At 35.1% G+C, this 72,089-nt stretch overlaps 1 protein-coding gene across 2 annotated transcripts; it reads right to left on the reverse strand.

Moving 5' to 3' along the window:
• Nucleotides 1-5,036: 5,036 nt before the first annotated feature.
• Nucleotides 5,037-43,033, reverse strand: PPP1R3A (protein phosphatase 1 regulatory subunit 3A). Of its 2 annotated transcripts, XM_020915473.2 has the most exons (5): nucleotides 42,590-42,793; nucleotides 42,229-42,311; nucleotides 10,456-10,514; nucleotides 10,235-10,359; nucleotides 5,037-8,315 (listed from the first exon to the last, which is right to left on the reverse strand). In XM_020915473.2, exons 1-5 carry the CDS (start codon nucleotides 42,698-42,700, stop codon nucleotides 6,003-6,005), a joined length of 2,691 nt encoding a protein of 896 aa, XP_020771132.2. In that variant the 5' UTR covers nucleotides 42,701-42,793; the 3' UTR covers nucleotides 5,037-6,002. The 2 variants fall into 2 exon arrangements, with proteins under 2 accessions (XP_020771132.2, XP_020771131.2); XM_020915472.2 differs by having other exon boundaries at nucleotides 42,229-43,033.
• Nucleotides 43,034-72,089: the final 29,056 nt, after the last annotated feature.

Below are 72,089 nucleotides of genomic sequence, written 5' to 3' on the forward strand. Positions count from 1 at the left end.
TCTTATTTTTCTTTCTAATTTTCAAAGAGTAAAGATGTATTTAAAATATACCTGCTCATATCTGTGAAGATAGGAAATAAATTATCTTTTCTTTAGCTTTTATTCTTTTTCTTAGGTAGGGCTTAGAATTGTTTCATTAAACACAAAGTTCAGGTGCATAATGAAAAATGACAACTGAATGTTCCCAAAGATTTATGGATTAACCGTAAAGAATTGCTTAATATGTAGTAGCAAATATCATTTGTTGACTGTATGTATAAAAATGGTTTAGATATAAGATATATTCATAAATACCCTACACTAAAAATTTTTATTAACTGTACATAAAAGCTATCTACATAGAATTATTAAAAGTGGGTTATGGGTTAAGTGTTTACAAAGAGAATTTCTAACCTTGTGTAGTGATTTTGTAAAACCCGCTGTCTCTGTTGTTTGATATTATGTTTTATAGAGTGTATCTTTAGGGAATTTTAAATCTGCTTCCACTCAGAACCAAGTCAACTGATACATATATTGATGAATTCTACAATAGACTAGACATGTATTTGGCTTTTTAAAAAAAATCTTGAGTTTAAAAAATCGTCTAATGGTCTTAAGCTGCTAAATGCCTTGCTACTACATTTCTAGGCCTTATACTGCTTTCCTTTAGACTCTACCTGCTAAACAGGCATAGCTTTGTGTTATTTTAATTTCATATTTAAGAACTTCCCTGATGGTCTACTGTTGACTCCACACTTCAATACAAGGGGTACAGGTTCAATCCCTGGTTGGGAAACTAAGATTTTATATACTGTGTACTATGGCCAAAAATAAATAAAATTAATTTCATATCTAAATTTAATAGAATGAACCTGTTCAAAGGAAAGATAAACCTTTTCAATATTATATTATATTCACTACTATATCACTCCATATGATATTAGTAGACTGCTTACTAGTTTACTATCATTGCTGTCATTTATTAGATCTTAGAATACGTGCATTTATGTGTGTGTATGTGTGCATGCATATGTGTGTGTGTTTGAGGTATATATAGATAAACTCATTTGCTAATCAGGCAAATGTTTCCATTTAAAAAATCCACTTACTATCTTTTCTAGTTGTTCTGTTTGTGTATCCTAAAAGTTGACATGCAGAACAGGTGTGAAATTGAGAGATCAGCCATTTTTGAAGGGCATGGCAGCAGTTGGGAAGATTGAGTTTCTTACACTTTATACCTTGTGATGTCTGTTGGTTTTTAATCTACTAAGCTTCTTTATTTGAAGACATATCTTGTTCTATTAGTTTTCACATTAGCCAGTGAATTAGGTATTCATTACTATTCTTTTAACAAATAATCTATATAATATTTCCCATGAAATAGAACAAAGGGACTGTTTCCTGTGCCAGGAAGAATTAATATGAAAAACAATTTAATTGCTAAGAGGTATGCAAGAAAAGATTTTTTTTTCCCTTTCCCACATCCCAAATCCACCACACCACTCTGTCTTGTAGATACATTTTCTTTGCCTTTTTCTACATTGTATTTGATGGCTTATTAATACAAAAATGTTTTAGCTTTGCTAATCAGATCTCAGAGTATCCTGTCCACATTTCAAGGATAGGATAGGAAAAAGACATTGCTACAATTCTATTCTATTCACAAGTATTAACTATGGATTCCTATAAGCTAGACCTTGTGAAGTGATAGGATGGAAGAAGTCACGTTCCTGTCCTAAATAAACAGGCAGTCCAGTTAGGATAATTAGTCAAATTCCTAGTGCATGCACAACAGTTAGTGTCATAAGAGACCTGAAAATGAAGAGACACCACCAATTGAAATAGTAGACTTCAAAAGGATTAAAGTAGTAAGATAGAAAAATGTACAGAGTTGGGAAGGAGGAGAGGAGGAAAGATAACTGAAATCTTCTAGACAAAGAAGTGTACATGAGCAGACACAGAGGAACAGATGAACATGGCATGTTCTTGGGACAGTGTGAGCTGCTTGACTGACAGAAGACTTGAAGCAAAGACCGATGGAAATTAGGGCTGCATGGTTCAGATGAGGTAATAAGGATGATGCACTGATTCCAACCAAGACCAGTAACTTAATTAGACATTGAAGTATGCTGCAAAATCGGGTCTTGGCATCATCTCAGCCAAACAAAAATAATTTCTCTGTAATCCATTTTTTGCTTACCCATGCTACTCTTTATTATCTTGAATAAAAGAATTGAATATATTAGGAAAAGACTTAGCTGATTTTTTCTTAAATTTTCATATAAAACATTGTTTCATATCTGACAAATGAAGGTAGTATGTAGGTATCTAACAAATATAGAATTGACACAAAATAAAAATACTGAACTTTTTAAAGAGTTGTTTGCTTAATAAAGTTTTAGCATAGTATAGTAATGACATTACTTATAAAACATGTTCAAAGCTAGTGAAAATTTGATTAGCTCTTTAAAGAGGTTTGGGTAAAATTATGGAAATATATTTTATTAGTGACTGAATCCATTTTTAAAAGATGAAAAGTAACTTACATTTCTGTGAGTTTTATTATGAATTATTTCTGAAATAGAAAAAAATTAGGCAAATTAATTAAATAAATAAAAGTAACTTTTTAAGCTGTTCTCTTCATGTAGGAGTACGACTGCGTAGATGTTGGAAGAGCATGTCCTGCCCTATTCTTTTCTTACCTTGTTGCAGAATCACAGTAGATCCTATTTCTCAGTTCCATGGAATCAGCTAAGACAGAACTTAATTAGCAAACCACAGTCTTTATTGCCTAGATCAATTTCTGTATTCACTCTGAAAATTTTAAAGGTTTCAGAGTTCAGTAGATGAATTGACTCTGGGGGTGGCTGTTCTCCTGCCTGCATCTTCACTAGTTCTCCTGCTAGTTTTTTGTTTTGCTTTGTTTGCTTTTTTGCCAAAATTTATGTGCAAAAATTGAGCCTAATAAAGAAGACAGCAGGCCTGGCAATATAAAATAATATTCCATGACTAAAAAATTACCAAGAAAGTATCATGAATGCTATTTGGAAAAAAATTTACTTATTTCCCTGTATCTACACTGGATATTTTTAAGTTTTCCATTTAACCAGAAGATTGGTTTATGATGACATATAAAAGATGATCCTATCTCTCTTACAAAATGATGATTTTATATATATATATATAGGTTGAGAATGTCATCTCATTGACTCATTTATTCTTACATTGAAAAGTTTGTTGAGATGTTGGTGGCTTATGTAGATGTGATTTTTTAAAGATATTTGATTGTACTACCTACACCTGCTGGACTCATCAATTACTTTTTAGAAGTTTGTTTCTAATAGTCAGAAGTCCAGCAAGATAAAAGGTGATGGTTATTACATCATGTTTCTTACCCACTATAGAAACAGATATGCAATAATACACTTCTTTTTGTTTATTCTCATGACACATCCTCTTTTGGCTCTTAACCAATACTTGAGGGGACATGATGAAGGCAGCTAAGCTTATAAAGGTGATCCTTGTTATGATGTGAACAAATGTGATCAAATGTGACCAAATGTGACCAAATGTGAGTCAAATCTTTATTAACCAGGGGCTGCCAGTTCTTCCTGAGATCCACTTTTCTTGTCCAACATAGTGATGTGACCAAAATGGGTTGCAAAAATCTACCTCCCCTCCACCTAGCAATAGTTTCATAGTTCTTATGATTTTATTTCCAATTCTTCACAAGTGGTCATTGGAAAATCAGTTAAACCACTGATTATTTCTTTTTTGCCTGCAGAGAAGTACACATGATGTATTTTAAGTCCTTTGAAACTTCTTTGTAGTATTGCAAGTATGCATGAGAAGGTTTAGTAAGTTAATGTTAAAGTCAAATAAAAGAGATTAAAGACGTTACATTCTTTTATGTATAAGAAAATAATTACAGTTCAGACACCTGTGTTCATAAAGTAATATAGTGTTCTTTGCATTAATAAGATATTGCATATTGACTGAAACTCTTAAAGGTAGAATGCAAAAGCCAAGTCATTCAGAACTGAAGAAATGCTAACCTTAACTTTGTTGTAATACAGACCTGTCAACAAAATTATCAAGATAGCAGTTTTAGAGATAATATTCCAAGTACAGCTACAGTATCCCACTTGTATTTAATGAAAAATGCCTTCTCAAACAATCAAATATTTGCCCTCAGTTCTACTTCAGGATGTTTGTATTTGTTCAACTAAAAAGTTAAAGTCAAGCATTCAATTTCAATGGGACTTGAGTCAAGCATGCAATTAGGGGATTTGGAAATAGTTGTGTACCTAATTAAGAAATTAAGAAAGTTGTCTTAAACCTAAGAAAATTAAGGAAGCTATCTCCTACCACATGAAAGTCAGATTAAATGCTTCCTTCTCGTGTGGTCCTCCCACACATGCCTGTTTCTTAGGAGTGTGGGATGCTGTGTACTAGTGTTAGTCATTGAATTCACCTTTGTAGGTCCATGAACAGATTACCTTTTCTCTCTGAAGATCAATGTTACATTCTCTATGAAAGAAGTTCCTGTTAAAAAGAAATCACCCAAATGTGCTCCCTCAGTGTGACTCTCTCCCATATTTCTGACCAAGGCAAAAGCATCAGATTACTTATTGATGCCTCCTCCCTGAGGATTAGCTGTTTGGGGTATCAAAGGAAGTGCTCTATTGTAGAACAAAGCACAAGATTTTGCACATTTTAGTCATTTAGTAAATAGTTGCTGAAAATTGATTGTATAGTAATAATTTCATTATACCTATGTGACTAAAATGATTAGTTCCATTATTTCACATACTTAGCCATAGCTAATAGCAGCAACCAAAGTCACTGGTATATTGGATATTCATTTCTCTATCAGAAGATCTTGCCTGCCTATTTGACTTTTTAAAATTTGAGTTATCATTTAACAAGTTGGTAACTATATGACTATCACCAACGATTAGTTTATTCTCTTAAAGCACCTTGAGGAATAATTTATTGTTTTATAGTGAGAAAAGTTAAAAATTTGCTTGAAGACAAAAAAAAAAAATACCGAGTAGTTCTTTTGTAAATCTTTTTTTTAATTATTATCACTTAATACTTTATGCTTTATAGGTACAAATTCATTCTGAAGCAATGCTTGTAGAACTTTTAATTTAAATTTCCAACTCTGAATAATAGTTGACGTCAAAGTTGTTCAACTGTGTTATACAATCTTCCTTTAAAAGAGAAAAAATATTGCTTAAAGAAAGGCCATCCCCCTAATTTTGTAAAACTGAAAGATCATCTTTTAATTGTTTCTGTCTTTGGCAAATGTGGCTTACAAATGCCCTGACTTTGTAGGTATGCAGGAGATAAAACGTATATATGTGTATATATGTTGTTCAGGTACACAATGTGTTTCTTCAACTTAAATCTATGCTTGGATGTTGTCCTTAAAAATATGAACTTAAAGTTGAAAGATTTGATTTATCAAAATGTGCTGATAAATGATACAGTGGTAAATGCAAATTTCATGGTCAATATTCAAAGACCAAAAAAAGTCCTCTGTCATTGTCCGTGTTTTATCTATTTTTAAAAACCACAGAGGGAAAAATACGCTCAGGGAAAAAAATGAAGCTTTACTGCAAAAGAAATGAATGCAAGAAATGGCACTTTAAGTAGTGAAGAGACATGAAGCATTGAAACTTCATAGCCTGCTAAGGAGCAACAGCTGTACCTAATTTCAACTTGACGTGCTTCAGATCTCATATTCATATAGGTATTTAATGATCCAAATATAATGGTCCTATATAGAATAATTACTTATATGAAGGAGCAAACTTCATACGCATTCCTTTTTAAATGATCCTTCAAGAGAAAAACTGCACTGGCTCTTTGAACAATGAATAGTCTCTTTCACCAATCCAAATGTTTGGGGCTAAATAGCTTATCTTTTAAGAGAGCAATAATAGTGCTGAGGTTCCTTTTTTGACACACTCTTTTTGTCTTCCCCCTTCCCAGCATAGCCGGTACAATGAAAAAAGCTAGAAGGCCAAGCCAATCATTAAGTCATACTGATAGATGGTTACAAGAAATATCAGAAACAAAAGGAAGTAAGGTACTTTAGAGTTGATGTATTTTGAAAGCAGAGATTCACTTTGAGATTGACTTTCCTGGGCAGGGAGACTATCAGAAGCAGGGCTGTCAGATTCCTTGTCACCTGAAGAGTACAGTGATTGTCCAGAGTTTATTAATCCTTCATTTTCATGCCTTACCCCTTCTATGTTCTCAGAAGCTTCACTGATTAAAATCGTTGGCCCTAGAGGTTTCTCCACACTGCATTCTCCTTGTTTGACAATCTGGCCTATACATCTTTCCTTTGTACTACCTGATGTCACTATTCCTGAACTTTTAGAAACTTCTTCCAGTGGAGATGCAGGATGAGAGTGCTTTTCAGTACCCTGGATTTCACTTGTTGGATTACAATTATATTCTGACTTAGAAGTAGATTGGAGCGTCATGGTAGAACTTGCATGCTCTATAGTAGTGGCCTGTTCGTGAGATGACACCGAACTTTTAGCATGGTGATTGGAAACCTGAGAGCCATTCTGAGAAGTTCTATTAGTCTCTGAGTTTAAAGAAGAATGAATAATGGCATCTATATTTGTTCTCTTTGATAATTCTTGGACCTGCTCATGATCTCTATTCTCTGGAAGTATTTTTTTGTCTGTTGGTAACATTCCCAAATGTAAATCTAGTTTTGAGGCTGCTTTTTGATTGCCTGTAATGACCTGTGAGGATTCTTCTACAGATGTTGTATTCCCAATGACACATTTCTTCTTGTCATGTGTCTTCCCAGCATTATATACAGCTATGGTTTCTTCCTTCTCCTTTTCATCTACATGTACATTACAAATACCTGAACATGACTTCTTTTCAAAATCATTGTCATAGATTACACCTACTGTATCTCGTTGACAAAGGGTATCATGTGAATCATCATTTCTCCCTTCATGTGGATCAAACGCTGTTTCCTTTACCTCTATGGGCCTGTCACTTCGTGCTGTCTCTTGAGGTAGCTTAGCAATTATTGCTTTTTCTCTAGCAGACATGCATTCTAGAGTACTTTCTGATGTTGTCTTAATTATGTAAGCTGTACCTGCTTCTGCTTTCTCAGTAATACCATGATCAGCTAGAGAAGACAGTTCACAGCTTGCTGTTTCTTGGCAGGTAAACAATTCTTGTGTAGGATTAACTTTCAAGCTCCTTGTATCATCTCTTTTTCCCCACATGTCTTCATAATCTGCTTGTTCTTTGGACTGCTCTGTTATAGTTGTCTTACTCCCTCTTGCTCTTTCCTGACTTTCCAGAACATTCCAACTTTGTTTATGCTGTGTGTTCTTATTCTGATCTTCAGGATTAATCCAAACTGATTTTTCTTCTTCAGCTTGGAAAAGGTACTTATTCCTCAAAACATTTCCATTTCTTGGTGAACCAGCTTGACCAGGCATCCCTCCTAGACTAGTGCCTTTGCTAGCCGAGAGATCACAGTCTGAGGCCGCTGACACAGTTTCCTCCAGGCTTAGATTTGTCCTTGGTGAATGAAACGTATCTGCTCTGATTGACTGGTCATGAATTGTGGTGTTTTTACTCGGCAGAGCAGTTAGGTCTCTGTTACTGGCTCCCATCCCTTCCACACTTATTTCAGAGCGGCTCATCTTTCTTTCTTGGTCATGTAAGACTGATTGAAAACTTTTACTTTGTTTTTCATTAACACCTAAATATATTCTTTGCTCCTCCTCCTCATTCTTACTATTGCCATAATCTTTCTTGGAAGATCCTTTTTCTATCGATTTTTCTGAATGGAAATCCAAGCGAAAGTCATCTTTTAAACATTCCCAATCTTTTACTTCAATTTCTTTAGCTTCTCCTTCAAGTTTTTTGTTAAGGTTGTCTGCCATTAGTTGGTCTGCAGAAGGACAAGACATTTGCACTCTGCCTCTCACTTTGGCTGGATTAGCATTATCATCCAGTACTTCTTTGCTGCTAACATGTAATTGTACTACTTCATCACTACTAGTATTTCCCAATGATGGCTTGATTTCTCCTGTATCTGAAGTAAATTCCTCTGAATGTTGATAAGTATGCTCATTTCCTGAGAAATATTTTTCCTTGTGGTAAAAATCTCCCTTTAAGGATCTTTCTGCTGATGAACTTGAAGACAAAGGCCTTTTAAGCAAGTCAGTGTGTACATCATCATGGATTTGCTTCTTCTCTAACCTCTCAGCTTTATTTGGAAAATTGACTGTATTCTTTTCATCTCCAGAAGCAGTACTTCTTAGCAAGTGTTGGTTTATCTTAAGGGATAAAAACAACAAAAATAATGATTTTTATTGTTTTTAAATATACAAAGCAAGTTAGATAGTTTCCATTAATTTGGCTAGTGATTATCTGATAGATTTCCTTGATTCATTTCATTTGTAGATTTTGCACAAATTCTGAAAGATGAATGTTTGGGGGAGATTCTTGTAGGCTGTGACTTAGGAATGAGTTTAATAAGAAAAGGGGCCAAAATTAATAACTCTTCTCCCCAGCTTCCAAATATCACATTGTATTATTCAGCTATTCCTGCTTGTCATTGCACTTTCCCCTCACTTAGGATATACACATTGATAGCTCCATGCTAATCAATTAGAGAGCAGCTTCCTGGATGCCCCTTGCTGCATTACACTTGCTGTAGGTGCCCCTATTATAGTATCTCTTATTAATATGTTTTCTGCAAAGCCTCTGCAAACTATTAATAGCAAAACGTCACTCAAAGAAAAGTGAGGGAGTTAATGTCTCTGCAAATTCTGTTTTAATGACCCTCTGCCAACTGGTACTCAAATGTATTTGAGCTCTTCAGTGATGCCAACTGTCAGGATTTAACAGTGAGATGCCTGTGTTTTTTTTTTCTCCTCATAACTGACATTTGCATGATCTCAATAATTATATGCAAATCTTACGTTTTCCCCTTCTTCTCACATAAGGCTCATGTTACTTGTCAACTGCACAGCTGTCTTGTAAGCCAACGCCTGTGGGTTCCACAGATTTGGTTGTATTTCCATCTATTATAGAGCTTCATTGTTTTATGCATTAACGTCAGCATGGAGCAAATTAGCATCTAAATTACAGCTCCCTGTTCATTTATTGGACGTACAATCTCAGTAACTTCTAAACAAACTTTATATTTGCGCCTGCTCATTGTAATGAGGTATATTGGTGAAGTATGTGATTTTTCAGAGTCCTTTCATTATATTCTGTGGTTTAAAAAAAATGGCTGTGTTAACTTTCAGCTGGTGAGAATTCTCACAGTGGGTGACAACTTTGTAGTTTCTTAAAGTTGGAGCAAAGTAAATTGCATACTTTAGTGATGCAGCTTCCATATCACTACAGAAAGGGTGGAATGTGTGGGGAAAGAGATGAGCTCTATTTTTTTTCTGTTTCAGCACTGACACTTGAAGAGGCAAATGTCATTTTAATCTTCGATGATTATGAATCCATGTATCCTAATGATATGAGCTCCAACCAAATACAGTAAAGGATAAATTGCATTATGTGACTCATTTACTCCTATTTCTTCCTTTGTGATAAAAATGCTATCTAAAGCATCCCCCTAAAAATCCCAAATAGATTGAATGTTCATGAAGTGTGAAATTTATGATAACAAATTTAATACTAAATTGTACAGTTCTGAATTTGTTTCCTGTTTAAAAATTATGGCACAAGCTATTTTATCCTCATTTGGTAATTTAATACTTTCCAATGATATAGAACTTAGAGATTCTCACAAAGATGGAAGTAAGTTAAAAAAAAAAAAAAGCTGCTAAATGCAAGAATCAGACTTGTAGAGCTGGACAGAACCCTAACAATCATCCAGTCCAGCCCTCTCATTTTACAGACGCGTTTATGATAACTGTACACTTGTCACAAAGATTAGAAATGCACATCAGGATAGCGCTACCTCTTCTGTAATTCCTACAAACTGTGACTCAGAGCCGCTGGTACAGAGATAAGAAATGAATGTCATTAATTTGCCACTGCAGAGACCTGAAGTAACATACTGAAATCAAATCACTAGCCTTGTTGATGAAGCCAGAGACGCAAGGATAGAACGGGCTATGCTTTCGCATTTGCAAATTATATTAGTTGAAGCTGTTGAAAAGCAGACATTGCAGCATCTTTGAAGCATAAATGGATTCATCTTCTCTAATACCTTGGCAACCAGAATACTTACCATCGGCTCTAATTCTTTTTCATTACGTTCATCCTGTGCCCTGTTTACATCTTTTACATTTTGATTACTGGTTTCCAAGTCTTCCTTGTCCTCATGAGAACAAACAATTGTTGGGATATAGGTATCTGAAAAGTTAAGATAATTGTACCTATGTAAGATTGTTCTAGTTGTAGGCTTAAACAAAAGAAATATATTCTGTTTAAAAATTAAAGAAGTATTACCTGTAAGCTTTGAATTCTCAAAGTTATTCTCATCTGATGTTACCGATGATTCTTCTTTACTGTTAAATTTACAACAAAATGTTATGCTTTTCAGGGACTATAAATGTATAGCATTTTTATTATAGGAAATTCAAACCAGTTACAAGCTAAACAAATATTATATAACTTTTCACATTTTCTTGCATTACTTTGTATGTTTTTTCATTAAAATGAACTCTTAGAATGATGCAATAATGTATATTAGTTGTAAAAAATGTAAAAATTATTTACACAATACCATAATTCTAAATAAAATTATTTTACTCATATTAAAACATACAACCAAAGGAAATATATATATATAAATGTAGATTATCCCATAATTGTCACTTTGAAAGGCCAAATATTTCTCTCTTATTTTAAATGATGAAGTTTTATGAACTGACAGTCCATTGTGGTCATTAAAATTACTTTCTAATGTTCCAATTATTAATTTTTTTGTTTTCCATTTCACTCAAAACTCTTCCAGTTGAACTGACATAATGTTAACTCTCTCTCTCCAGAAAAGGAGAAAAGAAACTAGATAGAAATTAAAAGGCAGCTAAATTTATACCCAGTTTAAAGACTTCATGTGTGTATAGCCAAAGGCCAGTTTCACAGCCAAGATTTTGGTCATTCATATGGAAACATATATTTTTTTTTCTTTAAAATAATTCAGATTATACTTGCTTTTCTCTCATATTTTGCATACTTATTGAGAAAGACAAATACCTTTTTCTTTCAAGTGTAATCTGTTTATAGGTGTATTTGTGGAATTATAAGAATTTAGATTTGTCCACAGTAGCAAGAAAATAGTTAGTGAAAAGCTCACTTTGTGTATAGTTATGTCACAAGTCAGTCTGTCAGAAATGATTGAACCAATATTCACATTTTCTTGTACTGCCTCAGCTGAATTTTCTCCTACTGGCTTTTCTCAATGATTTTTCTGCAGTAAAAGAAATCCAGAGAGTTCACAATGACTGATGAATTTGAGTAATAGAACCTAGTTTTCATTGCATGAACAGCATTGATCCAAATCCCCAGAGGGCTAATCTTGTTTTGACAAATCACAAGAAAATTACAAATTCTTCCATCTTGACCATGTAAGAAGTAATTCAGCTTTGTATACATTTATGATGCTCAATTTTAGCTTTGCCAAAACTATGTGCTACCTTGCACTGGGCCCAGAAATGAAAATAGTGTTTTTACATAGAAAATTTCATTAGAAAATATTATATTATCATAAGTGATACTATTTTAATCTATAATATGTATTGTTTAATCAGGCCTATAATTATACAAAGATTCATTTTTGTGAAATCCAACTGCAAGTTGACACATTTTTTTTCTCCATGTCCAGAAAATCTATGTACTCTTAAAAATATATAAACCATTAAACAACATTTAGGTATTCTTTCTTTATCTTTCATCTGATAACAATATTGAAAATCTCCTTTGTAGAGGAAAATATCATTAAAGCTTTATGTTTTTGCCTAAACAAAATGTTATTAATCATTTTTCTTATTAGATTCTTTAGAATGCTTAAATTTTTAAAATAATTTCATCAAAAGGAAAGGAACTTGCTTTTAACTCAGTGAGAGGATAAATAGTTAGGTATCAAAATGGGTATTACTAGTTTGATATCTTACAAAAACATGTAAAGACAGAAATATAGGAGGGAAATCTTAGATTTAGGGGTAAATACAAGAAAAAGAATCCAAAATAGATGAAATTTAAGTATTAGATCAAATATTTGTTTAAAAAACTAGTACAAAATGTGTAAAACTCCTACAAGGAAAAGAATAGAATTGCATCAATAAGTATTAAAGACCTAAAAAATATTGAGAGATATACCATGTTTATAGATAGGAAAATTACGAAGATAGTATCTCTATATATGATCTACAAATTCACTTCTAATCAACATTTCAAAACATGTTTTCACAAAATTTGAATATATGATTCTAAAGAGAAGAATAAAGGACTAAAAATCGCTGGTCTACTTCTGAGAGATAGTAGAGGAAGCACCTCTATGTAGTTTCAATACTTCTTATGAGGATATAGTTATTAAGACAATTATATTGGCACTGAGACAGGAAAGTGTTGAGAGCTTAGAAACAGATCGCACATATCTAGAACTTTGGTATTTGATAAAAGTAGCATGTCAGACATCAGTGAAATAAGGGACATCTTAGTAAATGGAGATAGGGAAAATGACTACCCTCATGGGAAAAAAGTGAAATTAGCACAACAAATATTCAATAATCAATTACAGGTGCATTAGGATTTTACATGTCAAAAACCTTGAAATTCTTAGTAGAATATATGAATATTTTTCAGACCTCAGAGTAGAAAATGTTTTCTTAAAGAAGGAAAAATAAAACCACTATAAAAATACAAAGATTATCAGTTTAGCTCTATTAAAATTTAAAACTTCTGTTCATTGAAAGACCTCTTTATAATAGAAAAATATAACTAAACTGGGAGAAGATACTTACATTATACAACATCAACACAAAATAAATATCAAGAAATATAAAGAACTTCTACAATTCAATAAGAAAGCACAAACATTTCAATAGAATCAAGAGAGAGGGTAGACATTTCACAGGAGAGAAAATGCACATAGTCAATAAGCATATAAAGGATGGTCAGCATTATTAAAAAACAGAGAAATGCAAATCAAGACCACAAGGCGATGCTATTTTATACTTACTTAAATTTTTACTTATTCAATTGATAAAATTGACCATCAATTTTATCAGTTGATAGTTGATCGCCATCAACTACATAAAATTGAACCAATCCAAATGTTTATCAATGGAAGAGTAGACGTAAAACTTGGTATTACCACAAGAGAAATATATATAGCACTCAAAATTGATTTAAAGTACACAGAGACATACACTAATATGGATAAATTTTAGCAACATATAATTAAATGAACAGTGCTAAAACATTGCATCAGAGTTGTTTCTTTTTTATTGTGCTAAAAGCTATTGAAATAATCTAAATACATTTATCAAGGAATACATAGGATATAATTCTTATAAACAAGAAAGCTTGATTTTCAAGATTATGATTACATAAAAGTGGGGTGAGTCAGGGGGAAAGAATGAGGAAATGATAATTTGTTTTGTTTTACAGGTGTTTATTGTATCATTTAAAATATCTAAATTGTTAAATTCTAGTTTCAGGTAATATATTCAGACAAATGGTTTGCTCTCTGGTCTAAATTACAGGGTGTGTATAGATAAAATCCCACTCCAAAACCCAAAGTATCTGTTTTATGACCAATTACATTTAAAGGGTTTAACTAAAGCAACTTTAGAAAATTTAAAAATAAAGGCAAAGAACTTTATGGTTGATGATGATAGGCCCCAGAACTATATACAGTCATGGTAGAAATGAAATATGTTAGAGAAAATTTCTAGTTTCCCCTTTATATTCTGAGTCCTTTTTAAGTAATTTATTTATTTTACTTGGAGGATAATTACTTTACAGTATTGTGGTGGTTTTTGCTATACGTCACCTTGAATCAGCCACGGATGCACATGTGTCCCCCCATCCTGGACACTCCTTCCACCTCCCTCCCCACCCCATCCCTCTGGGTTGTCCCAGAGCACCGGCTTTGAGTGACCTACTTCATGCATTGAACTTACACTGGTTATCTATTTTACATATGATGACATACATGTTTTAATGCTATTCTCTCAAATCATCTCACCCTCACCTTCTCCCACAGAGTCCAAAAGTCTGTTCTTTACATCTATGTCTCTTTTGCTGCCTTGCATATAGGATTGTCACTACCATCTTTCTAAATTCCATATATATGCATTAATATACTGTATTGCTGTTTCTCTTTCTGACTTACTTCACTCTGTTTAATAGACTCCAGTTTCATCCCCCTCGTTAGAAAGGACTCAAAAGCGTTCCTTTTTATAGCTGACTAATATTCCATTATGTATATGTACCACAACTTCCTTATCCATTTGTCTGCCAATGGACGTCTAGATTGCTTCCATGTCCTGGCTATTGTAAACAGTGGTGCAGTGAACACTGGGGTACGCGTGTCTCTTTCAATTCTAGTTTCCTCAACCATATGGCAGTTCTGTTTCATTTTTTAAGGAATCTCTGTACTGTTCTCCAAGCGGCTGTACCAGTTTGCATTCCAACAAACAGTGTAAGAGGGTTCCCTTTTCTCCACACCCTCTCCAGCATTTATTGTTTGTAGACTTTTTGATGGCGGCCATTCTGACCAGTGTGAGATGATACCTCATTGTGGTTTTGATTTGTATTTCTCTAATAATGAGAGATGTTGAGTATATTTTCATGTGTTTATTAGCCATCTGTATGTCTTCTTTGGAGAAATGTCTTTTAGTTCTTTGACCCACTTTTGATTGGGTTGTTCATTTTTCTATTATTGAACTGCATGAGCTGCTTGTATATTTTGGAGATTAATTCTTCATCAGTAGTTTCATTTGCTATTATTTTTTTTTATGTTCTGAAGGCTGCCTTTTCACCTTGCTTATAGTTTCCTTCATTGTGCAAGAGATTTTAAGTTTAATTAGGTCCCATTTGTTTATTGTTTTTATTTTCATTACTCTGGGAAATGAGTCATAGAGGATCTTGCTGTGATTTATGTCAGAGAGTGTTCTGCCTATGTTTTCCTATAAGAGTTTTATAGTTTCCGGTCTTACATTTAGATCTTTAATCCATTTTGAGTTTATTTTTGTGTATGGTGCTAGAAAATGTTATAGTTTCAATCTTTTACACATGGTTGACCAGTTTTCCCAGCACCACTTGAAAAAGAGATTTTCTTTTCCCTGAGTCCTTTTTGAGCAGGGGAGTTTCTTACTGCTCTTCCTCGTGGTTAACAGTGTCTGACACTGTGCTGAGTAAATGCACAGTGTCCTTTCTAGTCTTCCTTTCTGTCTACATCTTATCAGCATTATCATAACATTGTTCTTCTTTTCTTTCCTCATTAAAAGTTAGTGTCATAAAAATTCTAATAAAGCATGTGTATTTTTGTGTCTTTTAATGTTTGAAGTACCTCCCCCTCCAAAGTTAAAAGGCAAAGTTTTTAACTATGGGCTTAAATAATTAAACAAACAAAAAATTAAATCTAGTATAAATTTAGAAATTAAAAAGTCAAAAAGATATGTCATTTGTGGAGGGATACTTCATTACTAGCGTACCTTAAGTATATACTATAGTCAGTCATTAGGATTATTTAATCATAAGACAGGTCATTGTTGAGCATCCACTCTATGCCGTAAGTTCTAATTAGTCAGCTGGCTGATTTCTGATGTCTTCCAGCCTGGGTAATCAGCTTCTCAGGTGCTCATGTAGACGCTTTGCAGCCTTCCTTTCTACTCTCAGGTATGCGTGCCTGACAGTGCATCAATAGGTTATGCCTAGTTTCCTGGCTTTTATTTTAGTCAGTTCATAGTGAAAAAGAGCAGAAAGACCTGGATTCAAATCTGTCTTTCCTGTTACTTACCAATTACTAAGTCACTTACTAGCCATGCAACCTCCAACAAGCCTTAACCTCAACACAACACTTAACCTCTCTGTGTCTCACTTTGCTCCAGTTGTTGCCTAGTCCTTATACACAGGGCAATTATTTAACATAATTCTCAATATGTGGAAATGTCTAATAAATGTATTGTTATTATTATTATCACTATTGTTATTATCATTGTTAGTGACATGTAGTAAATACCATGCTGATCATTAGTTCTCCACTGCTACAGTAACAAATTCCCGTGCTTCTCCTTTTACTTGCAATTATCTATATATTTTTTAAGGTTTACTCCATTCTCTCATGTCTTTAATCCACAAGTTACCTTTTTTCCCACAAGTTACTTTCAAGTGTAAAACTGGCAGCCCATGATAACATACTTGCTTAGTTTTTTAAAAAATATACCTTTACTATCAGAGGGCCACCCTCCAAAGAAAGATCACTAGATCATCAGTGAAAGTACCTTTCTATTTAAAAATGTCTTCACCAAATACAGTTTGCATGGGAATGCTAATTCACTTTCTGTTATTACCCAATTGATTTATTCAGTGTCAGAATCTATGCACCCTGTTAATATTCCTGAAGTTTCTAGGTATGTGGCACTTAGGCTTTTAGAGTTATGGTTAATTTTAACACTGCCAAAATGTAGTACTTTTAGTATAAGTAGTAATATCATTTTTCCTGAGTTTCTGTAATGCTATTGTGCTAAAAGCTCATATATCTCTTAAAATATGAGTGAAACCTGTTCCACACAATCTGTCTAATGTGATGGAATTACCCAGCCAGTCAGGGTAAATGTCAGGATTAGGTTGTAGGTAGTAGAAGTGTAACTCTGTTCCAAGAGGAATCAAAAAGTTGGCATAAAAAAAGGATCATTTCCAAAATGAGTCATGAATGTTGCATTTGTGTCTCTTTAACAACTCTTCTTAAAAGTACTCAGCACTGACCAAAGATAACCAACTTGGAATTCTTAGGCATCACCTCTTGTTCTGATAAGCAGCTAAAAAGTCAATATTGAACTCCTCAAAAAGTATGTTAAGTCTGCCCTCTTTGTTCAAAGCTGCTGCTCTCATTTGATTTCCTTTACCTTCCTTCCCTAAAGGAAGAAAGAAAATAAATGAATGGAGAGCTTTCAAGTTAGAAATAATATGTGCCTCATTTAAGAGTTTTTAAAAGACACTTAAGAAGAACATTTTAGTATTAGAATTGGCGTTGCTAAGTGGATACTTAAATTGAAAAGGTTTTCCTGAAATAAATAATTATGCATTGTATGTTGTTTATTTTCATAATCTTATTGTGATATTTCTCTAAAAATGGACTTTCTTGTGTTCTGACATTTACAGCCATTTATGATTTGGAGGAGGGAGGAGAGCAGAAACTTGTACTTAATGAGAGGTGAAGTTAATAATACATTAACCAACTACAAGGGCTCAGTATCTAATCCTTTGGTGTTACAACACCAGTAGTCTTCTTTAGATCAGGAATAAAACTGAAAACAGAAAAGAAATATTTGATCAAAAGAAAGACAATTAGAGCAATAAATGTCTAATTGTGAACAAAAGTGTCTAAGGAAAAAAAGGTTAAAGGCACAATGCCAGAAGGAGTTCAGGATGAAAACATGCATTAAAATTCAGTTCCTTGACAATAATGCTGGAAAGGAAAACAAAGTGAAGACAGTTCTGCATCAGTAAAGGATTGAATGAAGCAAAAATAATCTCAAAGAGAAAACATAAACATTTTTAAGTGACTTTGTATTTCCTTAAGATGCTGAACTTGGGGACTAATAATTAATATGCTGAAGAACATGGTTTTTGTGGGCGTCACATTCCTTATCTTCAAAGTGAAAGCTCCGGATTAGATTAGGGATATCAAATACAATACTCTCATGCTGGCCTCCCTCTCTAGCATCCATGGCAAACACTGATAACAGATCAAGGGGTTTCCTTGCTGAGTCCAGATTGAGCCTAGTGACCGTTCTCTATGCAGCCTGGCAGCCACTACCTATCAACTCCTTTATTGTTCAAAATAGAGAAAATTTGCCTTTCTCAGTTTTGATATTAAATAGGATGCCTTCTGCTTTAAGATTGCCTATTTATATAACTAATAGTATCCCACAAATATGATTTTGAAATATAATTTGGAAGTTTTAAAAATTTGTTGTCAAAAGACATATAAATGCTAGAAGGATCAATAGAAATAACTATTGACATTGCAATACAAAGATAAATTCTCAATTAAATCTTATAGTGAGCATTTCAAATTTAATACCCACAGAAATCCTACCACTACAACTTGTCAACTAGTCTTGTATTATTTATAATGAAGATTATACAGTAATTTGTTTCCCCATTATTTTACTATGTCCAGATAAAACTTCTCAAATAATGAAAAAACATTACCAATATCTACAAGTGATCAGGATGAGCAAATATATTGGATAACACATATGATATAAGTTAATTTATTACTTTTAAAATGTAAGCATAAACCATTGCAAACCATAAGACCCTTTAGTAAACTCTAGTGAATTGCTTAAGTATTCAGGTAACTAAATATATGCTACCACATTAGTAACCAGATGGTTTTATTGAGTCACTTTCCTGTTTTCTATAAAGCTGAATTGCTGTGTTCCCAAAAATCTTCTGTATTTCTTTTACTAAATTTAGCACATTGCCTATTGCCTCAGTCCTTGATCTTGAAAACATACTGACAATAATGGTGCCATGCCTTCTTGATGCAAGAAATTTCAATAGCAGAGAAAGAAGCAACTGAAAAACATGACCTGTTGAAGAACTCTTTGGTAAGTTTCTTTTCCAAAGTTGCTTCATTTCCTAATTCTGTCTTCTGCCAAGGATTGCTATTTTCAAATCTGCTTCGTCATGTCAAAGTGGTGGGTACTATTTTTTCTTGCTCACCCCATCCCACAGGGATTAGAGAGAAAAAAATTATTTGGATTTAATTCTGTGATCAAATCTGGGCATCATGTGCAATTTTGTAGAGATGAGATCTCCTTAGAGTGTCTTCAAAAGGAATACCAAAATATGAGAATCTAGTCTGTATTTAAGTCAAATCTTGAAAGTTCACATGTGAACAACAAAAATATTGTAGGTTCCTTTGGGAGCAATGCAATTACAACCAGAATCCATGAATTTTAAATAGAAAAAAAAAAATTATAGGTAAACCTGGCCCAAGGGACTATTCTGCCACAGTCTGCCAATTATATTCTAGCAAGAGAGAAATATAAATGTTTGTAAGTGATGGAGGAAAAACTAAAGAATGTATATCAGAGAGATATCAGAAAAAAATTTTTAACTTTATTCGGTCTAAAGTCCTTATTTTACCTCAGCTCTTAATGGAAGTAATTGTCATCCATGGCTGACAAAAAATTAGTGATTGTCCAGCTGAGACTCTTACTACTTTAGAATTCTGACATTCTGATTCTCCATGTTCCCCTACAAAGTGATTTCTAAGAACTTTATACTTCATCCACCTTTCAAATATTATCAGAGAATTATTACTATCTGCTTTTTCCTAAGGATACTAATTCTCAGGATTTCTTTATTACTGATTTGTTTGTGGTTGTGTAAAAAGTCATTATCACAGAGTCATGACTGTGAGCCAGCTAATTGCAATTAAGGAAATCCTGATTAAACCTATTTTCTCTGTGAAATCTACATATAAGTATCACTAAGATACTTGGTTTGTTCAGTACTGAGCTTTGACATCCAAGCTCTACAGAACTTGTGTTACATATTGTTTTGAAAACTTTTAAGAAAAAGACAATTTAAAATGTAAATTGATATTCCCAGTGTGTATGTGGAAAGGTTGTATTTGGAAGGGCTGTGAGCAGGAAGGAAAACAAAGGACCATGAGACTTCCAGACTGTGAAATCAAATCTTTCGGAAGTGACACCTCACCTCCAAGAAGGATCTGTTGCCCAACTTAGGGTGGCAGCCACTCCCCTGAGCATCTGTGCCCTGTATTATTTCCAGAGATAGTATTGTTTGCATGTGGTTGTTCTTTTCTTTCTAATGGGGGGCAAAGTGCCAAGCAACTCTCCCCCAGCCTTTGTCCCAGTCCTGTCTCATGAGAGTTTCAAGCATATATCAATACCTGTCCCTTTATCTATAGAGTAGATCAAGTGAAATGATGTGAAATTCAATATAAGTACTAGTAGAGCAGTTCTACAGTATTTCATATAGGAGATTATACCTTTTATGTTTGTAAAAAATTCACCAGATATCTTAAATATAATAATTCAGTTCAGTTCAGTCACTCAGTCACGTATGACTCTTTGCAACTCCATAGACTGCAGCACGCCAGGCTTCCCTGTCCATCACCAACTCCCAGAGCATGCTGAAACTCATGTCCATTGAGTCGTTGATGCCATCCAACCATCTCATCCTCTGTCGTCCCCTTCTCCTCCTGACTTCAATCTTTCCCAGCATCAGGGTCTTTTCAAATGAGTCAGCTCTTCACATCAGGCGGCCAAAATATTGGAGTTTCAGCTTCAGCATCAGTCCTTCCAGTGAACACCCAGGACTGATTTCCTTTAGGATGGACTGGTTGGATCTCCTTGCAGTCCAAGGGACTCTCGAGAATCTTCTCTAACACCACAGTTCAAAAGCATCAATTCTTCAGCATTCAGTTTTATTTATTGTCCAACTCTTGCATCCATACATGACCACTGGAAAAACCATAGCTTTCACTAGACAGACTTTTGTCAGCAAAGTAATATCTGTGCTTTTTAATATATAGTCTAGGTTGGTCATAGCTTTTCTTCCAAGGAGCAAGTGTCTTTTAATTTCATGGCTGCAATCACCATCTGCGGTGATTTTGGAGTCCAAGAAAGTAAATTCTGTCACTGTTTCCATTGTTTCTCCATCTGTCTGCCATGAAGTGATGGGACCGAATGCCATGATCTTAGTGTTCTAAATGTTGAGCTTTAAGCCAACTTTTTCACTCTCCTCTTTCGCTTTCATCAAGAGGCTCTTTAGTTCTTCTTCACTTTCTGCCATAAGGGTGGTATCTGCATATCTGAGGTTATTGATATTTCTCCTGGCAGTCTTGATTCCAGCTTGTGCTTCATCCGGCCCAGCATTTCACATATAATAATATAATAATTAGGACCAACAAAAGCCAGGGCAAGCCAAATCAAGTTAGAAATATTAAACTACTGCCTTCTCATGATTGCTTTTAACTAAATGTTAAATTTAAAAGTTATAAAATAATTTTTTTTAAATCCTAGGACCATTTATTTATTGTCTTGCTTTATCTCTTAATTTAAAATTCATTTATATTTTTAAATTCTATATCTTAGCAGTTTCTGCTACTTAGTTTTATGGTTTTAGTAAGTGTTTAGTAATCTTTATAATATGAAATCCATTGAAATTCATTTCCATTTTCAAGAAATTCAGTTTCACAAACATTTTTAAACTAGCTATTCTACTTATGCTAATCATAGCATAAATTGATATATCAGTGAAAAGAGAAATATGATAAATTAGAGTGGATGGTTTGTGTTAAAATCTAAATAATAATGCTATTATCAAATTGGATTTGTACGTAACTGCTTTTGAAAAGTTTTATAGGCAGACTCAGAAAGTCTTAACATATTATTTCTAAATTTAATGCTTTTGTGAACTTACATCACATTAAAATCATCTTAATGCACCTTTTTGTCAATTCTTCACAATAGTATTACAAAAGGAAGGGAGGAGAAGGTACATTTAAAAAGCAAATGAAAAAGAACTCAATGGAAGCCTGTGAGACTACCTGTTGATGAGCCTGTAAGGGAGTCATTAATATGCGGATCATTGACATGATGGGCCATAATGACTTCTCCAGGGACGCTCAGTCTATTGTGTCAGAGACTAGTTAGGGATTCATTAACATGAAGACTCATGACTTCTTAATACGCAAATTATTAATGCAATGCACTGAGGCATACTCACAAATGTCCACATCTTCTGTTATAGGTTTGCTTTGCCAGTCCTTCACCCACACCTTTTGTGAACTAGTATTTTCTTTCTTTTGTCCTCTGTTGCAGATTTTTTCACAAAAGATTCTACTCTCCTGTGGAATCTACCACTTCACTTTCAAAGAGCTCCTCCCCTTTAGCCCACATTTCTTTGATTTAGGGCAGGTTTATATAAACAAACCAGTTGAACATTTTGACTAAATCAATCAAAATTCAACACAAAATCTGACTTGATATTTTTCTGCAATATCAAATTGGTCTTTGGCCAAAGGCAGAACAATGTGAACAAAACACTTGCTTTTAATAAGTAAAACTCTGAAACAAATAGTATAGCCAACAGTTGAATAATTTGCTCTAAGGTGGGTGGGGAAAAAGTAGTGGAGTAGAAAAAAGAAAAAGAGAGCAGAGAGAGGCCATGAAAGAGGACACAAGAAAGAAGAGTGCAATTAAGTAAGCCGAGTAAGTGTCTGTGCTAGTGTAACACATGAGTGAGGAAATGGATTTGAACTGCTCAGTGTCTGGCATACAGCAAGCAATCAGTAAGTATTAGCTATTATTATTACATCAACACTTTACACTTTGCAAAAAGACAAAATTAGTATCTGCATTCCCTGTTGAAACAATAAGAAAAATGTTATAGAGTGAAAGCTGTTCAGTTCTTGAATTAATATACTATGAAGAAGGGAATTAAACTTATATTCCTTATTCCCACAACAGAATTAGCTATAGAAGTCATGGAAAGGTATTCAAGTATCTTTTAAAGCTTATACACATACCATGTATGGGAAATACAGTTTTTCTTCTGGGACTTTATATGCTAACCTATATTCATTTTCTTCTCATTTTATTCTGCTGCTGCTGCTGCTGCTAAGTCGCTTCAGTTGTGTCCAACTCTGGGTGACCCCATAGACGGAAGCCCACCAGGGATGGAATACCCCGTCCCTGGTATTCTCCAGGCAAGAACACTGGAGTGGGTTGCCATTTCCTTCTCCATTTTATTCTAGACTTATCTAGAAAACAAAACAAGCTTTTACTATTATCTCTCCACTAAATTTTAGGAGAAATAGACCCTTATTTCTAAACTTATAAACCCTAAATTCTGCAGTGCAGCTCAGAAATCAAGATCTGTTTATCATAAAATATTTGTATCACTACACAAAATTAGTAATATATTTTTTAAGGTAACAGCTTTATTAAAATAAAATTTACATACCGCAAAATCCACCCATTTTGAATTTTTAATTCAGATTTGTTCAATTTACAGAATTGTGCAGTTACCACCCTAATCTAATTTTAGAACATTCCCAGAACACCCCAAAAGGATATGACTGTTAGAATCACTTTTCCCTAGTCCTAGGCAACCGCTAATCTTATTTCTGTCTTAATATATTTGCCTGTTCTGCACTTTTCATACTAAAGAGAATCATGCAGTATGTGTTTTTTGCGTCTTTCCTGTTTTATGGAGGAAAATGTTTTTGAGGTTCATCAGTGTTACAGGATGTATCAATACTTCATTTTTATTGGTGAATAGTATTCCATTGTAGAGATACACTGACTTTATTTATGCATTCACCAGTTTATGGGTATTTGACTTGTTTCCACCTTTTGGCTCTTGTAGACAGTGCTGCTGTGAATATTTACATAGTGTTTGGATGGACATGTGTCTTCATTTCCCCTGGTTAGATACCTAGAAGTGAAATGGCTGGGTTTATGATAATCCTATAATTTCAGTTTCTCCACATTCTCACCAACACTTACTATTATCTCTCTTATTGATTGTTGTCATTATAGTGGGTGTAAAGTGGCATCTCATTGTGGTTTTGATTTGCATTTTCATAGTAACTGGGTTTCCCCTGTGGCTCAGCTGGTAAAGAATCCACCTACAATGTGGGAGACCTGGGTTTGATCCCTGGGTTGGGAAGATTCCCTGAAGGGAAAGGTTACCCACTCCAGTATTCTGGCCTGGAGAATTCCATGGACTACAGTCCATAGGGTTGCAAAGAGTAGGACACGACTGAGTGACTTTCACTTCACTTACTTCATAGTAGCTAATGATATTGAGTTCTTTTTCATGCTCTTTGTTATTGTTGTTCAATTGCTAAGTGGTGTTCAACTCTTTTGCTATGCCATAGACTGCAGCTTATTAATATATCTTCTCCAGAGAAATACCTATTTAAATCCTTTGCTAATTTTCAGATTAGGCTGTTTTTTTAGTATTCATCTGTAAGAGTTCTTTTGAGTAAGACACTTATTAGATACATGATTTGTAAGTGTTTTCTCCTGTTTTCACTGTCCTGACTATGTCCTTTGGAGTGCAGAGTGCTTAACTTGGATAATGTCCAAGCAGTAGAATTTTTAAATTAGCTTTAAGATCTTTGCTAACTTGCCAATATGCTACATAGAATCTATTTGATTAAAATTCTTTCAATAGGAAGCAATATTATTTTTAAAATAAATAATCTCTCTAAGTGTAGTTATCACATGCAATTATCTACATCTCATATTCTTATTCATGTTAATTTCAATACTGTGATGCTAGAAAATATATACCAGTTATTGGTCCTAGCTAATTTCGAGACTGGAGTAGATGTAAGCAGATTCAGAGATGATGCAAACAAACCTACAGATTCAAGAAAAGAAATCCAACTGATTTAAGAAGCTTAGGGTACAAACACTGTGTTGTTCCTCTGGTGCCTTTCACTGGAGGAGATGGAGTAGGCAGGAGGAGCTCATCTGTGCCAAGATGGCTCTCCCAGTTGAAAGCTTTTCGATCCCTGATTAAGTAAAGCGATACACATTACCAGGGAGTCCTGAGAAGATGAAGTGTGAGGGGCTCACTGAGATAGTCTGTAATTAGAAGAGCAGTATGATGTTTGGGAAGGACAAGATGAGAGCCAATATGAGCTAAAGGACAAGGAACAGATGGCTGGAGAAGTTGGGACACAGGCTGGGGTTGATGAAGGTGTCAGACACAAGAGCTAAATCCTGCAGGGATGCAGTTATGCTGCCAAAGATGGGGATCTCTGCCACACTTTTAACATGATGGCACAAGACTTTACACTTAACCTTCTGAAGAATACAGCTATCAAGTGGCTTTAAAAGAATTCTGTCCTTCTACATTATTATAACTTAGATTGGAAATCAGGCTAAGTTAGAATAATGTTGGACAAAATTTAATGTTTATTCATTCAACAAATAGTTAACTTGTGCTAGGCATCATGCTAGATCATGCTAGAAATTAAACCACTAGCACAACAGATTGAATCAACTCTGCCTTCACAGAGCTTACTGTCTAAAGAATGATAAATTAAAACTGGCCATTTAAAGTCACAGCCGTACCTTTCAGGATTGGGGAAGTATGGAATCCTATGGAAGAAAATACAGTTAACCATTGAACAACACAGGTTTGAACTGCATGAGTCCATTTATATGCCAACTTTTTTTTCAATAGTAAATACGATAGTACTGCCTGAACGGCAGTTAGTTAATTCTGTTGATGCAGAACTATGGATACAGAGGAACTGAGTATATGTAAGACCAACTATAAGTTATACTCAGATTTTTAACTACAAAGAAGGTCAGCACCCCTGATATCATCATTGTATTAAGATCCCTAACAGGGTTCATACAGGATCCATACAGAGTCAACTATAATAAGATCCATAATTCAAACTCAGGGAAGACAATAGCAACTGTGTATGTGCATGGGCTTGCAAAGAGATCAGACTGAAAGAAGATCATATCCTTTAATAAGATCATATCCTTTAATTACACACCATATTTAAAAGTTTGATTTTTCTGAATTGTAGAATATACACTTTTCAAAAAGTAAATACTTTCTGAAAGCTTATTTCATTCTAAATGGAAATTAACTTTACCATGCTATTTAATGAGTCTTTTTTTCTCTTTACCAAGTCCTCACGAATGGTAGGACAAAATTTCTTTAATAAACGCCCTATTTGTAAATCTTACCTTTGGTATCTTAATTCCCACAGTCCTTAATGTTGCTGTTAGTGCTTAAAAATTCCCCCATGTCATATTTGCAACATAATTATTTTATTTGCTAATTTTTTCTTTGCTTAATAGTGTTACTCTTTTGGTGGATATTGAGACTAAGTGATTTTCAAAAAATTTTTAAAAGTTACAACTCAAAATACCTGTGTTTCATCTTTTGTTTATACTGTTCACAACTCATTGCAAATCAGAATCAGCTGAGGAGCTTTATAAAAATCTGTGACTGCAACCCAACCCCAACCAATGAAATTGTGGTCTTATAGGAGGATCTGGATGGGAGTGCCTTAGTTTTCCCCTTCCGATGTGCACCGAGGCTTAAGAAACACTGCTTTACACTACTGTTCTACACTGGTTTTTATTACATCAAAGTATGGATAGTGAGAAAATATATGCTTCAGTAACAATACCCTGCTATTAAGATGGACAGGGAGACCTGGCATGCTGCAGCCCATGGGGTCGCAAAGAGTCGGACACGACTGAGCAACTGAACTGAGCTGAAGGTTTTCTGTGGGGTGGGAGGAGGAGAGGGTATACATAACCAAGCAGGTTAGCATTAATGCAAATTTTATAGAGATTTTACTTCTGCTCCTGTTAGGTCTATAAAACAATTAATTTATATTCATCACGGGGATTACCAATTCATACATCAATGAATTTAAATTTACTGATTTTTTTTTAACTGAAAGGGAATCTAGATGCTATTTAGGGTAAGAGACATTAATCCTCTCTACCCTAACAACTGTATTGTTGATTATAAAATTGATGGTGTTTATTTAGACTTAAACTTGGGATGGTAAAATATCTTCCAATTGTACTATGTGGCAAATTGCCCCAACAGTTATTGTAAATGCAAGGACAATAAACTGCATTGCCAAGGACACTAGTTGGTTAGATCCCATAAAAGAAACAATTAGTCTTGAGATGAAAATGGTAGTGATGAGGTGACAGTTATGAAAAAAAACAGAATATGCAATGTAATGACTTAAATATATCTGTGGATAATACTGATAGTTTAATGTGTTTGGAGTTTATAATATGTAAAATAATGTTTTATATAAAAAGATCAAAACTGCATACATTCAGGTCTTTTTTCTTTATTTGCTACAAAAGTGAAGTAACCTGCAAGATTACATTTGCTGTCTTTCCAAATCATCAATGTAAAATGGTTTGCTTAATTTATATGTATATGGCATTGATTTTATGAAGAATATTTTCTTCTCACAGATATCAATTTACATAAACTTGTTCAATACTACAATACTCATAATCTATTGTTGGGGCTTCCCTGGTAGCTCAGCTGGTAAAGAATACACCTGCAATGCAGGAGACCCTGGTTCAATTCCTGGGTCAGGAAGTTTTCCTGGAGAAGGGATAGCCTACCCACTCCAGTATTCTTGGGCTTCCCTGGCGGCTCAGGATGTAAAAAATCTGTCTGCAATGTGGAAGACCTGGGATTCGATCCCTAGGTTGGGAAGATCCCCTGGAGGAAGGCATGGCAACCCACTCCAGTATTCTTGCCTAGAGAAGCCTGGTGGGCTACAGTCCCTGGGGTTGCAAAGAGTTGGACATGACTGAATGATTAAACACAGCACAGCACAGTCAATTGTTAGGATAACTGGAACATTTTGAAAATAAAATCATGATAGGTACAATAACACAACTGCACCTTCACCAAGACAAAATTGCAACTCAGTCCTTCAGTAGCAAAGATGGATCTAAAAGATAGGATACAGAGATTTGGACAGCTAGAGAAAGCAGAAAGGGACCCTAAAAGAGTTGATGCCAAAGATAAACTGCCAATGATGTGTTTTCATCTGTACCTATGTGGTACTCCCTCCTTCTCTCAGAGACCTTGTGAGTAGTGATGGATCCTGTGGGAAATAAGCTCAAGAATGTATTGGGGACCTGAAGAGCATGAAAACCTAGTGCAAACAGAAGGGGAGATCTTGAACTTCCTTAGAATATTTGCAGTGGCTGCTTTGTTCAGCATGGAGCTCTCTCCCCCCAGATTTCTTCATGACTGACCCTCTTCAAGTCTCTGATCGCTTGTCATCTTCTCAATGAAGTAGTCTTTATTTCTTATTTTTCTGGTTCTGCTCTGCTCTTTATATTCTCAATTGCATATATTATCTTTCAAGATTATTAATATTTATGTTTATTACCTATTAGTTTTCCTTCCATTAGAATGTAAGCTACATGAGGACAGGGATTGTCATTTTTTTTCCATTGATGTATCTCTAGTACTCAGAACAGTACCTGGCACATAGTAGGTATTCAATAAATATTTGTTGAATGTATGAAGATCATTTATTCTAGTTACTAATCTTTTTATACTCCCTTTTAATATACAAGCTGAAAAGCAAAGTTAGAACTTTGCTAATAATACTTTGATCATTTTTTTTATCCGAACTAAGATCAATACCGTCTCAATCTTGGTATTATAGAAAAACTATGTTAGTGTAATTTCCACATATCCTTCCAAGAGGAAAAAGACTGAAATACCTGGACTAACCTTTTTCATGAAATTCAAACATAAACGTTAGATTTTGAAGGAAGAATTTGGGTGAAAAAACAATTATAGTGGTAAATTTCCCCTGTAGCAGTAATTTTCCCCTAAGTATTACCAGAATAGTAAAATCAGCCATGAAATAGTGTAGAAATGTCTAATAATTAGTAGCATAATATGTATATGTTTATTTACATTAAAGATGATCTATAGCAGAATTCAATTATTGATATTAAAAATGAGAAAGGATAAAACCTGTTTTAAACATTCCATACATATAAAACAGTAATAAACAGTTATGAATGTAGAAAGTCTATGTCCCTTCCAATGGACAGTGGCCTAGCTCATGCTTTTCTCTCCACTTTTCTCTGATTTATTCTGCATGCTCTTTCTGAATTGATATAGCTAAAATAATACTTTGTCCCTGAGCATAGGAACTAAATTCAAAATTGTTGGTCTAACGAGACTGTGCAATTCTTTCTCAACCTTGTTCTTCAAGTTTGACTCTCACAATTCTTTCCATTCCAGGCAGTCAAATTGGCTAACAAAACCACCTACTAATCTATTTGCTGCTGTGTCCACAAGTATTTTTTATTCTGTGTAAACAGTCTCCTAACTCTTCTCTACCTACCCATGTCTTACCATTCAAGGTCAAGTTCAATTCCTCTGTGATACTGTTTCTAATCAGTGCAGCCAGCAGTGTATCATTTCTCTAATGCTTATGTTCGTATCTCCTATGATCTCCTCTGTCTGTCATTCCATTTGGCACATATGGTGTTGATAGCTAACTTCTCATGTTCATAAATATTATCTGTTAACCAAATTAATGCTTGAAAATAGAAGCTAACTAGAAGAAAACAAGGGCCCCATAATTTCTTTGTGATTAATTGGCTTATTGGAGCACAGATAGAGACCTTAATCACAAAACAACTTAAATCACAACTTTTCATCTCATGTATTTCATGAACTTGACCAAACAAATCCCTTGTTGCCTAAATTTCTTCTTATGTAAATGGAGCGGGTCTTATTAATTACAATGTATAAAAGTGATCTAGTGGGAGATAATTTTATATCACTTAAGAAATAATAAGAGAGACATTAAAACATGCATTCCTTAAGTTTATATAATTAGATATTTCTAAATAAAAGAACAAGCTAACATGTTAAAGTAGTAAAATATCATAAATTTAAAGCTGTTGATGGGCTACAGTGCATGAATAAGATGAGAGTCCCACTTGGTTTTGTAGACGAGTTCTAATAAATGTTATAGATGCTCAGATAAAAACTGAAAGAATGAAAGCAAATTGGTCCAAAATTACCATAGTGATCAAGAGATTCTCCAGAAATTGAAGAATAATGCAGAAAAAAAAAAGACTCTTATAATCACACCAACATAATTTTGAGGGTTTTTGAAAAATTAATTTCCTCAGAGGTTGCAATTAGTCACAGACAAGTATATTCTGTTGTACTGAGAAAGAATACCCCTCCAGACTGCTCAATCAACAGCTAAGCTATCCCCCAGAATTGTTCAATTCAGTCTCACAAATGTCATTTTCAGTAGGAACCCATCCACACTTGCATACTGAAAGTTAATTGGACAACAACTGTAAATAATAAAACTTTAATTTTCAGCATTTCATTAAAACACTTCTTATGAGAAAATGATATATAACTACTTACAAATACCATGCATTACCTACTTCAATAATACCTTTATACTTCGGACGGAAACTTCAGGTTTAATACAGTAAAGCTCTTTAGAATATTAGGAAAATTATAGTAAAACTCTTAGGAAAACTATGAGATGACAGTTGAGGATAGTGATGTCAGAGATCATTAATATATTATTATACATGGGGTTTATTATTATTTTGCCATATAAAATATGTAATTATTTATGCTAATTTCCTAAAAATATGTTTGCTAATTCTTATATCATAAAGAGAAAAATACTATAATTAAAAATTGAAAGCATTATAATATAGTGATAACTACTATTTCCATCTGAGCTTGTTATTTTCACAAAAAATTTTAAATGTACTTTATATTGTGCAAAAATCATAATTAGCTACACATCAGAAAGTTACCATTGCTTATGGTTTTCAATGATAAATCCTTTTGCCTACAGGAATCAATGCAACTGGACTATTATATAATTTACAAAAATATGGGAAATCTTCATATTATTCCTATAACTTTACTTTAAGTGTAAAATATATTAAGTAATTTTTTAAAGTACTCAACAGAATGTAACAGATTCATTATTCTACCTTTAGGTAGGTTTTAAGGTTAACCATTTACATGCACTGCATTATTTCTCTTTAATTGCTTTTGTTTTTGTGGTTTCGTATAAACAAAGACGAAGAATCTGCAGTCTCAGGACAGGGAGGACATGGTTTAGGTGTTTAGGTTTAGGTACGCAGGAGGAATCTGGTAGAGGCAAAAGGCCCAGTCAAAGAAAGTCATTCAGGTAAAGAAAAGGAGACAGAACAACAGCCAGATTGGAATCCACAGTTGTCAGAATCAGTGAGTGCAGCGAGCAGCAGCGGTAGAACTAACATGAATAATCAGTATTGGCCATGGTCCTGGCAAAAAGAAAGAATGAATGACTCAGTTCTGATCAGTGGACATACAGTATCTGTTTCTGGTCTTTTGTTACTCAACCAGTTGGATTTTTCTATTTTCCCACTGGTCTGGATTATGGCATGTGTGTCTGTGTTTTAAGTTGCTTCAGTCATGTCTTGAGTTTTTGCAACCCTATGATATGAAGGAAGCCAAAAGCTGACCAATGGATATTTATTTGGGATATTAAGATTACTTGACATTCCAGAATAGTAACACTGTAGTGACTCAGTGGGCTTCCCCGGTGACTCCAAGAAGAATCTGCCTGCATTGCAGGAGGCACAGGAGACAGATTTGATCCCTGTGTCAGGAAGATCCCTTAGAGGAGGGCATGGCAACCCACTTCAGCGTTCTTGCCTGGAGAATCCCATGGACTGAGGGTCCAGGCAGACTACAGTCCAAAGGGTCCCAAAGAAAATGAGTCAGCTCTTTAGAAGACAAGAAAGAAGGGAAGACTGAATGATCCTTTAGTATCCTATAGTAGACTATATTAACTTATTTTTCAATTTGATCTTCCTTTGATATCCTGGTACCTGAAAGTAAATTTAGACTGACTACAAGATGTTAATATGGGTGATATGTTCAATTCTAAATTCAATTTTGAGTCAATTTAGGTAACAAATAGGCAAATATTCAGAGATAAATTTCCCTCTTATCTGTTGTTTTTATAATATGCAAATATGGTTTTTGTATACTTTATTCTTTATTTTAAAAATAATGTTTATTTTCAATCAAATGCACAATCATTACTTATGTGGTAATGGGGTAGAATATGAGTGTAGAATTAATCAGAGTTGGCAAAAGAGAAATCACTTCATCACTTCTTATGTTGACAATTCTTATTTGCATGACTAGAATGATGTCTATGATTTTAAACAAAATATAGAATAAAGGAAGAGGGATTAGGATTGAAGGAGAAATGTAACTTTGATTTTGGACATAAGAGAATTAATTTGCCACCTGGGTATCCAGATGGAGATGACCAGAAGGACCCTGAGTTTTAAAGATTGTGAAACCAATAAAACCACTCATCATTAATGTTATAATAATCATAATCCATTCCTTAATTATTCCTTCATTATTCAGAATGAATACTTTAGGATTTTACCAGACTTTATGGTTATCAGGTTTAATCAATATTTTTCTTAGAGCTTTTCCACATGAAACCCTTTGTTAGTCACAGTGGGGAGTAATGCTTAAGCTAATATATCATCACTGACCTCAAGGACCTTGCAGTCCAATCGGGAAGATGGTACACACATAAAAGTTTCTGAAACTTTTGAAAGTGCAGGGAGAGCCCACTGTTGTAAAGGTAGTCTTGACAACACTGTGACTAAACATATAGAAAGGGGTATATGACAAAAGTCCTCTTCCTTAAAATAAAAATATCTGATAAACAGTGAAGTTTCACTGAATGTTAATTTCTTTGCCTATAAATTGCCTCAGATGCAAACATGGCAAGCATCAACCCTTTTATTTAAGGAGTTGTTTTATTTTGCATCATGGGAGTAGCTACTCTATGGGAAAATATTGCCAGAAATGCAGGTAGTTTTCAGAAAGCTTGTCAAAGCCATGATAGGGCAAAAGCTAGTTGCCTAGCATGAATAAATCACCATAGGAGTAGCCCTGAACTACATGAGTTTTACGATACTTATAAATAAATGCCTTGAATATTTGTATAACTGGCATAATCTCAAACTTAACTTGGTTTGTCAAAGTTAGCTTTGAATGAGGTATTATTACTAATACAAACAGTATAAAATACTGGAAAATTACGATCTTTGTGAAAAGTGAAAAGCTCATGTGTACATATATGTGTACTTTCCACCAAAAAAGCAATGCATCAAGGATGACTTGAACGCAGGTGGGCAAAATTACTTATTCTTTCTCGCATGTTAGAAGTTCAGCACAGATATTGAAGACAAATATGAAGGAAGCTCAAGAATTTCATGCTGAAGTGATTATTTTTTTCATTCATTTTATGTATATATTGACTTGTTTAGAATTTTTGAAACCCAGGTGGTGCTAGTAGTAAAGAATCCTCCTGCCAATGCAGGAGACATAAGAGATGCAGGTTCGATCCTTGGGTTGGGAAGATCCCCTGGAGGAGGGCATGACAACCCACTCCAGTATTCTTGCCTGGAGAATTCTATGGACAGAGGAACCTGAGGAGTTACAGTCCATAGGGTCACAAAGAGTCTGACATGACTGAAACAACTTAGCACACACATGTTTAATTTAATAAATACATTATCAACTAGATGGACTATACCAATACTCTGTACATATTAATTCCTACAAACAATACCTTTTAGTTAAAATTGTAACACACTCTTGGAGAGAGTAGCGTGAAAACATATGCACTACCATATGTAAAATAGATAACCAGTGGGAATTTGCTGTATTACTCAGGGAACTCAAGCTGGAGCTTGTGACAACTAGGGGGTGGAATGTGGTGGGAGCTGAGAGCGAAGTTCAAGACAGAGGGGACATATGCACACCTATAGCTGATTCATGGTGATGTATGGCAGAAACCAACACAACCTTGTAAAGCAGTTACCCTTCAATTAAGATTCATATATGGGGAAAAACTGCACACACATACAGACACAGAATCAATCATTTTAACATACATTCAAACGACTTCTGTTTGTAGACACAGTATTAACCTTTCTACAAAATGATACTTAAACTTAATCATTTAAATTTTATCATTGTTATTTAAGATAGCTTAAATTTCAGTTGATCAGTATTACATTTGATTTTTATAAATCTATTCAAACTTTCTTTTCAATGTACTCATAAAATTATATTATTGAATGAAATAGTATTAAAAATTAGATTTCTAGAAAATAGTAACGATTACTCAAAATTGTTCACTATTTGTCTAAGAGAGCTTCAACAAATCTAATACAGCTAACTTTATATGAAGGATTGAGGAATAAATGGAATGATCTTCTGAAGTACTTTTAGTTTTGTAATTTAGTAAAATGAAGTCTATTTCCTTCTCTGACTTCAACAAGAGTTCAATAATCAGGACTCAAAGGTAAAGAGGGTAGGATTGAGAGTGCTTCTTAGCTAGCCTACTAATCCATTCAGCTTCCCCTGATAACCGTGGTTCTGGCAGTTCACAGTCCTTATAATAGTCCAATCATTCACTGCTTGGTGATGATCTTTTTCTTCTCTGACTTTTGCTTTGAAACACTACAAACTAGCTTATTAGTTTAATAATTAGGAACTTGAGGGGAGATCTAAATTTATTGAGCTTATTTGACATAGCAAATAGAAATCAGTCACATAAACAGTGTAATTCTAACTTTAAGTATAAGGATAGGAACTCTTAACATTTATTTCAATTGAGAATTTCAATTTCAATTTCAATTGAGAATCAGCATTAAAAATGACAAGATTAAAGTCATAGAACAACAGGAACATGAAAGATATAGAATTTCCTGATAGAATGCTTTACTAAAGAATACAGTTTGGCATGCTTTATAGATTTAAAGCTTGGGGATATTTTTACCTTTTTTACTTCACAAATTTCAAAAGGGGTGAATAAAATCCAAATCCACAGCTGCACACAGGACAAATCATTGTCTTAACGATGTTTGAGTCGCATTTCTAGTTGTAACTTGAATAGCACTGATATGCAACACAGACAGACTGTTTTCAGAGTAACTATAAGGGGAGGGAACAGTGAAATTTCCTAAGACAGGTTTTTTTAATGAACAGTTGGTCTCTGTTACTAAACAGTGCTGTGTAACAGTCCAGTGTGCCAATTTATTTCTATTTGTCATAAAATCTTTAAACAGCAGGATGGTCTGATTAAGGTTTCAGAACCAGTTATTATTTATATGAGAGTGAAAGTGTTAGTTGCTCAGTCATGTCTGACTCTTTGCGACCCCATGAACCATAGCCCTCCAGACCCCTCCATTCATGGAATTCTCCAGGGCAGAATACTGGAGTGGGTTGCCATGTCCTTCTCCACGGGATCTTCCCAACCCAGGGATTGAAACTGAGTCTCCTAATTGCAGGCAGGCTCTCAAGTGTCTCAGCCACCAGGGAAGTCCAAAAGGTTCCCAGTGCCTCCCACTAGGGAATCGAACCCTGGTCTCCAGCGTAACAGATGGGGATGCACACCACTATTCTAACAGGAAATTGCAGTATTATTTATATAATAGATAATAACACTACTGTTCCAGTTACCCAAGAAAAGTTATTAAAGAAGCAGAATAAAAACCTGAAAAGATTTGAGAGTTATGTCCTGGGGACCCTTTTCTTTTTATACAGTGGTGGGGTACAGAAAATGCTTTAAAAGCAGAGGAATGACTAAAATTCAAATGTATAATATATCTTCTTAGAGGAAAAAAATTATATCAAATTAAATTTCACTCTCTATTCATGTATATATACAGAGATGATAAGATGAAACAGTGTATAGCCGACTCAGTTTTTAGTCCAAAGGAACCATCTTAAGAAAAACTACCTTAAGGAAAAAACATGTTGTAGTTCATTAAAAAAATACCTAGTATCTGGTTGATGTTCCAAAAATTTTTTGTAGCCCAGAAGTTTCTGGAATTTGGGAATCATTTTTCCCCCATAGTAGCAATGCTATAAAATATTAGTTTCCCTAGTTAGTGCCCCAAAACTTATTGAAAAATCCATAATTCTAAAACTGTGTGTGTGTGTTAGTTACTCTGTCATGCCTGACTCTTTGTGACCCCATGAACTGTAGCCCACCAGGCTCCTCTGTCAGTGAGGTTCTCCTGGCAAGATTACTGGAGTGGGTAGCCATTTCCTTCTCCAGGGGAACTTTCCCACCCAGGGATTGAACCTGACTCTCCTGCATTGCAGGCAGATTCTTTACCAACTGAGTTACAAAACTATGGATTTGTACTAACCTGGGTCTAGGTAGCAGGAATGATATTGAGGGGGAAAAAACATTTCTCCATTAATTTTGGCCATAGGACTAGCCATATACAAGATTTTAAAATATGGAATTTATCACCAATATCATTTTGAGCATCTACAAAGTGTCAGCAACTGGGATAGATGTTTATATATGTTAGCTAATGAATTTTTCATAGCAACTCTGCCAAGTAGAAATTATATCCCTATTTTATATCTGAATAAAATGGATAGAAAGTGTAATTTATCCAAGTTCATACAGCTACTAATTAGTAAGAATGAAAGCCCAAATATGCCCTACTTTGCTGCTTACACTGTTTCCAGTATGCCTTATTGTTTTTGGAATCCTCCTTTCCTGCCAAATACACACCCATACTCCAGACCCCCTGGGTCCGCCTGCTTCTGTGGAGCTCTTACCACGACTCTGTCCTCAAATCTGCCTGTACCCATAGTGCTCTCTGCTCTAAAATTATCCATTTCCATTGTCTTAATCCAAACTCAAAGCCCATTTGTGCAGTTGACTTTAATTTGCTATAAGGTAGGTATAGTCCCTTACGTCCTGGAGGTGTCTGCATTTAAGAAGAGGAGTTTTGTGTGTCTGTATTGTGTAAATGTGTGCATACACATATAAACACACATACACCTATGTCTGTATGATCTTTTAAGTCTGACAACGTAGTGGGCAATCAGGCCCACTTCAGGTGTCTGCCCTTGGGGTAACTGCCCTTACACTATTCCTGTTGGCCTGTTGAGGTGAAACCTTGGAACAAAGACAGGAGTCACAGTCAGCAGAACTGGAAGAAGGTAAAAAATCTGTGTCCCACTTCACAATCATCTTTTGCCTGGAGCTTTATTGGCCCTGTGTTCTTGGCCCCCGCTCCATTTTTACAGGCTGCAGATGGGCTTCAGGTGGGAAGTTAGGCTCCTAGAGATCTCAGAGGATCCATTTGAGGCCTGGCATCTATAGTGATTCCCTTCAGCTAGGGCTTGAGAGAAACTCTTGAGTGATGAGACCCTCTTCTCTCAGAAAATGTACAAAACTACTCTAGGGAAAGTCAAGGCTTATAGGAATATGGATTTCCCAAAAGGCCAGGAAGCCACAAAGCCCTGGTAGATCTCCAAGGAAACTCTAAGCTAGTTGGCTCCATGTTGTCAACCAGCTGGCAGTTTCCAAACAGTCCTCTTGACGGGTCCTATGCAGCTGTGTTTTATGTTTCCATGTGGCCTTGCCAGAGGTCCCTCCCTTAAACAGACCAGGCTTCCACAATTAGTCAGGACTCAAAACAGGTTAGTTATGGAATATATTAAGTCCTAAAGGCTTCATGGGGCTATTTACACTTCTTTGGACTATTTCCAGGACTCCAGATTATACTGTAAGTGTAAATTAAGGAAGTCTCACAATGCTATAGCTCTGACTGGAGCATGCAATGTGAGCATATATTAGGCACCATTTTCCTATGTTTTTCTTGGCCTCATTTTAACAATTTACCACCCTGAAAGATAAACTCTCTGTAATCTTCAAGTCATACTTTAGAAAGCCTCTCTCTCATTCCCATTCTTGAATGTGCCTGTTTCTATTATTCCTCAGGTACAGAAACTGAAGAGTGATCTTTTTTCTTTTCCTTTGGCATTGAAATCTTTCAGGAATTTATTTGCATTCACCTGGCCAAGTTATAAATACCATCCAACACCTATATCATGCCATTTCATTACTTAAAATAATAAATTGGTTTCACTTAATAAAATACAAGACCATATGAAGTCAGTCTGTGTACCCAACAGTTGGGAACATTTAGCAGCTGTTGGTAGGGAAAAGGATATGCTGAAAAGGTCAGTCCCCTGGCCAGTACTCAAGATCAGTTATTGATCACAGATTTGAGAAAACTCAAAATGTAATGTAAGTGGTTCTTATTTTTCATCCGTGGCTTCCCTTGTTTTACCTGAAGAATCTGAGCTTGAAAAAAAAAAAAAGAATCTGAGCTTGGCTTTAATGTTTTCTCCCCTCACCCCCTCTGCTCTCAGCCCCTGTGAGGACTGTTTCCTTGGGGCCTCTGGTCTTCACTGAGTCATGTTTCCAACCTTGTACCTAACAACACAGTACCTGACACACAGGCCCTTAATAAACACTTATGGAATGAATTTTGAAACCCTAACAAGAAGACTATGATGTCAGAAGAAATAACACAAGTCCAAGAACCAAGAAATTAGCTGAGCACAATTTGATAATAATGATGGCAATTATATTTGAGTTTTGATGGCTATATATGTGCCCAACACTTTACTAGGAGCTTTAAAAATATAATCTCATTTTATGTTAACTTAATCATTGCAAGACTGGACAAGCACCATTGCCCCTCTTTTACATATAAATAAATAGCGACTTTGAGAAGTAAAATAATATGTCCGTAGCCACATAGTTATTAAGTGAATATTAACTGGGATAAATATGAGTGTCTGTTCAATACCACAATCAAGCCTTTTTTAACCCTTTTGATCTAGTCCTCAATTTTTAAATTTATTAAACATGAAAATTTTAATAGTCATTAAGATCTTTTCCAGCTTTAAGATGTTCCAGATATCAGGTAACACACATCTCAAGAAAACTGACAATTCAATGGGTTTGCCTTGTTGTTTAAAATCCTGAAAAAAAACAAAGAAAATTGCTCTCCAAAACGGAAATTTCAGAAACTCTGAAAAGAAAGAAAAGAGCAACTTTTGGACAGTTTGCACCCCTCTAGGTTTTTCAGATCCACCTAAAGCTAGAGTTAGCCTTGGCTTTTTACAAGAGTTATTATTTTCTGATAACTTACTATGTGCCATACACTAGGCCAAAACTTTATATGTATTATTTTATGGAAATCTCTAACAATCTCTATGAGATTGTACCATTGTTATTCACAATTAACAGAAGGAGTATGAGTTTAACTTGCAGAAGGTCACACAGCTAGCATGTGGTGCAGCTTAGACTCAAACCCAGATATGTTTATCTCTGAAACCCAAATTTTAACTTTGAAGGTATATTGCTTCTGCATGTTATTTTTACTTTATTTATCTAATATATCTAATATTACTTCTGTCAATGTTATTTAATTCTTTTGGTCACTTATTTTGAAATAATCTCCATGGGACGTAGATCAGCAGTCTGCTTAGTTTGTTTGCTAACACATCCTCCAGTACTACATCTGTGGTGACACTTATCAAGTATCTCATGATACATGCCTTTCAGTGCAATTAAATACCTCTGGGTCACTCTCGGTCACATGCCTATGAGCTACAAATTCTCTCCACCCCACAACTAGATATTTCTTTCTATCCAAAGGGGATAGGTTAATAAAAATAAAGAAAAACCAAAAACAAAAAATCAGACAACCACATCAATGTGGAGGTTTGCAAACTCTGACCTGAAAAAATCTTCCATAGAGAAAACATCATCCCTAGGGTGACTGACACAACAGAAATCCTACCTCACTAAATGTATTCCCACAGTTCATTCTGTACCTGTTAGAAGGGATTCTTGACGCTTTTAGAAGATACAATCTCTGAGACCCTGATAGCAAATTAACTTTGGAATCGAGAGGAATTCACGTTAGTTGCTACTGTCTACGTTAAGACAGACTTATTTTCAGTCTAACTCTGACTTATTATACATACTATTATTAATATACTTGTATATATGAAGTAAAAATTCACATATATTTCTCTTCTGCATTTATCTTCTCAAAGAAGTGACCTCTAAATTAAATTACAAAATTCTGTAACTTTTGAAGGGAGGAAGATATTTTAGAAGCTGTAACTTTTTTGATCAAATCAGTGTTAGCGAATTTTTGCTTTAGCCTAGTACACATTTTGTAAAGGAACACTAATAAGATGTGCTATTTTTCCCTAACCAAATTCTTCACAATGAAATCCAACTGCAATATTCATTTAGAAATTTGATAATGCTCTCTTGTGTGAGTTTTAGGAATATTTGAAACCCCATTGCATATAAATTATATCATGGAAAAGCTGTATAAATATTCTATTATGGCACATGCTGTTCTAAGGATCTGTCAGGATTTCCTTTATACACTCCATTTTGAGTGGTATATAAATCAGATGTAAAAATTCATGTTGGACTGAAACTTAGCACAAAAGGCCTTCTCCAGAGGCAAATGCATTTTTTTTTTCAAAATGTGGTTTGAATTATGTTGGTCATTTTTAAGTTATAGAAGTGCAGAAAATGTATTTGTGGTTTTGAAGGAGAGAGATTTTTTCCATTTTTATAACTCATTAGGAAACTTTACAGGCCTTTAGACCATTTTGTGGTTTAGTTCTTCTCAAGTTTTTCCCCAAAGCAATATTAAAACTTGAATGGTGTCCGCTATGAACCTAAAAATTACTGTTCTGAATATAAATGTGGGTATGGATATATATCCAGTTATACTTATCTTAGACTAGGAGAAGTTTCAATAATATCAAGACTGGGGTAGATTAGGTCTAGCAGTTATCCACTTTTGTTCTTATTTTCAAGTCAAGTTTGGTCTATCAAAGGAATCCTCTGTCTTTACCATAGTTCAGCTTGTAATGCTTATAATTTTAAACTGTGTTTCTAACTTGCAGAAAAATCCAGAGATAAATACTCCTTCTTTTATGAGATCTTTGACAATACGGCTTTGCCTTTTTTAAATTTTGCTTTTCTCTAATATATAGACCAAGCTGCAGCCTGTACATTATTCACTGATGATGATCTTATTTGTAAAGTATTTAATATGTGTATGTTTATGACAAATTAGTTTATTAAATCGTGTTGAACATATTTTGTCTACATAGCTAACACGTTGCTGAGTAATCTAATAAACATAAATTATTTTAGCACACAGATTATGATTTTATTATTTCTCAATAGCATCAGTTAAAACCTAAGAAAGTTTATTTGGACTAAGAAAGACAGCATAACTCACAAAGTCGGGTAAACCAATCTTTAAACTACTTTAAAGGATAATGAAAACAGAAATATTTTATATGATTGAATTGCTTCACTTACATTATATTTAGTTCATTAATGCATTAGAATAGCACATTTAGTGGTTATTGTTTATTATCACATAATAGATCAAGGCATTAAAGTATGAGAGATTAAAAATTTTCCAATGTAATTCTTTATGTTTTAAGTCCACTTAGAATCTGGATGTCTTCATTCCTAATACAGTTCCCTTTTCGTCATATTGCACTATTTCTGGGGCAGTTACTAGAATCTTTGGGTTTAATGACAGGATGGACCATCCAGAAAATAATCAAGCTTTTGCCTGTAGCTGGTACAGCAATGTGATTTTCCTTTGGGACACTCTGAGGATCATGAGACATCCATCTCCTGCTGGATGTTGTATCTACTTACCTACTGTCATGGAAATGAGCCAACTCTACAACAGACAGAACTGAACACCCATTTATTTTTATTTTATTTTTTTACATTAACAAGAGAGCAAGGTTACTAATGAAGGGTCATATCCCAAATCTCTAATCTATAAAGCTAATATCCTTATCTCTACTTGGGTCATTTTTTTTATTCTGCTCCATTTACTTTTACTAAATTATACTACTTTGTGTTCTATAATGTTACATTTGGTTATAATTATAATTTTTATAGATAATTCATATAGCACTTATATACTACTTTATCTTAGCTTATCACTAAAGTCATCATAGCTCTTAAAATGTAACTAAATGTGTGTCACTCCAGACATCCCTATACAACTAAATGTCATTGAAAAGTTTGAGGGGAAGTCTATGAATTTCTGAGCACTACGTACATATTGAAACACAGTTTTATGCTCATCAGAAATGTTTTTAATTACAGCAAAAGGATTTAAAACACTAAACATAAATATACTTTAAATGGCAAAATAAACAGTTTTACATGTTAAGAATCTAGATTCCATGGTTTAAATTGTAGCAATTTATAGCTCATTAGGTAGGAAATATACATATTTCACTCCCCCTGCTATCAGTTACATTATACCCATATTTTCCTTACATCTGGAGGAGAGATGACACAGTGCTATTATTCAAATATCACTGACATTGTTAAAGCCTAACACCATTGCTTTATGCATAACAAGACTATATTTTTAAATAGCATGGCTATTTCTTAAGAGTGAAATAAAGAATGACTTTTAAAAACTTTAAAATTATGAAAAGTAATGATGTAAGATATATCCTCACCTTGATTTTACCTTTAAGCAGCCTTTTATTTGTCTATTAGGAACGTCTTCCTGTAGTTTTTCAGGCTCCGGCTCTTGTTGTTTCTTTTGACAAACCAATACATAATTTGTGCCATTATTATTTGACCAAAATGTACCAACAGAAGTTTCATAACGTATACAAAACTCAACTTTACTGCCATCTTTTTGATAAGGAGGAACCAATGTTATCTTAAAGGAGAACTGGTCAGTTTCACCATCACATGAATTTGGAATATATTCTGCTAATATATCATAATATGTCTGCCAGTCATCTAAGGACATTCTCACATATACTAACTTCTCAAAAGAAATATTCAAAACTCGAATAATGCCCTTCATACTTGTAGATCCAGGCGGATACTCGGTTGATTCCAGTATCGCTTTCTGTACTTGAAGTTGTTGCATAAGATCTTCTTTTGAAGAAGGCAAGCCAAATTGTGGAGATAAAACATATTCTTCTGTGTGGAAAACTTCCTTCCTTAAGTCAAAATCAATTGAACCACTCGGTAATTCCCAGGAATCAAACTCTTTAACAGACACAAGATTGAATCCAAAGGTGTCAGCAAATGAAACTCTTCTTGCACCTGATGGTGGAGAGTCCAGGTAAATGTCTTCAGATGAATCAGAACCTCGTCTGCTAGGTTGTGGGGAGAAGCCAGGTCTGAAGGTAGCTTTAACTTCTTCATCTTCAGAAAGAGAATCAGATAAACTAGGAACTTCTAAAAAGTTATCTTTGCTAATCTGACTAGGTTCTTCAGAAGGCTCCATTGGGCTCTCTGATATCAAATAAGGGAGAACTGTACAACTAGTAGAGGCTGATATTTGAGACACTGAGGCTTAAAATAAGTATAAGGTTACAGTTGACATTGCAAAAAGGAGTCAGCTCTATAAATAGGTCCGATGGCGTGTAAACTATGCTTGCTTGCCTCCAAAGGCCTTTAATATGATAGCATCCACATTAACTCTCAGCAGCATGTTTCAGATTTAACTCTTAATTTTTAAAATTGCGTGTGTTTATGAGTTCTAAAGAGATATCTTAAATCATTTTCTGCTGTGTTTGAAAATCTGAAACTTTAGAATAAAAATATTACTTTAACCTGTTGATATTAAAAATTAAAAATTGAACCATTTATTTTAAAAGAGAATAAAAATAGTATCACAATACTAAATGTGTAGTTTGAGTTCGAGCCATCCATTGAAGAAGGCAAAGGAAGGCAGGAGAGAATAAGAACATTTATAGAACTGGAAAGATCCAGTGTTTAATAATAATGATAGCCACCATTGATCGTGGACTTATACATAATGTGAACTCTAAATGGTTAAATAAGGTGCTGGTAGTTCTGAGGAAAGAAACAAGATTTAGATGGAGAAGGTATCATTTGAAAGAAATCATGAAGGGTAGGTAGGACATAGACATGTAGGGTTAGAATGAGGTAGATTTTCCAGATGGAAGAAATAGTGTAAGTCAAGGTGTAAGACAAATAATTAGTCAAATCTGTTATTTTAAACATTAGCAAGTTTCTTTTAATTAAGTCACAGAAAAATATAAACAAGTAATATGTTAATGACTTGAAATATAAGTAGGCAATGATAAACCTGGTCCAGGAATAAAATATTTATGTAGAATAAAATGTTTGGCAAAATGCCATTTATGCTCACAAAGCAGAAGTTAATACCATGACATGTTGGGGTTCTCTGTGAATTTTAGAGTGTGAGCAGCCTGTTTAGACTCTCATATTTTTGTATTAATGTAAAATCTATTTTGTAGATAAACCTATAAAAATGTAAACATACATATGCTTTGACCTAGAAAATGCCCCAGCTACAAATTTGCTCTATTAGTAAGGGATAAGTCTGCAAAGATGAATGTAAATGTATGTTCATAATAGGACAGATTATTTTAGAAGCTATATAAATATCCATCAACAGGGAAATTGACAAATAATGTTACACCCATTCAATAGAATATTTTACAGTCTTCAAAAAGGATAAAGCACCAACTTATGTGTTGATGTGGAAAAACAACCAAAATAACTTCAAAGTGAAGAAAAGAAAGTGTGCACAAATATGTACATAGAAAATTCCTGGAAAGACACAAAGGAAACTATTAGTAGCAGTTATCTCTAACCACAGAGGTTGAAGGTTTTAAGTGAAAAGGACTCATTCATGTCACTTTATGGTCTCTGTACTATTTGAAATATTAGCCATGACCAAGGTTTACTTTCAATGTATTTTCAACTCAAAGAATTTGTGAGAGGTGATTATTTTTTAAGAGAACTCAATAGCATACTTCCTTAAATTTAAACTTTATAAATAATTATGACTTGCTGAATAACTTGAATTGTGTACAGTAGTGAATTAAGGAATTATTTTGCAAGATTAAAAATAAGTATTGTCTAGGATAAGGAAATGAAAACTACTTTAGGCTTTATCACATAGCTAGAGTGGGTGATGACCACATGGATTGTTCAAGAATGGAGAATTGTGGAAATGATATAATAATGTACTGAAGTAGTTTAATTATTCAAGGATGATAAGCAGAGACATGGAGATAAAACCCCTGGGTTTGTACTCTGACTGTGATACTTACTAGCTGGGTAACCTTCAGAACATTGCTTAAATTTTCTTACCCTAAGTTTCTCTGATTGCTAAAATGTAATGTTAACAATTAAATGAGATGCTTACTAAGTAAATATTTATTTAATATATTGCTAAATAAATAGCTATGTATGTTTGTGAAAGGTTGATTTCTGAGATACACCGATAGATCAGCTAGTTAGGTGGATAGGCTAGATAGAAATAGATAGATTGCAAAGAATCTACATATATAATAAGTAATGGTTTGTAATTTGTTTTATTTTTGTCTTTTTCAAAGGCTATATTATAGAACACTTAGCTTTAGAACATAAAATAGGTATACATTAGGAAATGGTCCTGTTTTTTGAGTTAAAAATCTCCTTTTCTTAACTTCTCTTTCCACAGAGCACTGCACCCTAGATTTGTAGTGATCGCTGCCTATCTTTTGGAGTTTATAACCTTCGCATAATTATAGATGGTTGATATGTTCCCCTTAGTCACTGCTTAGCTAAAGCGGAGTGATTTCCTCTTTTTAATCTCTTCTTATAGGTCATCCTTCAGCACTTTTTATCATTTTGTTACTCTTTTATGAATCCTTCCAGCTTGCCTATATTATTCTGATAATGCCCCTAGATGAATGTAGTAGCACAGATCAAGTGTGTCTGGAGCATAGAGAAAGCTCTATCAGTTTCAGCCTTATGATTTGGTGTTTGTATCAGTTAAAATTCACATCTCCTTACTTTTTTTCCATATCAGGCCAACATCTCATTTTCTTATATTCACTGCTACCTCAATTTTAATAATATGAATTTTATATTTTTCCTCAATTTCTTAAGCATACTGCTTTTATCAGCTATGACTATTTATTTATTTAATCAAATTGCAGTTCAAGTTCCCATACATCTTACTTCTCTTGTCTTAACCAAAGATTTTCAAAGGTACCTTTAACATAAAAGACTGTTTCAATCAGGATCTCTATAAATAGGAAATATCGATGTCATGCACAAAATTTGATAATTCCAGGAGGGCTTATTTACAAGCATCTATTTAAAAGTGTAAATGCAGAAAATCTACAAGAATTTGTGCACTAAACTGGGGCCATTTGCATCAGAACTGCTACAGTTTTTCAAGGAATGAGGAAAGGAGCCAAGTATCAAAACTTTAAAGCACAGAGTGTCATAAACTATTCACCAGGCTGAAGGGGATCAGTGACCTTTAGTCAAGGGACACAGTCAGCTGAAGATGAGCAGGAGTGATCCATGGGGAAAAACACACTGAATTCACTTTTATCCTTTCGTACAGTATCCTACCAGTTACCTGTTGGCCAAACGCTATGGGTACTATTACAGTTCATTCAGGTCAGTCTCCCAGAGCACAGAGCAGGATGGAAAAGGGTGAAAAAAGTGGTGTATGAATTAGGAAGAGCAAACAAAGATAATGGAGATTAAAAGTTTTGTATTTACTTATCTTTATGAACTTATGCACTATGTTTAAGCATATGTGTGTGCGTGTATATTTTCTGAATATTCCATCTCAATGCCAGCTGAGTTTCTATTACTTGATCTTCTATTATCACAGCAAAAAATAAGTTCAAGTATCTAAGATCTGTAGGCTCTGATACAGTGCAAGTCACATAAGAAATATTGATCTTATCCACAGATGATTAAAAAAGAAATAGTCTTTTTTGAGATTAATTATAATGTTGCATTTGTTTCCCTTGTTAGCATAAGTCTTTGTCTTCAACTTAAACTCAAGTAACATTTTGTCAAAAGAGAATCTGGAACAATGATTATTCACAAGTGAAAGTGAGTGAAAGTAAAGGTCACATAGTTGTTTCTGACTCTTTGTGACCCCATGGACTATACAGTCCATGGAATTCTCCAGGCCAGAATGCTGGAGTGGATAGCACTTCCCTTCTCCAGGGGATCTTCCCAACCCAGGGACCAAACCCAGGTCTCCTGCATTGCAGGCGGATTCTTTACCAGCTGAGCCACAAGGGAAGCAGATTGATAAATAGCAAAAATCACTGTGTGAGATGCTCAAACTACATAGGTTCAGATGCACTGTCAGATCTACTGAATGATAGCTTCCAGGTTGCTGGTGCCCCACAAGTGGTTCTGGTTTACAGAATGGTCATAATGAATAATCTACCAGTTCGTTGGCCTTAGAGTCAAGGACTTAGGTTCTAGTTACAGTTGTAGCTGCTGCTGCTGCTAAGAGTTGTAGCTATCATCCCACAATTATCACATCTTTTTTTTTTTTCTTATGCGGAGGCTACAAAATACTTTTACAAAAAATGGCAAAAGTTTAGGTGAGTTATAGAGAAGCAGGACGCTAAGGCACTTAACAGTCTTCTGGGCTATCCCTTCATTTTCACATAAGAAAACTGAAATCAAGAACAATGAAGGACCCCAACATTGGTACCAGTGCTGGGACTTAAACTCAGATGTCTCTGCTTTCAGTGTAGTATTCTCCATAGCATACCATCCATACACCAACTTTTAGTTTTATAATGCATAATTAACAAATTAATCATTCTTTGAAAGATAGTCATTAAAATTCATTTGTTCTAGATTTAGTTTACTTTTTTAATCAATTAACTTTTGTGAACTTTCCTTTTTCCATTTGATGAAAGATCTCCCAAGATGTCCAAATAATTTTTCTTTGTGACAGTCTCTCAACCTTTTTTAACCCATGTTCCTTTGGTAAATATAATAACTTACACTGTTTTATTTCTCTCCCTCAGACTTTGTTATATTCCTATTTGGTAATTACTGGTCTCTGTTATAAAAATGAATTATATAATCTCTTTAGAGAAAATATGGGTATTTATTATTTTAAAGGACTGTTAAAGGGTCCTACTTCAAACATACTTTAAGGATTAAGCCATGCCCTCCTCCAGGGGATCTTTCTGACTCGGGGATCAAATCTGCATCTCTTATGTCTCCTGCATTGGCAGATAGGTTCTTCAACACTACCACCACCTGGGAAGCCTAGTGACAAGTCTATATAAAGAATAAAAATGTTATATACTATAATTGTTATTCTTGGTGATGATAATATTGCAGTATTGTTGTTCATATTGACATACCTCTATTTGACAGATAATACAACTGTGGGATTTGAGAACAGTGTCTAGAGACACACTATATATGCTTATAGCCTGCTTCTATTTATTAGCTGAGGGGCTTTAGGTAATTACTTAGCCTTCCTGTGCTTTTATTTCTGCAGCTGTACAATAGCAATACGAATAGTTCCTACCTCCAAGATTGTTACAAGGATCAAATGAGTTAATAAATGGAAAGCTTATGAAGAAATAAAGACATACAATTATGGTGGTTTTAAAATTCACAAGGAAAAACATCACTTGAAATTTCATCATCTAAATTATGTAACGGGGGCTTCCCTGGTAGCTCAGTCGGTAGCTCCTGCAGTGCAGGATACCTGGGTTCAACCCCTGGGTCAGAAAGATCCCTTGGAGAAGGAAATGGCAGCCCACTCCAGTATTCTTGCCTGGAAAATCCTATGGACAGAGGAGCCTGGTGGGCTACAGTCCGTGGGATTCCAAGAGTTGGACAGGGCTTAGTGGCTAAACCACCACCACCAAATTATGTGACATGATAGAAGCGTAGGCTAACACTTTGGTGGTAATCATATTTCAAAATATAAATTTATGAACTCAACATGTTGTACACTTTAAACTGGAACAATTATCTAATAATCTTAAGGGTGCATGCAGTCACTCCATTGGGTTCGACTATTTGTGATCCCATGGACTGCAGCCCGCCAGGCTCTTCTGTACATGGGATATCTCAGGCAAGAATACTGGAGGGGCTTACCACTTCCTTCTCCAGGGCATCTTCCCAACCCAGGGATCAAACCACATCTCCTGATTCTCCTACATTTGTAAGTGAATTCTTTACCACTGAGGCACCTGGGAAGCCCCAAACCGGGACAATATTACATTTCAATTATATTGCACTAATTTTTTTTTAAATTCAATCATCTAGTATAGTCACTGTGCAATTTTCTTCATGGAAAGAATAATTCTTCATAGGAAGAATTATTCATCTTGTGTACCATTGTATTTCCATATATCCCATCTTATACAAAATGGGTGTGTGCATGGATGGATAGATAGATGGATAGATGGGTGGATGGGTGGATGAGTGGTAAGCGGAATGAAGGACATGGACATAAGACATCATCTTCCTGGAATTCAGATATCCTTTTTATTGCTAATTCTGTACTTCTGCAATATAGTAAAGTCAATATTTATAATGTAAAATCCTGAAGTAACTTAAATTATTTTAAAAAGTAGTTATTCATATGTGCAATATGTGGCAGTTCTCCATCTGCCAAAATAATTTGTTAAGCAGAATACTCTATTCTTTGTTCAGGCTAAATATTTTCCATAGTAAAGAAAATGTAAAGATCAATGCATGCTGTTGGGAAAACATAAGGAAGAACTGTATTAGTTTCAGATTCACTTCCTACTTCATTATTATAGAGGCATAAATATATTTTCTTTGCATTGAGTCACCATAGGTTCAGACCACTAGAAGACTTTTGCCTTCTCCTCCACTTCATACTAATCCTTCCTTATTGTTACAGAATTAAATAATTTGCTTAAAATAGAATGAAACAACATAATACATGGAAGGATATAAAATTCAGTTTTGGAAAATTAAGAGTTTCTGAGATTTTACCATGAGATCCTACATAAATAAGCATGCAGGTACTACAGTTTTTTCCAATCTACTTACATAGTACAGTTGTAATATATGTGACTTACTTTTTTATGTCTTATGTCATTTGAGTTACTATAGGCAAAAATTCAGCATTAACTATGGGTTTCTCTCAAAGTTTCAAAGAGGTATATACTTTATGCAATGTTTGGCACAATTTTGGGTGATGATGAATAATGCTTCTTCAACAGCTTAAAGAATCTCAAACTGAACGTATCATGCAGAGTAGGATACCTACTATTGTTTAATATTGTAACAAAGCCAACAACACTACCAGTATTTGTCTCAACTATATATTACTTTACTTAACCAGGCCAGGACCTGTGATACATGTTACACTACTGGATAGGTAGGTGGAAGGCAAAGGATCTGAAAATTCTCTAAAATTATATGTTAAATTTATTCATGTCTAAATTTTACTGTGTTGACTATATACAATTTTTATTGCAAGTCATGAACCAAAAAATTTAAGAATTTTTGATACCTACAAATAATTATTTGACAACCAAGAGGAGTTGGTCCTGTGAATTAAAAGTAGAATAATTGCAAGTCTCTTTCCCATACACCTGAAGTTCATCCAAAACTGAATCAAAATCCTTTATAAGAAATCTCTTTGTTATGGAATATGAAAAATACATGATGATGTTTATATCAAAACATACACACATTATGTGTATCTCATCTGACTATTTAGGTGAGCAGTAAATAGAACTTGCTTAATTTTTCATAAGGCATTCTTGGTACAGTGAATATAGTTGGCATCATTCTAAATTTTCCCATGGCAAATCATCTTTTACCAATAGAGTAGTCAACTGTCACTGGATTATTTTAGGTTTTTCTTAAAATATAAAAAAAAATCTAGGCGTAATCTATGGTTTAACTCAGTTTCTTAATAATATATATATACATATATATTAAATTATATAGCAAAATATTGTCAAACTTATAAGGGAGTGAGAAATATATTTTTTAAGTGGAGTCGGCTTGATAGTTTAAATGATTTTCTCAGTGATAAACAGGTGTTTGGCAAATTGTCTGGTATTACCCACTTGGGAGGTTGTGTTTCTTCACTGGAAGGTTGACATTATTTTGTCTTAGAATTGGAAAGCTCCTTGGAGATCATTTTATCCAAAGCCCACCCTTTGAAAAGCCCTTTTAAGATTTTTAAATAGGAATGCTTCTGTCTTTACCTTGTATAAACCCAGTGACAGCAAACTCACTGCTTCATGAGGCATCACATTCCACTTGAAAAAATTAATAAAAACTCTATTATTTTGTGCTATAGTTTAATTTACATTAGTTTTTGTGTTTATAAGAACTTACTGCCTTAAAGTCTTTTGTATCAACTGAAGCAAAACTTTTAAACTATTACATTTATACTAAAATTTCACAAATCATTAATGTACAGCTCACTGAATTTTTCCCAAAGTGATCTTAGCCATTTATCCAACTACTTCAAAAAATGGATTACCAACTCCAGCAAGAAATCCTCATATCCAATCTCAAAAGCTGTATTTAAATGTAACCACTATCTTGACTTCCATCACCACGGATTAGTTTTTCTTGTTTTTAAGCTTAATTTTTCTGAAACCAAACTGTGATCTAGTTTCTTTTGCTTAATATAATATTTGTAAGATTCATCCATTCTCTTTGATGTATCCTCTTCTATTTTACAAAAAGGTCATGACTTACTATTCATTCTACTGTTGAAAGACCTTTGGTTTGTTAATACATGAACCCTAAAGACAGTTTAGGAACATATATTCTAAACTTGTATATGTATATTCTAAACATTCATCTTTAATAGCTACTACCAAGCAGTTTATCAAAGTGGTGGGACAAATATACACTCCAAATAACAACATATGAGGCTCTGAGTTACTTTGAGTTCTTGCAGGCCCATGGTACTGTCAATAGTTTTATCTGTCACACTGGTCATTATGAAATGGTATCTTACTTTTGTTTCTTGATGTCTAATAAAGTTAAGCATCTTCTCACTTTCTGAACATATGCATGTCTTATTTTGTGAAGTGACTGTTCAAATCAGATAAATAGATCGATCAATAAAGTGATATATAAATATTAATGTTTTTCCCAGAAATACATGTATGCATGTCTATATGTATATTATTTCTCCCATTATGTGACCTGTCCTGTTACTCTTAATGGTGTCTTTCAATGAATGGAATTTAAGAAGTAGAATTCATTTGTTAGTCCTTCAGGTAAATTCTTTGTGATTTATCTTCCACATTTAAATCTACAGTCTATCTGGCATTGATTTATGGATATAATATGAGGTAGGATAATCAAGATTTATTTTTGTGGCATAAAAACATCCAGTGTGTGCAGCATAAACTATGGAAAGATTGCTCTTTCTTTCTATATGTGCTTAGTTGTTCCACGGTGTCCAACTCTTTGCAACCCCATTTAAACTTTACAATAAGTTTGTTCATTTCTACAAAAAACAAATTCTGCTAGGATTTTATTTGGCATGCATTGAGCCTATAGATTATTTTAATAGATTTTAAAAAGGAATGACATTTTTACAATACTGAGATTTCCAGTCCGCAATCATGGTATGGCCTATGGTTTTAGCCCTTTTAAAGTTTCTCTCAGTTATACTTGGTAGTTTTCAGTGAGGAACTCTTTCATATGTGTTACTAGATCCATTTGTTTATATTTAATTTTCTGTGCTAGTGCATATACTGTCATTCTACATGTTTCATTTTCGATTTTTTCATTTTTATTTTCTAGTTTTCCTTTTATTGGTATATAAAAATGCAATCGACTTTGGTAAGCTGACCTTGTAACTTACTAAATTCATTTGTTAATTGTAGATAATTTATTTAGTAATAATAAATAATTTATTTATTTTGTAACCTTACTAAATTCATTTGTTAATTATAGATAATTTATTTAGTTATTTTGTGCTTTTTGTGTAAAGTATCATGTTACCTGTGAATAGTGGGAATTTATTTCTTGGTTTCTCATCTTTTTATCTTTTGCTTTCCTGATTTATTGCACCAGCAAAAAAAAAGTCTCATACAATGTTCGGTAGTAGTGGCTGTAACTAGCATTCTTAATCCTTATCTGTGTTGTTAAGTTTGCAATATTTCACCATCGAGTGAAATTCAATCTTGGTCAAACTGGATATCCACATGCAGAAGAATTAAGCTGGACCCTGGCTCCCAATAAACAAAAATTAATTCAGAAAATAAGCAAAGACTTACATTTTTAAGAGTTTAGACTGGAAAACTTTTGCACCAAAGCATAGGCATAAATCTTAGTGAGCTTGGATTAGACAATAGTTTCTTAGACAAGACACCAAAAGCACAAATGACAAAAGAAAAAAATAAACTAGACATCATAAAATTAAAAACTTTTTTGCTCCAAAAGACACTTTCAAGAAAATACAAAGACTAACTACAGAATGAGAGAAAATATTTGCATAAACGTACAAAGAACTCATATGAAAAATACACAAAGAGCCTTTACAACTCAGTAAAAGGACAGATAACCCCATTCAAAAATCAGCAAAGGATTTGAATAGGCATTTCTCCAAAGAAAATATATTAAAAGTTAATAAGTACATGAAAATATGCTCAGCCTCATTAGTAATTAAGGAAATATGAATCAAAACCACAATGTGTTACCACTTCATACCTACAATGATGGCAATAATCAAAAAGCAGACAATAACAAGTGTTGTTGAGGATTTGGAGAAATACATATTCTCATGCATTTTTGGTGGGAATGTAAAATGTTATGGCCACTTTGGAGAATAGCTTGGCAGTTTCTCAAATAGTTAAATATGAGTTGCCATATTAACCAGCAATTTTACTCCTAGGTATATACAAGAGAAATGAAAACATCTATCTACAGAAAAGCTTATACATAATAGCCCAAAATTGAAAAAAAAAAATGTTTATCAGCAGATGAATGGCTAAACAGTGATATTTCAGTGAAATGTGGTATATACAATGAAATGCCATTCAACAATAGAAAAACATGAAGTACATATTACAGTACAGATGAACCTTGAATACATTATGCTAAGTGGAAGAAGGCAGACAGAAAAGACCACATATAGCATGATTCCATTTTTATGGAACTCTCAGAATAGGCAAATCCATTGAGAGAGAAAATAGATTAGTGGTTGTCAGAGGCTGAGGCTAAGAGAATTGGGAAGTGATTGCCCATAGGTAATGGATTTCTTTTAGTAATGATGAAAATATTATATAATAGTGATGTGCATATCTGTGAAAATACTAAAAACCCACTGTATCATATTTTTGAAGAGTGAATATTAAGATGTGTGAATTTTGTCTCAATTTTTAAGATCCAATTCTCTGGTAAAATTTTCCACCTTGCGCTATTTTCACAGCAATTTTAAAATCCGTGCCTGATATCCATCTTTCTTTCTCAAAGGCCCTGGCAGAATAATTAGTGTGCCATAAATATGGTATCATAACAAAAAAGGAAGTTAATTTTACTGTCTTTTAAATATATCAATTCTCTCTCAATGTATAATTTTGTGAAAATAAAAATAAGGTAATTTGTTGCTTTAAATTTGTGTAAAATATTATATTTTTAAAGTACAATATTCATTAGATATTATCACTTTTATTTTATTCTATTTCTGTTTGTGTGAGTTTCCTTTAAAGACACTAACTTATAAGGCTCAGTTTGTACTTAACAACCATAGAAGATGAAGAGTTGTAATTATCATATCTTTTTTCATTAAAGATGTTAACTCTCAGCCTTCCTATTTCCCAGCCCCAAATCCCATCAATTCATCTAAAGAACACACACACCTAAAGAACACTCAAACCACACTGAAATAGCCCAATAGAACACAAGAAGTTCCTATGGCCCTAAAGTGTAAAGGGGTGGGGATGGGAAGGATCTGATACTACCCTTTTTACACTTCTGTAATTTAAACTTATTTTAATTTATTAATTCCCTCAGAAAGGTTAAATATAAATTATTTCTCATCCTCAGCTTCCAGGGAATGAGAATGTGATTCCTAGTTATATTCTCTCATTAAAACAAAATTTCACTATCATAAAACAATTGGTTGATCTCCAAAGTCCTTTTTAATTTTCTGATTCTGACTCTATGCCCCATGAAATTTATTGCAGTGTGCTTAGATTTGTATATTGAATTTTTCCTATTTGTTCATTGTGTGTTTACATGCGTGTGCTGGGACAGGCACTATTGACTGACCCTCCTAAAACATCTATTTCATAAGATTCACTTCAGTAAATATTTATTGATACTCTGTGCTTAGTCCCTCAGTCATGTCCAACTCTCTGTGACCCCATGGACTGTCACCTGCCAGGCTTCTTTGTCCATGGGGTTCTCCAGGCAAGAATACCGGAGTGGGTTACCACGCCCTCCCCAGGAGATCTTCCCAACCCAGGGATCAAACCCAGCTCTCCCGCATTGCAGGCAGATTTTCTACCATCTGAGCCACCAGGGAAGCCCACTGAGTGTCTAACCTTATGAAAGCAAGAATAAGAATGTTCCCTTGCCTTCAGGGAGACCCAAATTTATCACAGAAAATGTAGCTTAACTTCTCCATTGTGAATTTAGACAAACATTTTGTAGGCAGTGATTCGAGTTCATCCTTTTAATCCTTTAAAAGTTTATCAGCCTGTGACTTCCTCCTAATTGTTAAAATCTTAGTCCATAGCTTTCCACACATTATTTAGGTAAGTCAGCTGCATCAAATATGCATCAGGTTGAAGTACCCTGGGTTGCTGTGGTGAATGGTGTTTCACTCTTATCAGGAAATCTGCATGCCCAAGAAGCAGACCATGAAGATAATATCATAGTTGTTACTAAATTCAGATCAGACAGTATCATGAGCTCGTTTCCTTTACTTGCATAGTATTATAGGATTGGCTCAAAATTTCAGTTTAATTGTCTCAGTCATTTCCACATATGATGAAGTGAGAGCTAGCTATTGAAGGGCTAGAAAAGCATTTATATAGTATCATGTCTCCCACAGCTCTAAGCACACAGCCTTCCCAGAAGATGTTTGTACACTAGAACATAGTTAAATTGGAAGGGATTCTAGAGACATTTTGATCCTCTGCTTCAGTTAATTGTGAAAAGAAGCAGGTCTATAGGAAAGAGGGATTTCCCTCCTCCTTTCATGAGGGCACTAGCAGCCATAGGCAAAGCCAGCACTTGGTTGGCTGGCTCACAAATCAGTGGTCATTCCCCTCAAACTTACTAAGTAGATCTTGTTAATAATTAACAGAATTGCTTGAAATGGGTCTCTGTGCCCTTCCTGAAGGTATCCTCCTGATCAGTAACAGCTGAACCCTTCTTTTCTAGACAATTTTACTGTATCTGTACAGAAGACAGGAATGTTCTATAAAATGCAACTCTGAGAATCAATCAAGCCCCCTTAATGGAAGTGGTATCTATCCTCTTAATCAAAGTAAACCACACTGGGATAATTATCATATTCCATGACAATGAGAAAATCCAAAGATGATTCCACGATTGATAAAGGTTTTCTACAACAGTGATATGTCATTTTTCTGCTTATCCCCACTTGGAGGTTATTTTTCCACTGCCTATCTGGAGTCTAAAAGAGAGTGCTTTTTATCTTTCTGAAAAAACCCTTTAAAAAGAGTCAACAATAAGCATATGTTAAAGTATTAATCCCGCTGGAAAAGGAAATGGCAACCTACTCCAGTATTCTTGCCTGGAAAATTACATGGACAGAGGAGCCTGGCTAGCTACAGTTCATGGGGTCTCAAAGAGTCAGACATGACTGACTGACTGAGCACATAAGGTATTAATCAGTCATTATAGACAGTCTCATATATATGAAGCTATTTACCATACTTACCGATGTAAGAGGCCCTAAGGGATAAATTTGCATCATGTGTTATATAGACTTCTCAAAAGAAAAAAAAAGAAACTTTAAAGAACAGTAGAGTACAAAAGAAAACAGTATGAATCCATGGACAAGTATACTAACATTAGATCATTTTCAAGTATAATTTTAAATATAATGTAAAGGCAGAAGGGGCTTCCCTGATAGCTCAGTTGGTAAAGAATACACCTGCAATGAGGGAGACCTGGGCTCTATCCCTGGGTTGGGAGAAGGGAAAGGCTACCCACTCAAGTATTCTGGCCTAGAGAATTCCATGGACTGTATAGTCCATAGGGTCGCAAAGAGTTGGATACTACTGAGCGACTTTCACTTTCACTTTTCCCTTTCATAAAGGCATAAGGGAAACGATCCGTTAAAAACTGATATCATGGCGTTAGAATTGTTAGAAGAGATGTGATAAATACATACTGCCACTACTTCCACCTGGTTGTAAAAAATTTAAATTTAGGGCTAGCCTATTTCCTTTCCGCAGGAGACTAATCAAAATTTAAATTGGGGGTGTGAGGTTTACAAGGTTTCTGATCCAGATCTTTCCCAGACATGAAGAGAAGTGTGAATAAAAATGTCCTAGCCTGCTTGGAAGGTAATATTTTCTTCCACCCTTAAACAACTGAAATTATAATCACTATGCAAAAAATAAGGTCTAACCATCTTATATGCTAGCATTATAGGCTAAGTCTTCTTAACATAGGTGAAGTGAAAATTGCATATAAATAAAGTTCATTGCCCAGTCTAAAATTCAGAGGTGGCATAGCAATCTCTGTTTCCAAGGCTCAAATTACTACAATCAGCATACATGGCCTGTGGCCTGACACTGTAAATTCCGAAAAGAAAATCAAAATACAGAGTCATTTTAATCCACTCTATGTGTCTAAGTGTCACTCACTCACACTCTACTGAAAGTTAAGGACTTTGGAAGCCAGGCAGGTGAATATACTTTCCATACCATCCCTACGAGCTTTTGTCTAAATTATCTGGCTACACAAAAGATCAGCTTGAAACTTATTGCTCACCTCTTATCTATTCAGTGATTTGATGGAACAGCAAGGAATATCGTTAAAGACAATGAGGCATCAACTCCTTTAATTATTCTCTCTTAAGAATCTGCCATTTCAGACCATCTATTTCAGATTTGGAATCGTGACATTTTAACCTCTTCTTGATTAAAGGTTTCTATCTCCATCTCAAAGAATGCTTACTTATATGTGGTTTCTCACAAATGGCTTAACCTTTCTGCATCTCAGTTTCATCCATTATAAAATAGAGATAATTACGGTGGGTTCTATTTGCCCAGCATGTGGAAGGCATGCTCCATGCCAGGACTCCCTGTAAGGTCTTCATATAGAGTTTGAAATATGTCCTAAGAACAAAGACAGGACTGAAAATAGGTTGGGGACTAAAAACATGGCAGGGCTCAAGGCAGAGGAGAGTTTAGTGTTGATGTTCTAGAGTCCTTAGGTAACTTTCTGCCATTTGGACCTTTAATTCATTTACCTAAAAAAATTATAGAAATATCTTGTGCAACTTTACAGCTAGTATAGATTAAATTTTTCATCAAGCTTACAAGTCATATAGCACTTTTCTTTTTAACAGTTATAAAAACACAAAGTTGAGAACTAATGTGATTTTAGTTTTCAAAGTTATTTTTTGCAAGGGAGATAAAAGATATGGGATACTGATATTTTAATAAAGAAGTGAATTATTATCCCATGATTTCTCCTTTAAGGATGAAAACAGCCTCCATTTGCAGAAGTGTTTGTATTAATTTTTCAGTAATTTTAAATTTGAATGGCATTTATTCTTCCATTTTTTAGTTATAGATTTTTTGTCTTGTCATTGAAAAATGCCTTTAGGCAATCAGCTCCATAAATAATTAGTAATTAATGGTTTTAGTCTATATTGGTGAGTATTTTTGAACTATTTCTCACATAATATAGATAATAACTGTTAATAAATTCAATAACTATGAACATATCCTTAAAACAACGCTTTAATTCCTTATATTCAGTTCAGTTCAGTTCAGTCTCTCAGTCGTGTCCAAATCTGTGCGATCCCATAGATGGCATCCCACCAGGCTCCGCTGTCCCTGGGATTCTCCAAGCAAGAACACTGGAGTGGGTTGCCATTTCCTTCTCCAATGCATGAGAGTGAAAAGTGAAAGTGAAATCGCTCAGTTGTGTCCGACTCTTCACAACCCCGTGGGCTGCAGCCCACCAGGCTCCATCCATGGGATTTTCCAGGCGAGAGTACTGGAGTGGATTGCCATTGCCTTCTCCACCAGTCTTCCTTATCCATCACCAATTCCCAGAGCTTATTCAAACTCATGTCCTTAGAATCAGTGATGCCTTGTATTAGAAGAACTATGTACAACTGTTGCTAGTAACATACTATCAAAATATGATCCACAATCAGATATTAATCCAGTGCTATTGATAAACTCCAGGATTTTTTGGCCACAGTATTTACTATAAGCAAAATGTTGGCAGAACTGAAGGGTCCCTTTTGTGGCTCTCTTTAGTTGAATAGAAAGACTGGTTAATTTAAAAATGAATGTACTTAAACCAAAATATTTTCACAAGATAGTATCTACTTGCTTTAGATAAAACATCTAGGCCAAGGCAAAACAGGAGACATTGATTCTTTGTCAATAGATTATGACTTTATTTCTCTTTCAATAAGTGGTAAAATGGAGTGTTCTCATTCATTTTATATGAAGGATGTTGAAGTAGAAAGAAGTTGTTCACTGAATTATTATTGATTTTCCTATTATTTTTAATAGGCTTATAAAATCAGATCCTAATAGAATTTTGACAAGAAGAAACTATTTGCCAATAAATAAATCCTAGCATATGTAGTAAATTTATTCTTTAGTTTGGTTGATGAGACAAAATTCTAATATCTTTAAATTTTCTTCTATATACACTTGTTCTTTGTGACAATATACATGTAAAGTTTATATGGCTGTGAGTTTTGTAATATAAGTAAAATGGATAAACTCTCTGTATAAGTCTCAGCTCTTTGAAGACATAGAGATATTTTCACATTGTCAGTCTTATACCATTCCCTGAACACTTGAAGAACCTGCACATTTACTGAGTTAATTCAAATTTTAAAATCAAAATTTGGCAAGTTTGTTCAGTGTAATTGAAACTTTCCTAAACTTCTATTTATTTGATAACAGTTCTGTGAAATCTGGGCTTCCTTTGTGGCTCAGCTGGTTAAGAATTCGCCTGCAAAGCGGGAGACCTGGGTTTGATCCCTGAGTTGGGAAGATCCCCTGGAGAAGGGGAAAGCTACCCACTCCAGTATTCTGGCCTAGAGAATTCCATGGACTGTATAGTCCATGGGGTGGCAAAGAGTCACTCATGACTGAGTGACTTTCACTATGACATCTAGATTTGATTTGTTTTTTTATTTCTCAAACAGCCTATAACATGTCTTCTTTTCTCCCCCTTCTAAAATGTTAGATTTCCAGCAGACAAGTAAGGGTTAAAGATTTAATTGATATCTTGAATCTGTCAAGAACCACTGACTTGGACTTCTGAGCTTCTTGGTCCTATTTTGAGAATGGCCTGCTCCATATAAGCCATAATACAGTTTGTAAATTGTCCAACTTAGCTGTTCAGCTGCTGTAGTCTAAAGTTTAAAAATATGTAAGTGGGTCAGTTCTAAAATTAATTCAGCCTAACTTTGCCTGAAAACACTAAGAATATTACCCATCACAAGAGCCAAAATATTGCCCCCAAGCAGACAGCAACCATCCCTGGGGAACGACTGCCCAGAATGATGGCTCCATGACATGCTCCCTCTACTCCTATCCCTCTTGATTACAACCTAGGGTGCTCTGATCCTGCTTTTCAGACAAGAATGAAGTCAGTTTTGGCTGACATGTAAATGAAAAATAGGCTGATCAAATGAAGCACAAATGATAACAGTTATAGCTAACATTTATTGAGCACTTATAACTTACCAGACATGCTCATTTAATATTGTAGCAATTCAAGAGAGGCATTATTATTATTATGCCTATTTTACAGATTTAAAAACTAGATTTGGATAAGAGATATAACTGGAAGAAAAGTCTCAAAAGTCTGTGTCCTTAATCATCACCTTATACTGCATTTTGTATCTATAATTTTCTTTTGTGTTATTTTTCATTCATTAAGTACTTTTAAAAATTTTATTTATTTATTTTAATTGGAAGCTAATTACTTTACAATATTGTAGTAGTTTTTGCCATACTTTGACATGAATCAGCCACGGGTGTACATGTGTCCCCCATCCTGAACCCCCTCCCACCTCTCTCCCTTCCCATCCCTCAGGGTTGTCCCACTGTGCTGGCTTTGAGTGCCCTGTTTCATGCATCGAACTTAGACTGGTGATCTGTTTCACATATGGTAATATACATGTTTCAATGCTATTCCTTCAAATCATCCCACCCTTGCCTTCTCCTACAGACTCCAAAAGTCTGTTCTTTATATCTGTGCCTTCAAATGTGTCAGTCACCATGCTAGGGATTAGGGATATAATGATAAGGTTCCTGTCTTCAGTTAATATATTAATAGGCTGAATGTGTTCCTCCCAGGCGCGCGTGCTAAGTCAGCTCAGTCATGCCTGACTCTTTGTGACCCTGTGAACTGTAGCTCACTGGACTTCTCTGTCCACAGGATTCCCCAGGCAAGAATCCTGGAGAGGGTTGCCGTTCTCTTCTCTCAGAGATCTTCCTGACCCAGGGATAGCACTCAGGTCTCCTATATTGCAGGCAGATTCCTTACCCTCTGAGCCACCACGGAAGATGTGTTCCCCAACCCCCTGCCAAATGACTATGTTGAAGCCCTATTGTTCAGTGTGATTGTATTTAGATGAGAGCCCCATCCTTACGACCTCATTTAATCTTTATTTTTAATATAAATTTACTTATTTTAATTGGAGGCTAATTATTTTACAATATTGTAGTGGTTTTAAGAGAAGTTGCTCAGTCGTGTCTGACTCTTTGCGACCCGACCCCATGGACTGCAGCCTACCAGGTTCCTCTGTCTATGGGATTTTCCAGGCAAGAGTACTGGAGTGGGTTGCTATTTCCTTCTCCTTAAAGTCCATATCTCCAACGTTGTTGTTCGGTCACTAAGTTGTTTTTGACTCTTTGCAACCCCATAGATTGCCTGGCATTGGAGATATGATGTTTAAGGAGCTAATTAAGGTTAAATGAGGTCAAAATGGTGGGGCCCTCACCCAAAATGACTAGCGGCCTCATAAGAGAGGAAGAGACACCAGAAGAGCCCATACACCAAGAAAAGTTCATTTGAAAATACAGTGAGAATTAACCAAAGAGAGATGTCTCACCAGATACCAATTCGGCTAACACCTTGATCTTGGACTTCTAGGCTCTAGAACTATGCAAAAGTAAATTTCTGTTCCTGAAGCCACCCAGTTTGTGGTACTCTGTAGAGCAACCTTGAAGACTAGTACAAAGACAGATATATATAGAATTTGCTATAAAAGATATGAAAAGAATAGATGTACAATTAAATATTTGGGAAGAATAAATTTCATTTTTTCTAATAAAAATATGAAGTGGGTTACAAAATTTAATTTCTAGAGAGCATACAATTTCTTTACTTTTTATGTAGCTGATCTGGTCTTCTTTAAGAGGTCCCTTCTCTGGTTTATTCAGAGCAGCTTATCTAAAACTTAATCCAGTAGGACAATTGAAATAATATATTGGGTAATATTCAGAAAGTGCAGGAAACTATCATGTCTTTCAGATTTCTTACTCTTGTTCTGCCTCCCAGTTTCTTCTCCAACAGGGCATCTGGGTATGGGGTTATGGTGACAGGGGTGGAAAGTTCCTTTGGTGAAGTAGTCTGGCTCTGCCAGCCTTCTGGTTGTGTTCCTTGAGTGCCCAGTTTCTGGATGCTCTGTGGTCCTCCAGTGCTGAGAGAGAGGTGAATAAGAAAACTGTGAACCATTTATTTTGGCCTCTATGATGTGTAGATTTCTCCCCTAGTGGGTTCAGCCTCACTTTTGCTCATATTGCTGCTATAAACAGTAAGCTGACTACCCCATTCCATACAAGCCTAGGTGATCCACTCACAGAAATACAGCACACTGCCAAGTCTTGACACATCGTCAGTCAGATGCTTAGCTACTCGGGGGCCTAAAATGTACAGGAAAGAGCAAAAGTGAACTGGAAAAAATAAAATTTCAGGTTGTATCTTTAAAATAACTCTCTTATGGCTGAGACCTAGCTAAGATGATACAAAGAAAGGAAAACTATGAGGGTGCCTCCACCCAGAATCCCAAATGGTGATGGACTCATTCAAGGCTTCATTCTGCTACCACTGGTAGCTTTACTCATAGAAAGGATGTATCTGTTTATCATATTCTCCCACATCTCTCTTTTCCTCACACATTTCCTCAGGAATAGAAAGGGACAGGTTTTTTCTCATCCTCTTTATGTCTGGAATGCTTATGTAAAAATCTATGGACTAACTTCCTAAGTCTATTCTAATAACAGATAATAAAATTTAGAAAGTTCAGTTCTCAATCACTGAAATGCAGACTGTGGCCTTGCTGCAGAGTCTACTCTTGAATACTAATTATTATCTCAGACTTTTTCTTTTCATTCTTTTTAGAAGAAACCTTAACCAAATCAAAGCAGGAGGATCTCTTTAATGGTATACAGCTCAGGAAGGCTGTAAGTTACATAAATGATGTTCAACATATAGGCACTATTATACTCTCGCTGAGTAGTTAGATATGAATGATTGATTTCAGTTTAAAAATGTTTTCCAGAGCAGATAACTTTTCACTTAATCTAGAAGGAAGAAAGGAATAATTGTTAAAATATTTTTAAGAGTGTCTCAGTTTAAAATGCATAGCCCTGGTTCCTGCCTAAACTGAGAACATTTTTCTATCACCAGCGATTAAGCAGCAACAGCAGCAAGAAAACTTGAGAATTACGGATGCTACTCAGTAAATGTGAAAAAAAAAAAAGCTTCTTCCATTAGTTGACAGACATAAAGCACCTACTACATGTTAAGGATTGCACCATGCCCTGTGCACTCAGTCATTCAGTAATGTCTGACTTCTTGTGATCACATGGACTGTAGCCCGCCAGGCTCCCCTGTTCATGGGATCTTCCAGGCAAGAATACTGGAGTGGGTTGCCATTTCCTCCTCCGGGGGCAATCTTCCTAACCCAAGGATTGAACCTACGTCTCTTTTGTTACTTGCTTTGGCAGGCAGATTCTTTACCACAGTGCCATCTGCGAAGCCTGGTGTTACCAAAAATGGAAAAGATACACTTCCTCTATAAAACTCCTGGAGGAGAACATAGGCAAAACACTCTCTGACATAAATCACAGCAGGATCCTCTATGACCCACACCCCAGAATTTTAGAAACAAAAGCAAAAATAAACAAATGGGACCTAATGAAACTTAAAAGCTTTTGCACAACAAAGGATACTATAAGCAAGGTGAAAAGACAGCCCTCAGATTGGGAGAAAATAATAGCAAATGAAGCAACAGACAAAGGATTAATCTCAAATATATACAAGCAACTCCTCCAGCTCAACTCCAGAAAAATAAATGACCCAATCAAAAAATGGGCCAAAGAACTAAACAGACATTTCTCCAAGGAAGACATACGGATGGCAAAAAAACACATGAAAAGATGCTCAACATCACTCATTATCAGAGAAATGCAAATCAAAACCACAATGAGGTACCATTATACACCAGTCAGGATGGCTGCTATCCAAAAGTCTACAAGCAATAAATGCTGGAGAGGGTGTGGAGAAAAGGGAACCCTCTTACACTGTTGGTGGGAATGCAAATTAGTACAGCCACTATGGAAAACAGTGTGGAGATTCCTTAAAAAGCTGGAAATAGATCTGCCATATGACCCAGCAATACCACTTCTAGGCATACACACTGAGGAAACCAGATCTGAAAGAGACACGTGCACCCCAATGTTCATCGCAGCACTGTTTATAATAGCCAGGTCATGGAAGCAACCTAGATGCCCATCAGCAGACGAATGGATGAGGAAGCTGTGGTACATATACACCATGGAATATTACTCAGCCATCAAAAAGAATTCATTTGAATCAGTTCTAATGAGATGGGTGAAACTGGAACCCATTATACAGAGCGAAGTAAACCAGAAAGATAAAGACCATTACAGTATACTAACACATATATATGGAATCTAGAAAGATGGTAACGATAACCTTATATGCAAAAAAAAGAAAAAAGAGACTCAGATGTATAGAACAGACTTGTGGACTCTGTGGGAGAAGGCGAGGGCGGGATGTTTCAAGAGAACAGCATCGAAACATGTATATCTAGGGTGAAACAGATCACCAGCCCAGGTTGGATGCATGGGACAAGTGCTCAGGCCTGGTGCACTGGGAAGACCCAGAGGGATGGGGTGGAGAGGGAGGTGGGAGGGGGGACCGGGATGGGGAATACATGTAAATCCATGGCTAATTCATTTCAATGTATGACAAAAACCACTGCAATGTTGTAAATAATTAGCCTCCAACAAATAAAAAATAAATAAATAAATAAATAAATAAATAAATAAATAAATAAAAAAAAAAAAGAAAAGATACACTTCCTACTATTAAGCAACATACAAGCATATTATTAAAAATGTTTACTTGCAGTGCAGCACACACATTTTAGAAGGAAATGAGTTTCAATCACTGAATAATGTTAAAAAATAATTTTCCTAATGATTTAAAGTCAAGTATTTCACAGAAAATCAGGACTAATTCTTTTATTGATGTCTCATCTATCTAGTAGCTCACAGTCACAGATAGCACCATGTTTGCATTTCTTAAGAAAGTTGCTAAAAGATTATGACCAAGTATAATTGATGATTTTATTGAAATAATATGATAATTTATTGAAATACTATGGATAGAATAGGCTATATTTTGGAGAAGGGAATGACAACTCACTCCAGTATTCTTGCGTGGAGAATTGAACAGAGAAGCTCGGCAGGCTACAGTCCATAGGGTCACAAAGAGTTGGACACAACTGAGTGACTAATACTTTCACTTTCACTTTCTTCAGGATATTTCTTGGCACAAATGTTTATTATCAAAATTCTGTTTACAATAATTGCTGAAACTTTTAATCATCTGCCCAATAGGTGCTTTTAAGTTTGTAAGTTTATAATCATTATTTTTTTATTTCATAATATTGTAAGAAAAGTTCACAAAATATAATTCTGAAAATGTATATAAATAAAAAAATCATCCTCTACTTGTTGAATAAAAATTCTTTCAACCATAATGCTGTTTAATGTAAATTTATTTTAATTGAATACAAAGTAATATGATATAAGTGGAAATGAGGCAAGTAGAAAAATTAGCTTATAGAGTAATGTAGTGTTATGACTAAATACAAACATTGTCTTTGAGTAACCAACTAATAAAATTTGAAATTGTTATCTATAAATGTTTTTAAATTGATGATATTCTATAAATTCAATTATTATTGTAAATAGTAGGCATGAGATTGGGTTTCAGAAACATATAATGCTATACTTCTATTCCTATTCACTCTATAATTTTAGTGAGAAATTACTTACTGTCCTCATGAATTATCTCATATACTGTTCAAGAGTAAATAAAAGTAGAACTCCTCTTAAAGCGTACTGAAACTATACATATATAGCCAGCAAAGTCTTGAATATCTTAATAAAAATGAATCCCAAAAGCGTATATGTCACACAAACAATGATGGATTCAAAATTTTACTGAGTGGAACTTTAGGGCAAAAATCTGGTCAAGCCAAGGGTCTTGTGCTGATGTTACATTTGCAAAGCAAGTACACTGCTTTTATTTAGGCTCTAAGTTATAGTCAATAAAAATATCAATATATTATAAAATTATAAAATTTTATTTGGCTTTTACATAAGTATAAGAAAACACAAATCTTCACATTATAGTTATCCCTTACTGTATTACCATTATAGTTATCCCTTAATATTCACAAGGGGATATCCAAAATCAGAAAATGTTGGAGTTTCATATATAAAGTGGCATGCCATATTTGGCCCTAAAGTGGAGTCTCTCAGTGGTGTCAAACTCCTTGTGATCCTGTGGACTGTAGCCTACCAGGCTCCTCCATCCATGGGATTTTCCAGACAAGAGTACTGGAGTGGGTTGCCATTTCCTTCTCTAGGGATAGCTGGCCTATGTATCAACTACTTCTTCATCCTCTGTTGATACAGAGGACCAACCATATTTTTCTTTAAGATATAGTTTAAAATATTATTGGGAATTAATATGTTCTCTTCTCTTTCAAGCAATTCAGTGATATGGTCACTGTAGATACATAAAATTATATACAGATAACTCCCATGTTTTTCTTTCTAACACTAACCCTCTTCTAAAGTCAAGAGTTATGTATTTACCTTCATTCTCAAAGGCATATTAAACTTATTATGTTCAAAATTCCATTCATAATTTACTACAGTCCACCATTCTGCTCTCTTGGATTTTCTATTTTAGTTGATGGCACCACCAGCCAGCTAGTCAGCAGACTGGCTTAATTCTTAATCCTTTTCTTGGCCCCTTCTTCTATTATTAATTCCTTCTGTATCTCAAATGGAGGCATCAACATTCATCCAGCAATTCAGGCCAGAAATGTGGGGCAAGCTCATGTTTAATATCCCATCTATCTAGCTAGAGAGAAAGTGAGAGTAACAATGCAGATAACACTTTCTCCCTGCTGATGCAATCAATCACCAAAGTTAGTATATTACCATCAGAAAAGTTTCTTAGATTTATTTTCTCACATGCTAGAGGGCTTCATCAAACTGAGCTTTGTGTAAACTTGAATACTTGGAAGATTCACACATTAAAGATTCGAGTTCATATACTTGAGTACTTTAATTTCATAGCAGAAGAGTATGCAAAAGGCAGACCTGGAACACTGCCCACATAACCAAGATGGAAATAAAAAGGGACAAGAAGGCCTGGATGAGGATCACAAGATGAGAATTCTGTCCTTAATATTAGGTATAAGACCTGAATGAGTCAAAGATAGAAGACAAGGTTAAGGCTCTGGGTTATGAGTCCAAGATCTTATACATTTTGTCTGATTAGAGACAAGATTAGTTTAAGAATCAGAGGCAGAATCAAACACCTATCCGTCTATATGTATGTACATACCTACACAAAAGCATAAAGTCAAAGCAATTCATAATATGTAGCAATATATAAAATCTCAGAAGCCATCAAGTCTTTAGTCTTTTTCAGTGTAGCTCTGAAGTCCAGATTCTTAGGTATGATCTTGGAAAGTAACCTACATGGTCTGAGCATCATCTGTAAAAAAAAAAAAAAAAAAAAGGGATTATAATATCCACCCCATAAGGTTTTTGAGAAATTAAAATGAGATAGCTCCATTGATAGAAAATAAACAACAGATTTTATCATTACTTATTGAAACCTCTCAGATCATTACTTATTGAATCATTACTTACTGAATCATTATTACTTATTATAATCATTACTTATTGAAACCTATCAGATTTGATCTGATAGACAGAGTGCCTGAAGAACTATGGATAGAGGTTCATGACATTGTACAGGAGGCAGTGATTAAGACTATCCCCAAGAAGAAGAAATGCAAAAAGGCAAGATGGTTGTCTGAGAAGCCCTTACAAATAATTGTGAATAGAAGAGGAGCAAAAGACAAAGGAGAAAAGGAAAGACATACCCATTTGAATGTAGAGTTCCAAAGAATAGCAAGGAGAGATAAGAAAACCTTCCTCAGTGGTCATTGCAAAGAAATAGTAGAAATCAATAGAATGGGAAAGTCTAGAGATCTCTTCAAGAAAATTAAAGATACCAAGGGAATATTTCTTTCTTTCTTTTTTTTTTACCAAGGGAATATTTCATGCAAAGATGGGTACAATAAAGGACAGAAATGGTATGGAACTAACAGAAGCAGAAGATATTAAGAAGAAATGGCAAGAATACACAGAAGAACTATACAAAAAAGATCTTCATGACCCAGATAATCACGATGGTGTGATCAGCAACCTGGAGCCAGACATCCTGGAATGGGAAGTCAAGTGGGCCTTAGGAAGCATCACTATGAGCAAAGCTAATGGAGGTAATGGAATCCAGTTGAGCTATTTCAAATCCTAAAAGATGATGCTGTGAAAGTGCTGCACTCAATATGCCAGCAAATGTGGAAAACTCAGCAGTGGCCACAGGACTTGAAAAGATTAGTTTTCATTCCAATCCCAAAGAAAGGCAATCCCAAAGAATGCTCAAACTACCGCACAATTGCACTCATCTCACATGCTAGTAAAGTAAGGCTCAAAATTCTCCAAGTTAGGCTTCCACATGTTCAAGCTGGATTTAAAAAAAGCAGAGGAACCAGAGATCAAATTGCCAACATCCGTTGGATCATCAAAAAAGCAAGAGACTTCCAAAAAAACATCTACTTCTACTTTGTTGACTATGCCAAAGCCTTTGACTGTGTGGACCACAGCAAACTTAGAAAAGTCTTAAAGTGATGGGAATATCAGACTACCTGACCTGCCTCTTGAGAATTCTGTATCCAGGTCAGGAAGCAACAGTTAGAATTGGACATGGAAAAACAGACTGGTTCCAAATAGGGAAGGGAGTACATCAAGGCTATATATTGTCACCCTGCTTATTTAACTTATATGCAGGGTATATCATGAGAAATTCTGGGTTGGATGAAGCACAGAATAAAATCAAGATTGTGGGAGAAATATCAATAACCTCAGATATGCAGATGACATCACCCTTATGGCAGAAAGCAAAGAACTAATGAGTCTCTTGATGAAAGTGAAAGAGGAGAGTTAAGGTTGGTTTAAATTCAGCATTAAGCAAAATAAGATCATGGCATCTGGCCCCATCACTTTATGGCAAATAAATGGGGAAATAGTGGAAACAATTAGAGACTTTATTTTGGGGGGGCTCCAAAATCACTGCAGATGGTGATTGAAGCCATGAAATTAAAAGACGCTTACTCCTTGGAAGAAAAGTTATGACCAACCTAGACAGCAAGTTAAAAAGCAAGGATATTACTTTGCCAACAAAGGTCTGTCTAGTCAAGGCTGTGGTTTTTCCAGTGGTCACATCCAGTGGATGTGAGCGTTGGACTATAAAGAAAGATGAGCACCGAAGAATTGATGCTTTTGAACTGTGAATTTGGAGAAGACTCTTAAGAGTCCCTTGGACTGCAAGGAGATCCAACCAGTCCATCCTAAAGGAGATCAGTCCTGGGTGATCATTGGAAGGACTGATGCTGAAGCTGAAACTCCAGTACTTTGGCCACCTGATGCAAAGAACTGACTCATTTGAAAAGACCCTGATGCTTTTAAAGATTAAAGGCAGGAGTAGAAGGGGACAACAGAGGTTGAGATGGTTGGATGGCATCACTGACTCAATGGACATGAGTTTGGGTAAACTCCGAGAGTTGGTGATGGACAGGGAGGCCTGGTGTGCTGCTGTCCATGGAGCTGCAAAGAGTCAGACACGACTGAGTGGCTGAACTGAACCGACCTGAATGAAATCTCAAGCAGCATAATCTTTAATGAGACCTAACTTCCTTTATATAGTTCATGAACTTCTCACAGCAAGTATACTGGGGTGGTTTGCCTCCTCCAGTGGATCATGTTTTGTCAGAACTCTCTGCTATGACAAATCTGTCTTGGGTGGCTCTATACAGCATGGCATGGCTCATAGCTTCATTGAGTTACACAAGCCCCTTCACCATGGCAAGGCAGTGATCCATGAAGGGTTGAGATAGGCCAGAATCAAGATAAGTGGGAGAAACATCAACAACCTCAGATATGTGGCAGATACCACTCTAACGGCAAAAAGTGAAGAGGAACTACAGAGCCTCTTGATGAGAGTGAAGGAGAGTGAGAGGGTCAGCTTAAGACTATATATTTTTAAAAAAGGAAAAAAACTTAAGATCATGGCATCTGGCCCCATTGCTGCATGGCAAATAGAAGGGGCAAAGGTGGAAGCAGTTACAGATTTGTTCTTCTTGGGTTCCAAAATCACTGGGAATGGTGACTGCAGCCATAAAATCAGAAGATGATTGCTTCTTGGCAGGAAAGCAATGACAAACCTAGACAGTGTGTTGATAAGCAGAGACATTACTCTGTCGACAGAGGTCCATATAGTCAAGGCTGTAGTCTTCCCAATGGTCCCATACGGTTCTGAGAACTGGACCATAAAGAAGGCAGAATGCCAAAGAATTGATGACTTCAAACTGTAGTGCTGGAGAAGACTCCGGAAAGTCCCTTGGGCAGCAAGGAGATCAAACCAGTCAATCTTAAGGGAGATCAACCCTGAATATTCACTGGAAGGACTGATGCTGAAGCTGAAGCTTCAGTATTTTGGTCATCTGATGCAAACAGACAACTCATTGGAAAAGTCCCTGATGCTGGGAAAGATTGAGGGCGAAGGAGAAGAGGGCGTCAGAGGGTGAGATGGCTGGATGGCATCACTGATGCAATGAACATGAACTAGGGAAAACTTCTGGAGATGGTGAGTGACCGGGGTGCCAGGCATGCTGCAGTCCTTGGGGTTGCAAAGAGTTGGACACGACTTGGAGGCTGAACAACAGCAACATCAACTTCCTTTAGGATAGCAGTCTACTCTTCTTTTTTTCCCTCTCATCACTATTTTGATGATATCCTAGTCCCCTTTACAGGTCATAAAGCCCACCTATGCTTTAGTTATCTTTATTATTTATTTGGATGTCTCAACTTAAATGGCCTTTTATACATTTTACAAATCTGAAACTTAATACATTATCTTCTCTTTTTTACTCTATGCAGCAATAGCCTCAACAAATAATTGAGAACTCTGGGTGAAGAAACCCTAAAGAAAGCAATCCTCCTCTTAAGGTAAGTTGATCTTAGTTTTCTCAACTACATTGTTATAGTCCTTAAAAACTTAGGGCAATTTTTTTTTTTACTACTGTGAGGCTCAATACAGGAGAGATGAAATCAATATATTGGGAGAGGGGTTTGGTTAGGAGGATGTTTCTCATATTTTCTTAGCTGAAGAGTGTTTTATTCAACTAATTCTTTCTTGCCAGAGAGTGACTTTTGTATCCTTGAACAATTCCTCCTATCTCGATCCTCCCTTAGAGGACAAGTCACCATGGGTAGCTTCCCTTGACAAAGCAGGCAAACAGCTCATTACCTAGGGAGAAATTATTTAAAAATTTCAAAAGGAAATATTACCTTCCTTTGGGGGATGGTACCCAGATAGGTATCGTATTCTAGTGTATGTGCGTGCTCAGTCACTTCAGTTATGTCTAACTCTTTGTGACCCTATGGACTATAGCCCTCCAGGCTCCTCAGTCCATGAGATTCTCCAGGCAACTGGAGTGGGTTGCCATGCCCTCTTCCAGGGGATCTTTCTAACCCAGGGATCAAACCCACATCTTCTGCATTACAGGTGGATTCTTTACCATTGAGCCACCAGGGAAGCCCATCATATTCTAGAACCAGCCTAACTCAGCATTCCCAATATCAGCTGGCATACTGGAAATGCTGACAAAGCTGAGACTAAAAAG

Source organism: Odocoileus virginianus, chromosome 1 (assembly GCF_023699985.2).
Source record: "Odocoileus virginianus isolate 20LAN1187 ecotype Illinois chromosome 1, Ovbor_1.2, whole genome shotgun sequence".
In the NCBI taxonomy this organism is placed as follows: domain Eukaryota; kingdom Metazoa; phylum Chordata; class Mammalia; order Artiodactyla; family Cervidae; genus Odocoileus; species Odocoileus virginianus.

Excerpts from the sequence above, each read along its gene's own strand:
- PPP1R3A (XM_020915472.2), bottom strand. The coding sequence starts at position 43,016 with ATGGAGCCTTCTGAAGAACCTAGTCAGATTAGCAAAGATAACTTTTTA. Across the intron at positions 10,360-10,455 it reads TGAGAATTCAAAGCTTACAG|ATACCTATATCCCAACAATT; the intron begins GTAATACTTCTT and ends TTAACTTTTCAG. Across the intron at positions 8,316-10,234 it reads AAAAAGAATTAGAGCCGATG|ATAAACCAACACTTGCTAAG; the intron begins GTAAGTATTCTG and ends TTATCCCTTAAG.